This window comes from Furipterus horrens, unplaced genomic scaffold, assembly GCF_987537825.1.
Source record: "Furipterus horrens unplaced genomic scaffold, mFurHor1.1.pri manual_scaffold_10, whole genome shotgun sequence".
Lineage (NCBI taxonomy): Eukaryota > Metazoa > Chordata > Mammalia > Chiroptera > Furipteridae > Furipterus > Furipterus horrens.
In genome coordinates this window covers 83282891-83345399 of record NW_028327180.1, presented here as the reverse complement: position 1 = coordinate 83345399, position 62509 = coordinate 83282891, and the positions used below count along the sequence as shown (strand labels likewise).

The 62509-nt window shown below is 48.9% G+C and overlaps 1 protein-coding gene across 1 annotated transcript; it reads left to right on the top strand.

Annotated features, from left to right (window-relative positions):
* Nucleotides 1–21737: 21737 nt before the first annotated feature.
* On the top strand, nucleotides 21738–59161 carry ANXA6 (annexin A6). Its single transcript, XM_090288438.1, has 24 exons — nucleotides 21738–21775; nucleotides 26439–26529; nucleotides 27189–27283; nucleotides 27807–27920; nucleotides 28972–29062; nucleotides 30485–30564; nucleotides 32313–32369; nucleotides 33176–33269; nucleotides 33660–33755; nucleotides 34321–34379; nucleotides 35908–36030; nucleotides 37107–37165; nucleotides 38443–38521; nucleotides 40367–40448; nucleotides 41517–41611; nucleotides 42256–42369; nucleotides 45821–45911; nucleotides 46710–46789; nucleotides 47359–47412; nucleotides 53024–53120; nucleotides 54187–54282; nucleotides 56130–56188; nucleotides 57508–57630; nucleotides 58734–59161. Exons 1-24 carry the CDS (start codon nucleotides 21758–21760, stop codon nucleotides 58812–58814), a joined length of 2028 nt encoding a protein of 675 aa, XP_090144564.1. The 5' UTR covers nucleotides 21738–21757; the 3' UTR covers nucleotides 58815–59161.
* The last annotated feature ends 3348 nt before the right edge of the window (nucleotides 59162–62509 follow it).

The window sequence follows — 62509 nt, the reverse complement described above, 5'->3', positions numbered from 1 at the left end:
GAATGTTAGAGACTCAGAGTCTTTTTCATAAAAGAACTAAGGGAATCTTAAGGGATTTTTTTTGTCCCTATCCCTTCTCTCTACCATAGTACAGAAAGACCAAAACAAAATTACAAGGGAATATAACCCAGCCAGAAGTAGCTCTCACCTCTTATTATTAATAGATCAGGACTCTATCCATTTACTTCATAATAGTAGCAATGTTTATATTTATTTTCTCATTACTATGTGCTAAAGCTGATATAATGATTTATATCATTATAACAGTGAATCCCAACAACAAACTTGTGAGGCAGATACTTTTATACTACCTATGTATTATGACTAAGAAAACAGAATCTCAGGGGGGAAAACTGAGTAATGGTTACTTAGCTAGAATGTGGTGGAACCAGACCCTACACCTACAGCCTTTTTTGCTTATTTACTTTTTAATTTAAAGACCGTGCTCTAAAGCCTTGTACTATGCCCTTGTTTTTCCAATTACAGTGGCTCACAGGCTGACCCTTTTCTCAGTGACTCCGGCCTTCCTATGACTTTCCCTTTAGGGGTCAAGTTAATCTCTTGGCTTCACTTTGTTGTGGGGTGGTGATGAGCTGCCTGGGAAGGTCCATAGCACACTGTCATGTCCTAAAAGCAAGGCATTCTGAAGACCCGAACATGCTGTTAAACCTGAAAGAAGTATTTGTTTATGGGGTCCAAGAGACAGCATGGAGCCGGGGACATGAGTTCCAGTCTGAGCTCAGGCACGAAACAGTTGTGATGCAGGCTATGTCACAGAGCCACCCTGGATCCCCATGAGTGTCCACTGGCCAGTGAGTCTACGTACTTTAGGTGGGACTATAGTGCCTGCTCTGTCCACCTCCACTATGAAGGAATAATGGAAGCAAACATGTTTTGTGGCTTATGAAATATATGTAAAGATGCTAAGGTTCAGTGGTTTCTCTTGTACCTTGTGAGGGAGATTTCCTCTCACTGGAGAGGAATTTAGCATTTTTTTATCAGTAGTCTCAACAAATAATTGTTACTCTTTCAAGTTTTAGAAAATTACCTCAAAGCCATGTTGAAAAAATCAGAGTCAACCTAAATGTCTAATAGCAGGCAATTAGATAAATTATACTCTTAATCATACAATGGAATTTGATAGTTATTAAAAATTTTCAAGAATATTTAATCACATAAAAAGTGTACATAATAAATTAAGGTTTATAAAGGATAAATTAATATTTGCATTGAGTTTCAATGTTTTGCAAAGAAAAATGTAAGTGTATGGGACATGATTACTCCATAAATGTTGCTATATTAGTGTTATTGTTCTGTAATAAAAGAATGATGTATTAATGTAGGCTATCTAGATTGTAGGATTATGACTTTAAATGTTTTTATCTTGTGATTATCTATAATGGCTACCTATTATTTTTACAGTAATAAAGCAAACAATAAAAGTCACGAGAAAAGTGGCACTGTGATTTTTAAGCCTGTCTTTTATTTGTACACTGCTTCTCCACCTCTCCAGCCTCTAAGGGACATGCCTGCCCCAAATAAGTGTCCTCACGTTGCTGAGACCCCATAGCAGAAAAATTCTGCCTCCTGCCAAGTTAGAAACTCCTGTGTTCTCTCCCGTAAAGAAATCCTCAGATCTTACAGAGGAATGCCAGGCACTAAGACAGGACTTAAGGGGAGTTATAGAGGAAGAGGGGTTCCTGGAGATCATGTGAACAGTAATGCCTGGTGCTCCTTCCTCTAGGGAACTTAAAGTGAGACCCATTTCTGGAATGCCCCGCCACCCGCACCTGGGCACCCTCTCCCAGCACAACTTAAACTTGCCAGCAGGTGGCAGTATCTGACTATTGCAGCTTCCCCAGGAGGCAGCCTGGACATCTGACTTCTCTCTTAAATCAGAGAAACTAAATAAAGCCCAAAGAGGGGAGGTGAGAAAGTCCAGAATCCCAGTCCATTGTTCTGACCCACATCACACTACCTCTCTTCCAAACACTTTTGGAAGGGTCGCGCCATGGAGGAAGGGGCTTGGGACAGGGCCAGAAACATGAAGTCACCTTAGTGTGTTTCTATCCCACGCTGGCCTTCTTCTACTGGCTGGTGAGTCCACATAACATATGCTTACTTGCTGTTTTTAGGGCCCCCTCGATGTTTAGATTGTTTCTTTTTTGTGGTTAAAAATACACTGTTGGGTCTCAAATCTTTCTCTGTATTTCACATTATTTTCTTAGGACTCATTCCCAGAAATGAGATGACCAACCCAGAGAGAATGAGCAGACCGTTTGCCTTTTTCTGCAGCTCAGGAGGAAGACTCGGGTCCTTCAGTCAAGGGGACCCAGCTTCCAATCCTGCCTCGCACATGTGGGCTGTTGTTGGGCAAAGGTCATAATTTCTCTGAACTCCAATTAACTTGCTGTAAGTTAAGAATTTGGACACCACCCCTGCCAGACACTGCCCGCTTTCTTTGCTGATCTTTGCAGCAAAACTCCTGGAATAAGTAGTTGATGCTTGAATCCTAGACCCATTCCTGCCTGGCTCTTACCTTCAATACTCCACCATGTCTACTCTTCAGAGCACGAGAAACATTGACCTTCGTGTTGTTAAATTCGTGATGGATTCTTGGGTCCTGTCCTATTGGACCTAAAAGCAGCATTTGGCACAGCTGACCCCTCCCTCCTCCCTGAGGCACTTTTTTAACGTCGTTTCTTAGACACCACGCGCTCCTGGGTTTCCTTCCACGTCCCAGCAAGCTCTCTCCAGCCACCCCTGTGGGAGCCTTTTCTTCTCCCTGACTCAGTGTGGCATGCCTCTTGGTTCTCTTCTCCTTTGATGACCTCATCTCCTTCTCAGGCCTTGAGCACTGTTTACATGCCCGTGACTTTCAAATATATATCTCCAGCCTGACCTCTCTCCCGAACTCCAGATTCGTCTATCCAGTTGCCTCTGTGACGTCTCCCCTTGGACACGTAATAGAAAGCTTAAACAGACTGGTCCAAAACTGCACTCCTGATCTTTCCCCTACTTCCACCCCAAAATGGCTCCTCCTGCAATTTCTCTCATCTCAGTCCATGGTAGCTCCACCATTCCAGTGGCTCAGGTCAAGATCTCTGAAGTCATTCTTGACTTCTCCCTTTTTTTCTCACCTCATAACCAGTCCTTCAGGAAATTACGTTAACTCCACCTTCAAACACTTCCAGTCTCTCACCATTTCTCACCACCTCCATTTGTACCACTCCTGTCCAGCCACGAGCATCTGTTGCCCAGGTTACTGCCAAAGCCTCCTCACAGATCTGCTTCTACACTTGCCCCTCAGTGGCTTTCAGTATTCTTAGCACAGGAGCCTGAGTGACCCTGTAAGACACGATGTCATCTCCAGAGTATAGAAAGAACTCCCAGAGTATAGAAAGAACTCTTACAACCCAATAACAAAAAGACAAACAACAAAATTTTAAAAAGAGCAAAGAGTTGAATAGACATGTCTTCAAAGAAGCTATACAAATGGCCAACAAGGAGTTGAAAAGATGTTCAACATCATTAGTTACCGGACTAATGCAAATCAAAATCACAATGCGATACCATTTCCCATCGATTAGGACAGCATTAAAAACTAAAAATATCAAGTGTTGGCAAGGATATGGAGAACCTTTGTACATTGCAGGTGGGGATATGAAATGGCAGGGCAGCTGGAAGTTGGTCCCAGATGGCAGTGCAGGTGCAGGCTGAGCTTGGCCCTTCCCAAGAACACGTGGAATGCACACCTATATTTAGAGCAAATCTTCCTGAGAGACAACTGAGGACCAATTGAACAGCTTCTTCACAATAAGCAAAAGAGAGACTGAGATTGCACAGAAAAGGTTGCCGAAGCATGAGAGCTCTTCTGGAGCTAAGGGGATGATCCAGGATTGGAGGAACCTCAGTAAATAAATTCATAAAAATAAATAATTAATTAGTAAGAAAGAAAAATGGTGCAGCTGTCATGGGAAACAGTTCAACAGTTCCTTAGAAAGTTAAATATAGAATTATTATATGAACTAGCAATTCTACTCTTCAGTAAGTACACTAAAGGACTGCAAACATGTACTCAAGCAAATATTTGTACACAGACATTTATAGCAGCCCTGTCCACAATGGCCCAAAAGAAGAAACAACCCAAATGTCCATCAGCTGATGAACGGATAAGCAAAATGTGATACATCCATAAAATGGAATACTATACAGCTATAAAAAGAATAGAGTATTGATATGGGCTACAACATGGATGAACTTCAAAAACATTATTGTGATGGTTAATTTTATGTGTCAACTTGAGTGGGCTAAGGGATGCTCAGAGAGCTAGTAAAACATTGTTTCTGGGTGTGTCTATGAGGGCTAACTTTTGATTAGCTAAGAGATTAGCTTTTGATTCAGTCGACTAAGTAAAGACTAAGTGGAGGTGTGAACAGAGCAAAAGATGAAGTAAGGACATATCCTCTCTCTCTCTCTCTCTCTCTCTCTGACACTTACTGAGCTGAGTTAGCCATCTTTTCCTGCTCTCAGACCTTGGAGCTCCAGGTTCCAGGCCTTAAGATTCTTACTGAATTAGACCATTGGTTCTCTTGGTTCTCTTGGTTCTCCAGCAGGCAGATGGCAGATTATGGGACTTCTCAGCTAGTTCCTATAATAAATCTCCTCTTGTATCTATTTCTATAACACCCTATTGGTTCTGTTTCTCTGGAGAACCCTGACTAATACAATTATGCAAAGTGAAAGGAGCCAGACACAAAGGGCCACATATACTTCGATTCCATGTATATGATATATTCAGAACAGGTAGATGGGGGATTGTCAGGGGCTGAAGGGAGGGGAGAATGGGGAGTGACTGCTTTCTCTTAGTTGAAGGAAACATTTTGGAACTAGAAAGAGGTGGTGGTTGTACAACAATGTGAATGTACTAAATGCCACCAAATTGTTTACTGTAAATGCTTAACTTATGTTATGTGGATTTTACACACACACAAAAAAAAGACAAAAAATGTCATGTCCCTCCTCTGCTCAACACTCTGCAGCAGCTCCCCAGATGCCTCAGAATAAAAGGTAAAGTCTCACAAGGGCCCACGAGCCCCCACCCTTACCTCCACATTTGGTGGTCACTCCTAATCTTAAGGTAATTATTATTTTTTTAAGATTTTATTTATTTATTTTTAGAAAGAGGGGAAGAAAGGGAGAGAAACATCAATGAAAAAGAGAAACATTGGTACACGCCTTGACCAGGGACCGAACCCACAACCCAGGCATGTACCCTGACCAGGGATCGAACTGGCAACCTTTCACTTTGCAGGATGACGCCCAACCGAGCCACACCAATCAGGGCTTAAAGTAATTATTTTAATTTCATTTTCGTCTCTTAGTAGATTCCACTTATCTTTATGGTCACAACACAGCATCACTCTCATACAGAAGCCTAGGTTAGACTGGGTCCCTCTGCTGTGGTCCGTCCCAGCACTTCATGGTTTCCAGATTGCACCTGGCTGACCTTTGTTATAACAATGACTTAACCATCTGTCTGCCATGAGAGCAGAAGCTCCATGAAGGCAGGTCAGGGCCCCACTTCCCATTTGCTTACTTCTGTCTCCCAGATTAGTGCCTGGTATACAACAGGTGTTCAATATTTGTTGGGAAATGAAGAGATGAAAAGACTTTCCCATCAGGTCTCCTTGTTGGAGACTGAGAGGTCTCTGAAACAGTGACAGACTGGAGATAATCTTTGTAAAAGCTTAGGTTATCCTTATCTTTCAGATGAGGAAATTGATATCAGAGCAGTTTAATGTCTTGCCCAGGGAGATTCCACAGCTGAGTGACAGCCCACAATTGCCATCTTTCTATCTTTCCACGAAAGCAGAATTTTTTAAAAGTATATTTTATTGATTATGCTATTACAATTGTCCCAATTTTTCCCCATTGCCCCTCTCTGCCCATAACCCCCTTCCCTCAAGCAATCTCCCCACTTAGTTCATGTCCATGGGTCAAGCATATGAGCTCTTTGGCTTCTCCATTTCCTATACTATTCTTAACATTCCCCTGTCTATTTTGTTCCTACTAATTATGCTTCTCAATCCCTGTACGTTTTCCCCCATTCTCCCCCTTCCCCTTCCCCGCTGGTAACCCTCCATATGCTCTCCATATCTATGATTCTGTTCCTGTTCTAGTTGTTTGCTTAGTTTGTTTTTGTTTTTAAGATTCAGTTGTTGATAGTTGTGAGTTCATTGTCATTTTAATGTTCATAGTTTTGATTTTCTTAAATAAGTCCATTTAACATTTCATATAATAAGGGTTTGGTGATTATGAATTCCTTCAGCTTTATCTTGTTTGGAAAGCACTTTATCTGCCCTTCCAGTCTAAATTATACCTTTGCTGAATAGAGTAATCTTGGTTTTAGGTCCTTGCTTTTCATCACTCTGAATTACTTCTTGCCAGTCTCTTCTTGTCTGCAAAGTTTCTTTTGAGAAATCAACTGATAGTCTTATGGGAACTCCTTTGTAGGTAACTCTCTGCTTTTCCCTTGTTGCTTTTAAGTTTCTCTCTTTCTCTTTAACCTTTGGCATTTTAATTATGATGTGTCTTGGTGTGGTCCTCTTTGGATCTAGCTTGTTTGGGATTCTCTGTGCTTCCTGGACTTGTATGTCTATTTCCTTCACCAAATTAGGGAAGTTTGCTTTGATTATTTTTTCAAATAAGTTTTCAGTTTCTTGCTCTTCCTCTTCTGGTGCCCCTATGATTCAGATGTTGGCATTTTTGGAGATGTCCCAGAGTCTTCTTAAACCCTCCTCATCTTTTTGAATTCTTGTTTCTTCATTCTGTTCTGGTCGAATATTTATTTCTTCCTTATGTTCCAAATTGTTGATTTGAACCCCGGCTTCCTTTCTTTCACTGTTGGTTTCCTGTGAATTTTTCTTTCTTTCACTTAGTTTAGCCTTAATTTCTTCTCTTACGCTTTTGCTGTACTCAATGAATTCTCTGAGCATCCTTAATACCAGTGTTTTGAATTCTGCATCTGATAAGCTGTCTATCTCCATTTTGTTTAGTTTTTTCTCTGGGGTTTTGTTCTGTTTCTTTATTTGGGCCATACAGTAGACCCTCTCTATATCGCGGTTCACTTATGTGGCCTCAGTGTATCACGGGATTTTAAAAAATATATTTAATAATTTATCGCGGATTTTTTGCTATATCGCAGGATTTTGCAGTACTGTAAACATATGTTGTTAAAGTTACATAGGTTTAAGAGTGTAGAATATGTTTAGGAACATAGTAGTATTTATAAAAGTGTGGAAAGGGTTAATAAGGGAGTGGGAAAGGTTAATAAGGGACTGGGAATGGTTTCTAAGTGTGTGGGAAGGGTTTATAAAGCCTTAAAATATATATAAATACTAAAATAAATGTAAGGTTCCTACTTTGTGGAATTTCACCTATCATGGGGGGGGGGGAGATCCTAGAACATAATACCTGCGATAGGTGAGGGAATACTGTATTTCTTTGCCTCCTCAATTTGGCAGCCTCCCTGTGTTTGTTTCTGTGTATTAGGTAGAGCTGCTTTGACTCCCTGTCTTAGCGCACCTGTTAAGTTGTATGGGGTGGAGCCTTAGGTATTAGCCAGGGTGGGGCAACCCACTTCACCACTTTATGGCCCTGTATGTGCAGGAGGGGTCAGAGAGGGGTGAATGCCACTGCCTGGTTGCTGGAGTCTTGCTCAGTACTCACTCCAATTCCAGTCACTTCACTCCCTTCCTGTATTTGACTGGCACCCTTCTAGCTGTTGCCCTGGTGATGTTTCCCAGTGTGGGTGGGTTTGTGTACCTTATAGGATTGTGCAAGACCTTTAAACGAACTCTCCTGAGAGACAGGCAGTTTCTCTCACCACACAAACCTCCACTAGTTTTCACAGCCAGAAGTTATGAGGCTTTATTTTCCCAGTGCTGGAACCCTGGGCTGCACGGTCTGGCCTGGGGCTGGGATTACTCGCTCCCAAGGTATCCCTCCCAATTTTTAGCTATCACACGTGAATGTGGGACCAACTGTTCTGCCAGCCACCCTGGCTCCCTGACTCTACCCCTCCTACCCATCTAGATGAATATGGTTTCTTTAAATCCTTAGTTGTTGGACCTCCATACAGTTTGATTTTCTGGCAGTTCTGGGTATTTTTTTGTTTTGAGGTTGTTTATGATCCTTCTTATGGTTGCACAGGAGGCAAAGCGTGTCTACCTACACCTTGATCTTGACTGGAAGTCTAAAGCAGAATTTCTAAGGGGGCAGAGGATGGAAGGTACTTCTGACTTTCATTGCAACATCACCTCCTCCAGGAAGTCTTTACAAATTCCCAGGGGACAATTATTCTGTTTCCTCTGGATTCCTAAAGAGTTCATCATTTCAAAAAAGAAAAAAAATCTATTGTTTTCCCCACAGCCCTGGATTATAACTGTTGGTCTTTTTGTCTCCCTTTCCTCTGGACAATGCAGTACCCAGAGCGAAGCATGAATAAGCATCTCTCTGGAGTCAGCTTGCTGAGGTTCCAATCCTGACTTCACAACTTACTAGCTGTGTGGTACTGGCCAAAGCACAGGGCTTCTCTGGACTTTTCTCCCCTGGGAAGTGGATAAGTAACGTCACCAATCTGATGGGCTGCTGAGGAATGGAATCTGATCAAGCGAATAGAGTGCTCGGCCTCAATTTTGTCAAATGTCGATGCTCTGTTTCTCAACAAAGCTTTGGCAAGTAGTAGGAATTTGGGGGAAAGTGTCCAGAACTGGAAGTTGGGAGCTCTGACTTCTATCCTTGAATGGCCGTGGAACCTTGGCCACATCCTCCTTCCCTCTCTAGGTCTCAAGTCCCTGGTCTGAGCTGGGGTCTGACAAGGGACGGAGGTTCCCAAGGAGGGGATCCCCGCTGGTGACATTCTAAGATTCAAGGAGCAAAGGAAGGGGGGGGGGTGAATTGGAGGAGGAGAGGCGGGACGGGCCCGATTGGCCCCTGCGCGCCACGTGTCCATCCCGGGAACCTAAGGCTGTCCTTCCGATCCGCCCTACGCTGCGGTTGCTGCGGTTGCTGCTGCTGCTCCGCTAACCGGCTTCCACCCAGCGAGCTCCGCGCCCGCCTGTGTGTCTGTCCGTCCGCCGGTCCACGACAGGAGGCCTTCGCCGCGCGGTGAGTGGGTTGGGGCCGAAGAGGCGATAATTCTAGGGACACCCCACCCCCGGCCGGGGGCTGCAAGGACGCGGGGACGATCAGTAAACGCCCAGTCACCCCAGATCCATGCCTCCCACCGGGATACGGGGAGGGGGAGCCCGGGAGTGGGGAGGGCCGCAGGGAACTGGAACCCAAGGGCGCGGTAACCCGAGAGGGTCCAGGCTGGGTGTGTCTGGGGGAGCGCAGTGGAACAAATATAGGGCTGCAGGCGGAGAAGCGGAGGCGGACGGCGCCCTGGCTGGGGGAGGGGAGGGGATGGGAGGGAAGGGGAGGGCCGGCTCTGCGGAGGGTGTGGTCCAGGGGCTCGGGGCACCCCAGCTGAGGCCGCGGCAGCTGCTGACTCGGCTTTTGGGGGGTGGGGGCGGCGCTGGAGAGGCTTTGAAGGCCCCGGGCTGGGGTCAGCTGGACAGGGATCTAAGGATCCAACTCGTAGGGAGGGTGTGGCTGAAGTCAAAGAGAGTGAAGAGTCAGACCCTCCAGACGCTTAGGAAGTGGCTTGAGTATGTTGCTGGGGGGAGGACTGTGTGTGGACCGATGAAGGACCCGCTGGCCATACCTCAAGGCCCCCTGGACCCTGCTTGCCTCTAAAGGAGGCTGCCAGCTGGGCTCCAAAAGGGAGGCAAAGGCCCCACCCTTCCTGCCCTTCCCAAGCCCAGTTTAGGCCTTCCCAAAGTTTGGGGGCTTCAGATAACCCTAGATCACTAGCACGGTAGTGAAATTCCTTGAATGGAATCCCAGCTCCACCCACAACTCGCAGTGTGACCTTGAATCGGTAGCTTTCCCTCGCGGCCTCAGTTTCCATCTCCAAGTCCAGAGCTGATAGACCAGCCCCTCTCAGAGGAAACAGTGGCTGTGAAAACTGATTCCTTTGTCAGCTGCAAAGAATGATTAGAGGTTCAGGAAGTCTTGATTACAAGCTTTTGCAGGTCCTGCAAGGGGAAGGGGCGGGGGTCTCTTGGGAGGAGGAAGGCACCCTTTGCCTCCTCCACCCCTACCCCCCTTTCTCTAAACCCTGGTGGGTCTTCCAGGACTATTCCAAATTTGGACATGGCTCGGGGTTGGTGAAAGTACTTTGGTTTCCCCTAGTCCCGCCTTTCCCTCACTTCCCCCTCTTCCTTTGCCCAAAGCACACTTTAAATCGCTGGCTCCCCTGACCCAGATGGGATATCCTGACCTCTTAGTCCTTCCCCTTCTGGGTCAATGACCTGCCCGGCTTCAGCTCCCACGGACCCTGCCCTTCTGGCCATCAGGCCCTGTACCACGCAGAGGGCACTGGCCTAGGGGTCAGTGAAAAGCTGGGTTATATAGTTCCAGGCGTTGGGGTCTTCGGGCAAACCCCTTCGCTCTCTGAGCCTTAGTTACCCATCTGTAGCCAAGTCTGCTGAGTTGGCTGCCACTTCCAGCACTGGTATTCTAGGATTCAGCTGTTCTAAGATTTAGAATTTGGGGAGTGGGTGGGACTGGTGAGGATGGCAGAGGCCTCCGTTCCCCCTCTGCAGCTGCGACAGTCACTCACCATCTTCCTTTGCCTTCCACCCCTGTTCCCAAGGCCGGCTGCCGGGATACAGAAAATAGTTGTGGTTTCCGGGTAAGGGCCACAGCTGTTGCTGGGGCAGAATGCGTTTGGGGAATGTGCAGAGGAGGGGGCTGCCCCTGGGAAGTCGGAGACCTGACCTCTTGGGGCTGATTCTTGGGACAAGGTGGGGGAGCTCTGCAGTGACGAGTAGCTGCCAGGGTCTGGAACCTCTGCACTGCAGCATCCAGAGGGAGCCCTGGGCCAGCAGCCCCAGCCCCAGCCACTAACCAGCTGGTGCCCTGGGCACACCCACCTCCTACCCTCTGGGCCTTAGTTTCTCCTTCTCTAGAGGGATAAGAGATGAACCCAGGGCACCTAGCTGGTAGGGTGGGTTGGGGCTGCATGGCACTTCTTGTATCATTCTAGGATTTTCTGGAAAGGCCCCGTGGTGTCAGCTGCCTCACCCCACCCAGCCTCTCTTAAGATACTTCCTGGGTGGGGACAACGCGCAGGATGTGGTCTTTACCCTGATTTCTCAGTATGCATCCCCCACCCTCCCCAGAGGAGAGGAAGTCTGTGCCTGTGTGGTGGGGATGCCTTTATGCTTTCAAACTTCTTGTCTTGGAATCAGCCACATTCCTTTTCCTGTCTTCCTGGGGTTGAGAAACCCCCACAGAGACCAGCTAAGGAGGAATGACTGTCCTTGGGTTCTTTGAGCCTCAGATCCCCCACCTGCAAAATGAGGATGAATATGATGTCCTACCCTTATGAGATTTTAAAATGGCAGATGTAAAAGTGCCTTATAAACTGTCGAGTGCTGTGCACAGGGAAGCAAGTGCTACTGATGTCATCTCAGAAGAGTGCTGTGCTTTAGAAGGCGGGTGACCTGAGCCTCAGGTTCCTCATCTGGAAAACGGGTGTCCTGGTGCTCCTTCAATAATAATAAAATAGTAACTTCTATTATTTATTAAACCCTTCTGACTTGCCAGGCCCTGGCTGAGCCCTTGATATGTGAGATGCTGTTACTGTGTCCATTTTGCAGATGTGGAAACTCAACCTTGGAAAGTTTAGGGAAGAAATGATACACTTACTTAATGCATCCAGAGTGCCAGGGCCTCTTCAAAGCATTAAACACGTCTTAATGCTTTTCATCGTCACCACATATTTTTATCTCCCGTCTTAGCTATGATGTTAAGTGCTTGCCCAAGGCTCCTGCATAGCAGGTCAAGCTTCAGTCGCAGGTCATCCGGCTCCAGCCTCTGTACTGTGAGATACCACACTCGGCTGCCTCTCAGGGAAGTACCTTGAGCTGGAATTCAAACAGGGGCCTGTCCAGTTCCAACCTGGGGCAGTCCAATGATACGGGGCCTTGTCCAGCCCTGGGATAAATGATTCTGCGTCAGGAGAGGGAAAAGTACTGCTCTCTAAGAAACCTGAGTACAGGAGCTGGGGGGTGTGCCCACCCACAGGGCCAGGAATGTCATTTACCCAGCAGGCTCTTGGAGGGCCATAGGGCTGGTCCTGGATATCTTTGTGCGGGTTGGGGGTGGAGCCATCAGGAGAGAGGAAAGGGAAGGATCTAGATTTTACAGACCAAGGAACTCTGAAGTGGGCCTACACACCCCTGAAGGCACTTGTCAACATAAGAAACATCCAAACCTGTAAGAATTTGTATGAGTTTACTTGCGTCAAACTGACAATTGCTGGGAAGCAAAATCTTCAGTGGATTGAGAAACTGCTCCAGAGATGGCAGTTTTAGCACTTATTTTATACATCAGAATCAAAGGGGAGGATGTAAGGGGGTTACATGAAATCCATTGGTGATAAATTAGGGAGGCAGGAGAAAGCAAAGCAGGAAAATCTGGGATTGGATAAAAAGTCAAAGGAATAGACATACTTTTTTATAGTTTGTGGACATGGGATAGATAACAGTTATTAACATGATAACAATTACAATAAGGGGATTTGTTGTCCCCACCCTGGTGTGATGCCCCAAAAGGGCGGTGAAGGGGGGAACTTAACTTACTTGGACATTCCAAAGGTATGTTATCTTGGTTGCAAAAAGAAGACAGACAGGATCATCTAAGTTAAAGACTGACCTTTGTCAGGGAAGATTCTATCTTAGAACATGACTGCCTGCTATGACCTGCTTTTTGTTAGAAATTTAAATTTCAGACCAGCCTTTGTGGTTATTTTTGGTCTCTGAATTTGTAAGTCTTACCACACACACCTCCCCTGAGCTTGTCAGGTTTAGTATATGGCCCCTGTTCATCCACACACTAAAAACGACTTCCTGTAGTCAGAACAGTATAGGAAAAAACTTTCAGACCTCTATTATATGTGCTTTTAATCGCATGCTTAAAAAAGTATATTTTTATCGATGAATGCACAATTATTTTCTTTTGTTACTACTGGTCGTTTATAGGGTCAAAAAATGCGCATTACTTCACAAAATTGCCAGCTTTGTGTTGGGGGCGCTGGGGAGACACTTCTGTCTCATTTTTTATTCTATCCCCAACTCCTACCAATGGGCATGCAAGAAGTGCTCAATAAACACTTTTTGAAAAAAGCCCTGCTTAATTACTAATTTTCTTTATGATCTTTATGAATTGGGCAAGTTACTTAACCCTTTGGGTTATTTCCTCTTGGCTATATAACGAGGACTAAAACCACCAGGCTGGATGATTTCTTTTATTCTGTTGAGGGGGAGTAGAGTTTGCTACCTCCAAATGTGCCCTTTTTGGGGGGGGTGGATATTGATTATTTTAAGCTGGTTATTTTTTTAGAAACAAAATGTCACAGGTGGGCACAGGTAACCAGGTTCTTGGTGATCGTAGACAGAATTGAACTGAACACAAGAGTTTATAGCAGAAAGAGAGCAAGCGAGCAGATTTATTAAGTGATAGTGCACTCCACAGAGCATGGGAGCTGGCCAACTCTGAGCAGAGACTGGCCTCAGGGGCTGGAAGGGTTCTATTCTCATAGGGCAGATACTTCATGGCTAGTTTGGGTGGGCTTTTATTGCTTCTGTACAAGTAGTTATATTACTTTTAAGCTACTGTGTATGCAGTGTCCCATGATTTTCCTTGACTGGCCAGCAGGGAAGGGGGTTCCACAATGCTAATTTATTATAATGTTATGATAATGAAGCAGGGGTCCTGTAGCGTCGTCTGCAGTCATGATTCTCCATGATTCAGCGCTTTTCCAGAATGCAGGGAAAACCGGTCTTAGAACAGGGTCTCTGTCAGGTATCAATGCCCTTTGTCTTAGTCCCAGGGCGCCTTTCCGGAGGACTGTGGTCTCCAAGCGGAGTGGAGATAATGTTTTATGCCTAGAGCTGCAGAGACTGCTTGAGTGATTCTAGAAGTGAAGGATGGCCCATTATCACTTTGTGGGGATTGTGGGAGACCAGACCCCAGGGTATTATTTCCTTTAGGGGAGTTTTTGATACTTCTGTGGCCTTCTCTGTCCTTACCAGAAAAGCCTCAATCCATCCAGTAAACGTATCTATCGGGACTACTAAGCATTTATATCCTCTGCAAGGAGGCATTTTGGTAAAATCAATCTGCCAGTCCTCTCCCGGATAGGCCCCTCTTCACTGAATAGGTTTTGTCAGCAGGGGCAGGGATGGCTTTTGCCCAGCTGAGGCCGTGGCAGCTGCAGTCTCTGCTTTGTGGGGTGGTGGTGGGGCTGGAGAGACTTTAAGGGCTGGGGGCTAGCTGCAGCTGGACAGGGATCTAAGGATCCGACTTGTAGGAAGGGTGTGACTGAAGTCAAAGACAGTGGAGAAGAGTCAGACCCTCCAGGCACTTAGGAAGTGGCTTGAGTATGTTGCTGAGGGGAGGACTTGTCTGTGTGAACCGATGAAGGACCCGCTGTCCATACCGCAAGGCTCCCTGGACCCTGCTTGCCTCTAAAGGAGGGTCCCAGCTGGGCTCCAAAAGGGAGGCAAAGGCCCCACCCTTCAGGCTCTCCCCAAGCCCAGTTTAGAATTCTGGGAGTTGGTGGGGCTGGGGGGGGCGGCGGGAGGCAGAGGCCTCTGTTCCCCCTCTGCAGCTGCGACAGTCACTCACCATCTTCCTTTGCCTTCCACCCCTGTTCCCAAGGCCGGCTGCCGGGATACAGAAAACAGTTGTGGTTTCCGGGTAAGGGCCACAGCTGTTGCTGGGGCAGAATGTTTTTGGGAATGTGCAGAGGAGGGGGCTGCCCCTGGGAAGTCGGAGACCTGACCTCTTGGGGCTGATTCCTGGGAGTTTCCTCCTTCCTGAGGAACCAATCTTAGAACAGGGTTTCTGTTCTGTATCGATGTCCTTTGTCTTAGTCCTGGGGTGCCTCTGGAGTTTCCTCCCTCTTGACTATCTCCTCTCTCCAAAAGACTGAAGCCCTGGCTGGCGTGGCTCAGTGGATTGAGCGACAGCCTGCAAACCAAAGGGTCGTCAGTTTGATTCTCAGTCAGGAAACTTGCCTTGGTTGCCGGCCAGGTCCCCAGTTGGGATGTTTCTCTCATCTCTTTCTCCCTCCCTTCTTCTCTCTCTAAAAATAAAATAAAATATTAAAAAAAAAAAAAAAAAAAAGACTCAAGAAGAGTCTTTTACTTCTCCCTTTCTGGCCTAAAAGAATTCAGATAGTAAAACCTGCCCCAGGAAGGGAGATCACCTTTGCATAGTCATTCACTTTAGCATAATATGAGCTAAGTGTGGCAGACAGAGAGGAACCCAGCAGTCTGGTTGTTAGACTCCCCTTAGGATCCCGTTGTTTCCTGGGTGGCTGGGATATTTGCTCCTTCTTGTCTACCTGTAAACTGCCTGCCTCCTCTTTGAAAGTCTAAGCCACTGTCCCCCTTTCTCCTTAGCTCAAGATGGTTTATAGGCTTCAACTAGAGCTTTATCCTTGAGTCGCCTATTCTTATGGAACCCTCATATGTACATACGTGGCAAATTTGGCTGTTCTCTTGTTAAGCTGTTTCATGTTGATTTATTGAGCCAGCCAGAAGAACTTAGAAGGTCTAGTAAAAGGAGAATTATTTTTCCTCCCTTACACTGATTTTTCAAGGGGGTCACTAAAGGCAACATTAAAGCTCCTCAGTGCATTTTATCCAACAACCCTTATGAGCCATACACTATGGTAGGGGGTGCACCAAGGACGCATAAAGAAAAAGTAGAATCATGAATCACACAGATATAAAAATGACCATGTGTGAAGATTTTGTTGTATTCATTAATTAATGACTGGGCCAGGCGAATGTTATAACCAGCTCTAAAGAGAAGCAGTAGACACCTTTATATTGAAAGATGTATGGATGGAGGCAAACTGGTTTTTTCATCAGAGCGGGGCAGAAATCAATTGGACCTTTACCAGATAGGACAGGATGATCATATCTATAAGAATTATTTTGCATTACCATCAGATATCCAGAATTACTGAGCTGTAACATAGCTCAAAAGCAAAGACTGAAATCAGACAACCTGGAGAATTTGAAGTACAGATTCTCCCCCTCCCCCCAAATACCTTGGAGGCAAGCAGCTTCCATCTAATAGAGGAATGATAAATCCACGGTGGTTGACCCAGGCCAGCCGAGTCTGGGGTGGTTTTAGAATGCTCTGGGGTGTCAAAGGCCGGAGAAATCCCTCCCGGCTTCCTAGGAGAGGTGGCAGAATCATTTAGGAAGAGTTTTTTTAAATTACCAAAGCATAGAACCATTGAGTCAGAACCTCTGGGGGTAGACCTTATGTATACATATATGAGTTAGTTTTAAAAACTCCCCAGCGGGTATTAATGAAGTCAGAATGAGAAAGGGCTGGTGTGGATGCTAGAAGGCTAGTTAGAAAATGCTGGTAGGCGAGATTCCTAGTTGGGTGGGAGGGAGGAAGATAAATCAGGGAGGATGTCAAGGGCCTTGAATGTGGAGCTTGGGGGTCCTGTATTGAGGGCAGTGACACGGCTCAAGTTAGAGTCCCGTGGGCACTCCCATTTGGGTGAGATGCATATATCTGTAGATAGATAGATTCTTTTCTTTTTCTTTTCTTTTTTTTGCATGATCTTCCAGGTTATTTCTTAATTTTTCTCAAATTGCCCTCCCTACACACCTGGTTTCACCCCCTTACACTCGACATGTCCTCCCTCCCTAGAAGTGCACTCTGTTCCTCCTAAGCCCACAAGCCACCTTCTGAGGACAGAAATGCCTTTTCTGATGCTGGGAGTTCTGTTCTGCCTGACATCTTTCTCTCCCCCTCCACCGGCTTAATTGAGTTCACACTCTTGACCGTGAACTTCTATCAGCCTGAAGCCCTCATGTGTGTCTTACACTTTTATGGATGCATAACAAACATCAGAAAGGACCATCAAAAATAGAGACCACTGCGCTAACTACTGATGACTGTGGTAACAGAAGCCACCAACCTACTAAACATTTCACCTGTACCTGTCCATGCTCAGTATTTTACCTGCCTTATTTCCTTGAATTTTTACAAAAATCTTATGAGATGGTTATTTCCGAGATGAAGAAACTGAGGCAGAGAAATGACATAACTCACTCAACGTCATGAACTAGGAATGTGCAGTGTCAGGATTTGAACTTAGGCCATGATGCAGAATCTGTGTTCTTTCTTAGGATGCCACACTACCTCCCTTGTAAATGTTTGGGTTTGTCACAATTTATTCTGTTTTTGCTATGTGCCTGGCACGGTGCTAAGAGTTTTTTATCTATTGTCTCATTTATTTCTCAGTATGCGGAAATACCATTTAAATGCATTTTGCAGATGTGGAAATTAAGATTCAGTTTAGGTTACTTAAATCACAATTTGGTGAGGGGAGCAGAGTGGTGACCCACAGCCATATCTGACCTCAAAGTCCATGCCGTTTGCACGACTTGGACATGACCTTCCCCTGTCCAGCTGTTACCAACAAGAAAACGAGACCTCGGCTCTTGTCTTCTTGAAGGAAAGATTTCCGTTAAAAGACAAAGTGCAAAAAAGCAAGAAGTAATTTTTTGGCCACAGCGAAAGAACACTCAGATGGGACATTTATTAAAGCTGGGGACAGTGAAACAAGGAAGGACTTAGCATAGAAGCAACAGGAGCTGGGCTGCTTTAGCTTACTGGGACGTCAGAGAAAAGGGGGCCTTGGAGATAGGGTCAGGGGCTAGCCCAGCTCACTGCCCGCTGCTCCCCTGGTGGCAATTCTCATTGAGGAGAATTGCCTGTGGGGGAAGGAGAGGGGGAGGGAAGGGCTCTGCTTGCTGGAAGGCTGGTTCCTTTGTCTTGAGGTTTTATTTCTCTCTTGCACGTGGGAATCTTAGGGGGGAGGTCTCAGGGAAGGGTCTCAATAGAATATTCATCAGCTTTCCAGGTGTGTCCTTTCAGGGTCATGGTCTCCACTGGTTGGTTGGCACCAGGGCAGGGGGTCACTAGTCAATGCAGCTGGTCCTGAGGCAGCTATGGCATCACTTAATCTGGTTTTGCTGCTTTTCTGGGCCTGGAGCTGAACCACAACTGAGGCTAGATGTTCCTTTCAGGGAGGAAAAGTCAGGGGGTCTAAACCACACGACCAGCGATACACGCTAGGGAAGGACAGGTTACCCTGGGGACGAGGCCCTTCTTTTCTTAGTTCTGCCCAGCTCCAAAGAGAATCAGGGCTCCTAGGAGGAGAGAGAGGCTGAGGTCTAGAGGGACCATGCCTGCCAGTTTTGAGGAACTTCAACTAAGATGATGAAATGGGCATATTGGGGTGGGGGCGTGCTAGAGAGGAATCCTGTGGCCTGGGGAGAACCCTGGCGGGACTGATACTCTGAGGTATTGCAATGAAGATTCCTGGTTGAAATCTATCAAGGCCTCTCACATCCACCCTGGATTTTCCAAAAGAGGGAGCGATAATATCCTCATTTTACAGAAGAAGAGACAAGTCCAAGAAGGGAACCTAGCTTATCTGAGGTTATAGACAGATTGGAAACAAGAACCTGGGACGTTCCCTGTGGCCTCTTCCTAGTGCAGCCAGGGCTCAGGGCCATGTGGTTGCTTGTTATGACTTAGGGCCGGGAGTTGGAGATGCTGGCTGTGGTCTGGGTCTTGGCCAGTCACTTATCCTCCCTCTAGAAAACAAGGGGCTCAGAGTAGTGGATCGTTAAGGGCCCTCTGGGTTTCTGAAATATTGGATATACAACATTTACTCAGCCGATTGGGGAGTATGGTCTGGGTTGTTCTGGGAAGAATCAGAGCCCCTTGTAAACCCAGGATAAACCAGGGTAGATGGTGCCTCCATGATTAACCCCAGAGGGTCCCTGAGCCCTCAGAGGAGGGGCTGTTGGAGATGGGCCCCCCAGAACTGCAGTCTGATCGTCTAGTTCTGGAAGAAGCTTGCTCTCTGTGTACACACAGGACACACACAGAAACGGCTCTCAGAGCTGAGAGTATTTTCCCAAAGGCTTAGAGGCCTCTCCTCTGAGCCGGCTCTCCTTGGAAAGGGGCTGCGGTCCAGATGGGCCTGGGCTGCAGCCAGCAGCTGAAGTTTCCATTGCCAAGGCCAAAAGAAAATGCTTCTAGGCTGGAGGTGCAAGTGACAAGCCTCAGCCCTCCCTCCCCACTTCAGCTGACTTCTTGGGCCTCCTAAGTCCCTGTTTTTCTTCTGGCCTTGGGGCTCCTTTACCCACACTTTCCCCAGGCCCTGGGGAAACCCAGAGCTAGGTCAGACGCTGGGGTAGATGTGGGCCTCCGTCTCCTGTGTAGGGTGAGAGGGGAGTTTCCGTTTCCTGATGAGAGCTGCTCGTTTGTACCAAGGGGCCCCTGGTTGTCAGGGAAACAGCAGGGTGTTTGCAAGCAGATGTCTGTCCTCTGCTCTTCACTCCCAGCCGCATCTCACGTCTGTCTGCTCCTGCAATTTGGGGGACTCGTACTCAGGTAGTGGTGACTCGTGGGCAAACACAACAAAACCTGTCCTCAGAATTTCCCACTAGTACAGTGAATGCCACCATTTACTGAGAACAGATCTCCCTGGCCGGTCTTGTACTTGAGATAACCTGGAACTCAGAGGTGAGTAATGTGCCCAAAATCACATAACTAATGAAGTGGCAAAATGGACTTGAATCCAGATGTGTCTGTGTGACTCCAAAACCTGTATTCCCCCATTGTATCACTGTCTCCAGTGATGCCACAGTGAGATGGGATTATGGACTGAGGTCAGGGGCTGTTTTCCCCTAAAGGTTTTTGTTTGGGCTTTTTTTTTTTTTGAAGGGGGGCTGGAGTTGATGTGAAGAACTGGGAAGCACTGAGCTGAAATGTTTCCTAGGGTGTCTACCCTCTCTTCTAGCTCAGCTCCTCATAGGCCTTACTGAGTAGGTCTGATAGAATTGTTATTTTTACTTTTAAAAAGCTATAGCCTTGGTTGGGTGGCTCAGTTGGTTGGAGCATCGTCCTGTACACCAAAAGGTTGCAGGTTCAATCCCTGGTCAGGGCCTGTACCAGAGGCAACCGATCAATGTGTCTCTCCCCAGTTCTCTCCCCTCCTTCCACTCTCTCTGAAATCAATAAGCACGTCCTCAGGTGAAGATCCAAAAAAAAAAAAAAAAGAATTAATTTCCATAGGATGGAAAAAGTACTGGTCTTCCTTTCTCTCACTTTGAGATAATTGCTTCACTTCCATCTGTGCCTTCCGGCTGGGGGAGCTCATCAGCCTGTCACCTTCCCCCCTGTTCCCCTTTCCAAATCACCTACATCCTCTTTTTCATCTCTTTTTAGCTAAGTTACCTTGGTTTCTTTTTTAATTGTGTTTTTCAGTTACAGTTGACATTTAATATTATTTTATATTAGTTTCAGGTGTACAGCATACTGGTTAGACAATCATATGTATGTTTTACAAAGGGGTCCCCCGATAGTTCAAGTACCCCTCTGGCACCATACATAGTTATTACAATATTATTGACTGTGAGCTTGGTTTCTTATTCCTTTAGTGTAGAACCTGTGTCCTGACATCTCCTTCAATGAGATCATGTGTCCTGTTTATTCAGTCCCCACCCCCACGCCATCCTCCCACCCCCCCATGACTGTTTCATCAGAGAATATTCCAAAGCTTTCACAGTGGCCTCAGCCTAGGGGTCCCCGCCCCCATTCCCTGCTGCTCTGTCATCAGCCTCCCTGCAGCTGGTTACCCGCATGGTCCACGAGAGCCCCTGCCCACTGCCACTCTCTCCTGACCAAGCTTTATCTTTTCGCCCTAGTTTTTATCACATGCATGTGTAGCCTGCCCAATTACAGAGTAAGCTCCAGGAAAGCAGGGTTTGAAATTCTTGTACTTACTGCTGTATCCTCAGTGCCTAGAGCGGCGCCACATCAGAGCAGGTGCTAAGGACGTGTTTATTGACTCATACAGGAGCCATAGTCCTTCAGATACTTGCGACAGGTGACCAGGAGCCGGGAACCCTCTGAGTCTTCTTATGTGCAGGCCACTAAGCCCTGGGTTCTGGGTTCACCAACTTTCCAAGTTCATGGTGACTTGGAAAGAGAGCGGCCATGGTACAGGTGGCATGGACCCTCTGGAATCTGGACTTTGTGGAATTGGATTTTGAGCTGTGTGATCTTGGGCCAGTTATTTAACCTCCCTGACCCCCCCCCCCCCCACCTCCTCAGTTTTCTCCTCCTTAAGAAGGGGGAGTCTGCTGTCGGAAAGGGTTGCTATGAGGGGTAAGCGAGACCATACCTGGGAAGGTGCCCTGCCTGGCCTGGAGGGGTCGTGCGGTCAGTGGCCTTGACCGCTCTCCTGGTTCCAAGTCCCTTTCCCGTCCCAGGTGACTATCTGGACACTGGCTAGTCTAGCCACTGTCCTCTGAAAACTCATCTGGCCCCGAGCCAGGTGTTTTGATGTCATTTAACCTGAAGGGCTGGAGGCAGCTGGAAAAGAGCAAAGGGGGGACATATTTTCCCTTGGGAGGAAGGAAGAGTGAGCAAATTTGGGGGAAAGAATGGAGGGGAGCAGAGTGCAAGGGAGTCTCATGAGGTTTCTTTCTCTTCCACAGTGTCGTCTGCTGCAGAACCTAAGACCATGGCCAAGCCAGCACAGGTAAGGTGCCTCTCCCCTTCTGCGGGCTGTGCTCTGCCTTCCCTGGGCCTGGACTCCTAGGGTCGCCAGGCATGCTACACAGATCCCTGGTACCTTCAGCTTGAAGGAAGCAGGAGAGTTTCGCAGGCTTTGTTGCTCTTGTCGCCAGTCACAACTCTTTCAGACAAGTGACTCATTGCAACACACAACATCCTAAGCAGAAAAGATGTGGATTGATGCACATGACGGAGAAGCCCAGGCCTTCAGGTCTGACTGGATCCAAGAACCGAAATGATAGTGTCAGGATTCTGCCTCTGCACTGGGATTCTTCTGGGTGGCTTCATTCTTGGGCCAGTCCTTTCCTGATTTGACACACTATAGTCACCAGCAACTCCAGGCTTTCATTCTGCTTCCTGGGTAGCTGGAAGGAAACAACATAATTTATTCTCCATAATTCCAGGGGAAGTCAGAAACTTGGTTCTCATTGGCTGAGTCTGGGTAACTTGGATCCAGACAGTGGAGTCAGTTACACTGAACTTCATGGCCCAAGAGTGGTTCCCCCAGGAAGGGAAATAGATACTGGACAGACAGAAGCATTGGAGGGTCCTCTCTGCTCTGGAGGTGGAAGTGTTCCCTGTCACATGCATTTAGAATTAAGTTCCCCTGGCTTAGGGGACCCCAGTCCTCCATGCCATGTGACCACTTTGCTGGACAGTAGAATTTGAAGTGTATCAGAGCTTTTACTCCTGTGTATGGCCAGGATTGGGTTCTGTCGTGGGTAAAAGCTAGGTGCCATTCTGTGTCAGAATTTGCCTGAGAGAGGTCCCTGTTTGCTGGCTTTAGAGAAAGAAATATGGTCACTGTAATCTCAGAGCTTCTGGCCATGGACATAATATAGAAGCTGTGTGATGTTGGGTGAGTTCTCTACCTCTCTGGGCCTCAGTTTCCATTATGAGGTGGCTGAACTCAGTGAAAACTAAACTCTGGCCCTTTCTTCATGGCTTGCCACCAAGTGAACTGTGTTTGAAGAACACAGTGTATCATGTGAAATGGGATCGGTACACTCTAGAGTTCTAGCTATGGCCTTCCTGTCAGCTTCTGAGGAGTATAGCTTATCCAAGTGGCCTATTTGACCAGGAGCAGAGAGTATTCATGGTTATGGGCAAAGATCCAAGGCAGAACTTCTGCTGTTCCCCATTTCCCATTTGTAGTCATTTTCAAGTGCTTCCTGAGAGACAAGGTCCTAGGTGACTGAAGTGGACAGATCAGGCCCTGGGAGATCAAAGCGCCAGGACCTAGGGCTCAGATCTTTGGACTCCTCGTCCAGTGCTCCCAGGCCACAGGACTTGTGAGGCCAGTAGACATCCTGTAGGCAAGGGTCCCAGGGTGGCAGAGCCCCAGGGGTCCCTGGTCCAGTGTGGTGATTTGGAACCCCACATGCATGAGTCTGATGCTCTGGTGGGGCAGGAAAGGAATTCTGGGGGATGCACAGGTGGAGGGAGTGGGGACAGCTGCCTAGAGGAGCCACTCGGAAAGAGCAAGCAGCTGAGATGTCCCGGTAGAGGGGACACTGGAGCAGTGGAGCAGAAGGCCAGAAGGGAGAGAGAGAGAGAGAGTGCAGTGTGTTCAGGGCAGTAACAGTCATTTGGCGTGCTTGGGAGGTTTAGGGAGGGGGCAGGTTGCCGAAGATGGCGCTGCAGGAGTGTGACAAAGGCTTCCACACTCCATCCCAGCCAAAACGCCGAGAAGCAACACAAAGGTCTTGGAAGTTTGTGTCTGCTGCTCCCAGTTATTAGCGCCTTAGTTCTGCTTCTGGTGTGCCCCTTCCCAGCACACGAGCACGCGCACACAGAACAAGCCACTCCTCTCTCCGGTTCAGATTACCCCCGGTTCCTGCTATGGTGATAATTGTGCCATTGCTGTTCTGCCCCGCCTTTCCATTCAGAAGAGGAGAACTTGAGGCCCAAAGACGTGAAGAAATAGTGTGGTGTCCCGGAGACATGGTTCTGTGGCCTCACTGCACAGGGATGTCTCAATTTGAATGTGATGACGGGCATAAGAACATTTTGAGGACAGGGCAAGAGGGGCAGGTGCTGGTGCCTGGAATTTAAGAGGGGCAGAGACGAGGGCCTGGGTCTGGTCAGTTCTGATCAAGGCAGCTCTCAGGCAGGGAGTCCTGGCTGGCAGCCTTCTCTCTGGGTGATGTCACTTCTGCTCCCAAGAGGCCTCGGGGCTCCTACTCTAGCAGCAGCCTGGATGGAGCCCAAGATCTCAGAGCCCCAGGTTCAGGCTGCTTACCAGCTGGCATCAGAACCTGCTGAATATTTCAGGGTGGAAAGTCCCTTTGCCTCTGCTCTCCCCTCTTCTCGATCATGGGCACCTGAGGCGAGGCACCAATCTGCCAGAGGAGAGGTGGGGACAGCTGCGCAGGTGGCACTAGGAGATGCACAATTCACCAGGGTGGTGGGAGAGTGACCAATGGTGGCACACCTGAGCCTGGATGATTTGAAGGCCTGTCTGCATCTCCAAATGTGACCAGTGCTAAGGCTCCCTGCGCCTCCCTCTTCTGGTGGCTGTGATCCTGCGGGGTCCTGGGGTAGCTAATCTGGCTGGTCGTCCCCCAGGAGATTTTACTATCTTTGTGCAAAGGCCCATGGGGGACCCTGGCCCTGCTGCTCACTAAGCCTGTCTCTAAGAGGACGTTTGATCAAGCCTTCTGTCCGTCATTAGACTTAACTTCGCCCAGGATGGCATTGCCTCATGTTTCAGTTGCAGCCTCTTCCCCAAACTCTGCCTCGACCACTTAAGTGTGGGGGCGGGGAGGAGAGAAGGTGGACGTGGGAGAGTAGCAACAGGAGAGGATGGTCAGCTCACTGCATTGCTGAGACCTCTGCCCTTTCATCCCAGGGACACACTCCTATCTTCTTTTCATTCCCTCCTGGGTGTCTGCACTGCGCACTGAAGCATCAGGGCTTGCTTCCCTGAACGTTGCTTGCCTTGCTGTTTTCTCTGTGCGATGCCCTATCCCTACCCCCAGCCCCACCCCTCTTGGGGCCAGCTTAGGACACAGCTTAGGTATCACCTCCGGGAAGTGTTTGATCTGCTCAGAACATACTCAGTCATCATCCATTCACACGCCCATTCATCTAGGAAACAAGTATTTAGTGAGTGTCTCATTGCGTTCAGCCCTGTGCTAGCTACTAGGAATACATCGGTGAGAAGGACGGACACTCATAGAGCTTTCTAGAGGGAGTATCTCTTTTCTGGTCCCAGTCTTTGGCATGTGCTACTCTTTCCTTCTCTGCCCAGGGCTGTGATCAGGTTACAAGGGATTCACTGATGGCGGGAAAAGGATCGTGTCCCTTTCTGGTCACCCGCCCTGTCAGAACTTTAAATAGCAACCCTGCGCCCACGCGTGCATACCTCGGAGGAGCCAGCAACTGCAGACGTAAACCAGAGAGCATCCAAGTGCCTGGCCAGGTCCACAGTGCGGGCCCTGGGAGACACAGGAGGTGATCGGAGGCTCATTTTGGCTCATCCACTTCTTCCTCCTTCAAGGCACAGTTTATGTGGGCCATCCCCATCACTTCCACAAAGCCTTTCCAGGTTCCCTCCCTCAGCTGGACTTGACCTCTGCTGTTTTCCCACATTACTTTGCCTTTGTCTTAGGTATTTACTACAAGCTTTATGCTAATGTGTATGCTCATATCTCCTCTCCATGGGGTCAGAAGCTCATGAAAGACAGGGTCGGGTCTTCCTTCTCCCTGAATCTGTTGCTTGTGACATCACGCCTGGACCCGGTCATGTGCCCTGCCCCGAGCTGTGCTCAGTGCCTGGAGCCCTGGGGTCTTTGGCCCTCACATCTCTCCGGTCTGCTCTCCCAGACCCCATCCTTCTCTGTCCCTGTAACTGACTCACATCTGACTTCCCGGTGAACCAGCCTATTGTGCATTCACGTTCGACGTCCAAGAACTTCTGGTTCTGCCTCTCCTCCCCTTCGCCCCAAGGACCCAGCCAGCTTGTCCTCAGATACCAGTTCACAGCTCAGTGTACTGGTCCCAGAGGGACAGCACCTTGTCTTGGTGTTGATCCTGAGGGTAGCTCTGGGCTCCCCGGGCCAAGACTCCCACCCCAGAAGCTGGCATCTGTAGGGTTTCTGGAGCCAGAGAGCAGAGGGGAACAGGCCAGAGAGCTGGGTTCCAGTCACCCTGGCTTCCCTTCCCGGGGCTTGGTCCCTTTGTTTCTGTGATGGAGACTATCTTAAGTGCTTCTCCAAGTTGCTAAAGTAATCCCAATGGAGGCAAAAGGGCTTTTTAACTCAGAAAATGCCATAAAAATATGAGGGACTCTTGTTACTCTTGTAGGGATCATTTCCAGTCCCTGTACTCAGCCTGACTTTTTGTCTCTCCTGAGTCCTAGGAAAGCAGTGCGGGCCCATGGGCCCGGCTGAGCCACCTCTTGCGGGCGGGGAAGTCGCACGGTCCTTGGAACAGGCTGTGGTAGGAGGTGCCTGGAGAGTCATCCCCACCCTCGCCCAGGCTTTCTGTGGTCAACACTCAATTTTAGGGGACTGCAGCTCAACCTGGACTCTGCCTGTGACCAGAGTTGGGAGTGTGACCTGGGGTTGTTCAAGACCAAGGTCAGGACCAGGATCAGCAGCTCACCCTCTGCTTTTCCTCCACAGGGTGCCAAGTACCGTGGCTCCATTCATGACTTCCCAGACTTTGATGCCAACCAGGATGCCGAGGCTCTGTACACCGCCATGAAGGGCTTCGGTGGGTGCCTGGCCACTGGGAATGGGGTCACAGGAGAGGGAGCTTGAGGGTATCTCCATATGTGGGCACATCCTGAAGCCCTTTTGGGGGTAGGGGTGAAATGGTAAGGTCTGCTCACTTGTTCTTTTGTCTCCTCTTTTTAATTTTTTATAATTTTATAATGAAATATTCCATACCAGTAATAAAAGCTTCACCCACAGAGCTGCCACCCAACTTGAGATACAGCACTTGCTTCTTCATGTAGATGGAACCTCCTTTAGGTCCTCCTACTGATGACCCTCTTGGGATAACCACTACCCTGAATTGGGTTCTTATTATTCTCTAATGTTTTCTTTGTTGAAAGAACCCTATCCTGGGTGCTAGGGCACCTGAGTTTTTCTAAGTCAGTCTCCCCGTGAGACCTTGGGTGAGTCCTTGCCCCCCACCTGGGCCTCAGTTTTCTTATTTGTGTGATGAGGAGCTGAATGATGGGCCCTCTGAACTCACCTACTGCGTGTGCTATGATCCTTCTTAGTGGGGGGGGTGAAAGGTCCCAATAGAGCCTCCTCTGTGATGCTTCCACCTCATGAGTAGACGGCTAATGCCGAAGACTGCAGGGAGCAGCCCTGGTGGGCTTCCTGGAGGTGGGTAGGGTGACGGGAGCCCTTTCCCTCTTCCAGGCAGTGATAAGGAGGCCATACTAGAGCTGATCACTTCCCGGAGCAACAGGCAGAGACAGGAAGTCTGCCAGAGCTACAAGTCTCTCTATGGCAAGGTAACTATGGCAACTGGGGGGATGATTTTATTTACCTTTGTGTTCCTTCAGGGTCTTCCCTGAGTATTTTATTCCAGGTCAGCCTTGGAGCTGGCACTTCTGGCCTCTTTCTCTCTTCTCTTCAGTCAGGGACCCTTCAGCCATAAATTGCCTAAAGCACCTGCCGTGTGCTGGGCACTGTGCTGGGTGTCAGAGCTACCCAGGTGAACAAGACCTGTGAGGGAGGCGTCCGCCCCTCGGACTCACAGAGTGGGAGAGAGACACAATAAACAAGAGAATAAACCATGGTAGGGAAGAGGCAGAACACTGTGGGCTTGGACTCTGCATCACCATTTACGAGCTGCGTGACTTCGGGCAGATTCCCGGATATCTCTAAGCCTGTTTCTTCTTCGGGTTGATGGTAGCACATACCTCCAAGAGTGACAATTAAGTGAGATTCCATAGCCCAGAGCCTGTGCAGAGTATGTGCTCAGTAAATATAATTCTTATTAGAACTGTTCTTCCCTCCCCCCGTCCCCATCAGGACCTCATTGCAGACTTGAAGTATGAGCTGACCGGGAAGTTTGAACGGCTGATTGTGGGTCTGATGAGGCCACTTGCCTACTGTGATGCCAAAGAAATCAAAGACGCTCTCTCGGTAAGGAGTGTGAGTCTGTGTGTGTGATGGGGGTGTGGGCGTGGTTAAGGGAAGACTCGTGTGAGTCTGTGTGTGTGATGGGGGTGTGGGTGTGGTTAAGGGAAGACTCGTGTGAGTCTGTGTGTGTGATGGGGGTGTGGGCGTGGTTAAGGGAAGACTCTGGCCTCTGGCAAGCATTCAGTGAGCCCTGCATCCACCCATGGATGGCTCCTGTTTCAAGAGGCAGCTTGCCCAGACCCTATCCCAGCGGAGTACCACAGTCTCCTTCAGGTGGACAGACGTGGGACAGATGTCAGTATGAGGCAGACCCCATGAAAGGGGGCCCTTGGTGCAGACCCCCACATCAGCCGCTTCCCGTCCCGAGGAAGCAGGATGTGAGCGCATGGAGACAAATTGTATCCGGTTCCCAAAGGCCAATGGTGCACTAAAGGAGGTTAGGAGGGCCAGCCCTGGGCCCAGGGTGGCTTAACATGAGAGGATCAGGTTGGACCCAAAATCCTGGAGAAGATTTGGTTGATCAGAGTGGGAAGGTCATTCCAGGCTAGAGAAAAAATGGCAGGAGAGGTTGTGGAGTTTGCTCAGGGTGTGAGGAGCAGCTCAGTCTGGTTGAGGGTTCCTCCCAAGGAAGCAGGAGAAATCAAAAGCCCTTCGGTGTACCTAGCACTTTACAACTGATCGAGTGCCATGATCTTCGCCTCAGATGAGCTATTAGACATGAATTCATTTCATAAATTGATAAGCTTAGCAATGTGAGAGATCATTACCTTCTCCATCTCCCTGTGGGGCTGTAGAACAACTAGTAGCCTCTCCACTTTACAGATGAGAAAACTGAGACCCAGAAAGACAAAGTTTCTTAATGAGAGGTCCCAAAGCAAGCTACGGTCAGAAATGACTTTTGGGGCAGTATTTCTCAGTTGGTGCTTACAAGCTGCCGTAGGAGCACCCTAAATGCTGGGGGTGTCATAGCTCTGGCCATTCCAGGATCCCAGCCCGTGGCCGGTTGCTTCTCATCCCAGCACTTGCTTGACACATGCCCCTTCTCTTCTCCCAGGGCATTGGCACCGATGAGAAGTGCCTCATTGAGATCTTGGCTTCCCGGACCAATGAGCAGATCCACCAGCTGGTGGCAGCGTACAAAGATGGTGAGATGGGCGGGAGGGGCTGCTTGGGATTTTTAGATATGAAATGGGAGTGATGGCAGTGGTAGAGACCTTTCTGTCCATCCAATAACTATTGGGTTGGCCAAAAAGTCTGTTACGTTTTTTCCCTACGGTGGCTCTGGTAGTGCCTGTCTTTAACTTCATTTGAAGCAATTTTGTTAGATTATATTGTGGCAGCTGTGGTATCAGCATGCATTAAAAAAAAAAAAAATCAAAATTGGTGAATTTTTGTGCAGCTATTTTAATATTGAAGATGGAAGAAAATATGCAACATTTTTTGGTGTAGTAAGCTTTATTATTTCAAGAATAATAAATGAAAAAAAAAAGATTTGTGCAGTGTATGGAGAAGGTGCTATGACTGATAGAACGTATCAAAAGTGGTTTGCAAAGTTTCTTCATACTATTGACATTTTGACCAAATAATTTTTTGCTGTGGGGCTGCCTTACACATTGGAAGATGTTTAGCAGCACCCCTGGCCTCTCCAATATCAGGAGATAGCCGACATACTCAAAATATCCATATCAATAAAGTTATTGGTGCTGATGAAAAATGTGTCTTTTATTTTACAGAAAAAAACGTAATGGACTTTTTGGCCAACCCAGTATCTGTTCTGTAGTGGGTAGTGTGCTAGGTTCTCAGGGTACGGTGATGGGCAAAACACATAGTCTCTGCCTTCTAGAGCTCGTAGACTAATGAGATAATACAGGATGCAGACAATAAATAGGCAAATATGATGATGACACGTGGCTGTGTGGTGAAGGAAACAAATGAGATAAGAATCAAGCTTGAACTGGGGAGGACCTGCCTCCTACAGGTGGTCAGGAAAAGCCTGTCTTAGGAGGAAATGAGAAGGAGCCAGTACTATAAATAGAGTGGGGAGGAGATCCTGGCAGGCAAAGGGATCAGCATGTCCAAAGGCCCTGGAGCAGAAATGAGCCTGGTAGCCCGAGTGAAGCTGGAGCCATGGAGGGCTGGGTGCAGGACCTTGTAGGCCAAGAGAAAGAAATCGTGTTTTATTCTAAGTCCAGTGGGAAGCAGGGGAGCCCACGATCAGATGTGGGCTTTAAGGTGATCACCCTTGTTGCTGAGGATGGGAGAGGGAGTGAGAGCAGACACAGAGAGAAGAGTTAGAAGGCTGCAGCTGCTGTCCAGTGAGTGATGATGGTGCCCAGAGGAGGGTGGCACAGTGGGGATAGAGAGAAATGGGCAGATTCCATCCTATCATGTCATGGGTCAGTATAAGAAACTCTGAAAATACACTCTGGGTCTTGCCATGGCAGTCCTGGAGACTGGGTTATGGGAATTGGAACCAATATCTGAGATTTCGGGGCAGCAGGAACCTTTCTCCTAAATGCCCAGGGTCTTTCGGGCAGGGAAATAGAGCTTTTGTTCCAACCTTGCAGCCTATGAGCGAGACCTGGAGGCTGACATCATTGGCGATACCTCTGGCCACTTCCAGAAGATGCTCGTGGTCCTGCTCCAGGTTGGTCTACATGGGGCCCTCCCCTGAGCTCTCAACCAGAGTGTAGGCAGAGGGCTGGGGACACCTTCCTGTCTCCACAGACGCGGTAGCCTGTGAGGGGCTTCTTGGTGGCTCCTTGGGTGTAAGTCCTCATATACTGTAGTCACTCCCTCCCTCTCTGCCCATTTTATCCTTGAACTTGAGATGGTTTCCCTCTGGCTTACCTGGTGTAGAATTTGAGCATCCAGGTGTCTGCTCTGTTACCCCGGTTTGCATAGACAGGTGACTCACATTTCCCTTTGCATACACCCTTCTCTCTTGTGCCCAGGAATAATGTCTCCCATGACCTTTCTCCTCTCCCCACACATACACCTCTCCTCCCAGGCTTTCCTCCCACCCCTGCTTCTCCAGCATGGGCTGCCTACGGCATTCCTGGGGCCGCCTGCACTGCTGCTCCTCCCTCCCCGCAAAGCAGCACATAAAACAGACATAAAGAGGCTGCAAGCTTGGGTACTGAGCTGAACTCAGCCTGCCAGGTTGGGGTTTTTCCCTTTGTTTTCCCACACAATGGTTTAAAAAAAAAAAAAATTATTTTAATTAGTTACAAATAGGGGGATTTTGTTAGAAAACCAGACTTCTGGATTCTTTTGAATAATTGCAAGTTATGGCAACAGCAGGCCTGCTTTTACATGGCTGGTGTGCTGGAGAGCAGGTTTTCCCTGACATTCCACCCTTATTGTCCAGCCTCACGGCCACCTCTGACGGCAGGCCCTGTGGGAACAGGCATTGAGATGTCTCAAGCCTAGCTCCAAGGACTGAACCTTTGGGAAGCTTTATATACAAGTATAAATTAAGCCAGCTCTTTTTTCCGTCACTTTCTCCTCTCCATATTTTAGACCAGTTCTCTTCCTGCCATTGCCATGACAATCCATATCCCATATTAAGCAGCTGGTGAATTATCAGAAACTTCAGGAGTGGGGAAACATGACCTTTGCCCCCATTTTCAAAGGGCATGTTCTGGAGAAGAGAGTTCCGGCCTGGACCTTCAAGTCGAGGATGTTGCTTTGTCAACATCTGATGCCAACTGGGTGGTGACATGGCACGAACTATAAGCCTGCAGCTCTGTCTGCTTGGGCTCCATGCCAAAGAGAGCCAGGGGTTTGAGATTCTGAAATGCATAATCCAGGGGGAAGAGGAAATAAGCATGGGCTTGGCCTCTGTCCACATAACCCATCCCCTGTCCCCTGCAAGTGTCCTCCTCTGTCGCATAGAGCAGAAGGCCTGGGGGGAGCAATGGATACCGAAGTGATTTGGTGCCTTCACAGCTTATGGGCTCAAATCTGAGGACCCAGGTCTCAGATCCTGATTGGTGCATTCTTGGGGTTAAGGTATGGGAGCCCCTACTAGAATGCACATGGGCAGACTTTTGTGATATTGGGGGCATCATGGTCCAGGCCAGGATTTATGGCAGGGGCCCTGCCCTCAGAGATGTTCTCAGTACAAGGCTCTGGCTTCCTCTGGCATGAGGGCACCTGGAAGGACTCCCCCGTTTGGCCCCCGCTCCAAGGATGAAGGGAAAAGCCAGTGCAAGGGACTGTGATTCCAGACAAAATAGATGTTGCAGTCTTGATGCAGTGGCTGCTCTAAGTCACTGTTCCTGGACACTTATGGGCCACCACAGTTTTCCCAGTGTTCCCTGTCTCCACCTAGCAGCCAGGCCTTCCCCTGGCTCTGGTATCTGAACCACATGTCCCTGTCTCTCTGCCCAGGGCACCAGGGAGGAGGACGATGTAGTGAGCGAGGACTTGGTGCAACAGGATGTGAAGGTAAACAAGCCCTGATTGAGGTTCCAAGGCACAGTGAGGGAGCCCTGAGAGGGGGAAGGTTGGAGAATGGGGAAGAGCTGGGGGTGAAGTAATTTTCATTAAATACCAGAAATAACTGACTCACAGCCAACACTTATATGGTGCTTTGCTAAATAAAGGATTTGTTGTCTTTCCAAGGTATACAGCATATGTTAAGTTGGTAAGATGTGTTTTGGAGCTTTCATCATTTTTTTCATTTATTTAATTAATATTTGTTGAACACCTACTATGTGCCAGGTACTCTGCCAAGCATTGGGGAATCACTAATGAGCAAAATCAGACAGCACTGGGAGAGACAGGCTTATATTAATCACATGAACACCTCCTTGGATATACTGTATCTTCTGGGTGTTTTGAACCCCACTATGTGCCAGTAGCACTTTAGGGACAGATGTAGAAAATGCTGAGACATAGTCCCTGTCCTGGAGGAGTCCGTGTCAGAGTGGAGAGTCAGGCATATAAATAAATCATTGTATTATACAGTGGATCAAAGCTATAAACAAACAGAAGGCTCTAGGAGTCTAGAAGAGAAAGGAAGGGAGAGAAACAGAGCTCTGTCTGGGGACATCAGGAAGTGCTTTGAGAACAAATAGAGCACCAAATCTGGCACTTGAAAGTTAAATAGTTTTCCCAAAAAGAAAGTGTGAAAGGTATGTGCATAGGTCCCGAGGCTACCAGTTACTGGTATGTTCAGGGATTTAACATTAATTCTGAGTGGCTTGGCCCTGAGGTTTCCTCTTTCAGTTAACCCCCCTTTTCCCCTTCAGGACCTGTACGAGGCTGGGGAACTAAAATGGGGAACAGATGAAGCCCAGTTCATTTACATTTTGGGAAATCGCAGCAAGCAGCATCTTCGATTGGGTAAGCACCAGAAAAGACTACAGCTGCACCCTTGGGGTTGTGCCGAGAATTCCATTCTCTGGTATTTCATCAGCAACCCAAAACTAGTCCTGATTTTATTAGATATTGGTTTGTATGGTCCTTCACCAATGTCATGAACAGGATACATGGCCCTGTCATCCAAATGCCAGTCTTTCTTCATGTTGGAGCATGAAGTGTACACAATCCATCATAGCACACGTAACGTGATGGCATGGTGGCTGGTCCCTGCCACCCCCCAAAGTACCAGCCCTACCTTCATGTTAGCACTCCTGTTCCAGCCATTGGGCCCTCCCTTTCTGATGTCCCTGGTTGATTGTTCTCAGTGCCATGGGGACCTTCTTGACATCCCTGACTCTCTGTCTCACTCAGTGTTCGATGAGTATCTGAAGACCACGGGGAAGCCCATTGAAGCCAGCATCAGAGGGGAGCTGTCTGGGGACTTTGAGAAGTTAATGCTGGCTGTGGGTACGTCCTGCTGTTGCATTCTGGGAGTCTGAGGGAGCCTGGGATCTGGGCCCAGGATCCGGGCTGAGAATGGAAAAGGGGAATTCTGTAGTATAACGGTGCAAAGGTGAGAACCAGATGGGCAGTGAATTCCAAAGGTGTGGCCACAGCAGCATGGCTGAGGCTGGGGAGGCAGGGGGTCGAGGCTTGGGCACTGAGTTTCTCCTGCTCACTCCTCCAATGTGTGTGGTGGGACGACAAGCAAAGAACCCTGGGCCGGGGATCAGGAAATAATGACCAGGAGAGCAGGTTTTGTGGAGTATGTGCTATGTACCAGGCGCTGTGTTGAGGGTTTAATCTTTTAAAAAGGAACCAGACAACAGGCCCATTTTCTGATTTCTTTATCCACTGGGTTTGGGATAAAAGTGGGCAGGTCTGGGATGCTCAGGGGCTGCAGGTTATCAGGAGCCAGGGTTCTTCCTGGTTTGAACTTGGTAGCCCCCCAAGGCATAGAAACAGAAAAGGGGCCAGGTCACCCCATCTTCCTTCTGAGGCAACCAGAATAACTTGCTCTTCTTCTTTTCAGTGAAGTGTATCCGGAGCACCTCGGAGTATTTTGCTGAAAGACTCTTCAAGGCCATGAAGGTGCGTGATGGGTTTGACGTGAATGGGGTTGGGTGAGGGAAGCTCTGCCTACGCTGCCATGATTGTTGGGACTCTCGGGTACGTCTTTATGGTCCACCAGCCAAAGGTCACCTTCAAGGATTGGCCACAGGTCAGAGTGGGGGCCCTTTGTCCCAGATGAGCTCCAGAGCCTGGTCACACACCTCCCACCACACACCTCCTACCACATACCTGCCCTGCGACAGCCTGCACCCAATCTAGGCAGCCAGATGGGTTGGAAGTCATGCTTTTAGAAAATGTTAATTAACCAGAACATTTATATGGAGAGGATGTGGGTAAGTGGAAAGCACCTTATGAGCCAGTGATTTCAGCCTGGGCGTGCCGAAGACACTGCTTCCCAGTGCTTTACACACAGGACACACAGAACTGATGGTATTTCCACAGCACACAGCAAAATGAATGCAGGCATTTGTTGCCAGAGGCCCAAGGCCCTGGCGCGGCCACCCACAAAGGCAGTGGACAGTAGCCTACCCCATGTCTTCCAGGGCTGGAGTCAGGCCGGCAGCTCAGCCCTGGAGAGGTGTTGTTATGGGCCTGTGATCCTAGTAGCCATCTAAGTATTGTCCGTGTTAGGAAGAAACTAGAAACAACTCAGTGTCCATCAGGAGTAACAAGAAAAATAAACACACAATAGCATAGTGACAGAGATCCGAAATGGGCCCTGGTCAGGTAGCTCAGTTGGTTAGAGCGTTGTCCCCAACACACCAAAGTTGCAGGTTCAATCTCCAGTCAGGACACATACAAGAAGCAACAATGAATGCATAAATAAGTGGAACAATAAACCTCTCCCCACCCCAATCAATTTTTTAAGAAGAAGATCCAAAATGTGGAAACCTAGCCCTGGCTGGGTTGCTCAGCCGTTTGCAGCATTGTCCCCATGTGCCAAGGTTGCAGGTTTGTGTCCTGGTTGGGGCACATATGGCAGTCAGCCAGTGACTACATGGATAGGTGGAACAAATCAATGTTTCTCTCTCCTCCACCTTTCTTCTTTCTAAAATCAAAAATTTAAAAAAACCGGGCTGCTGTGGCTCAGTGGATTGAGCATTGGCCTGCGAGCCAAGTGTCGCTGGTTTGATTCCCAGTCGGGGCACATGACTAGGTTGCATGTCAGGTCCCCAGTTGGGACGCAAGTGAGAGGCAACCACACAGTAATGTTTGTCTCCCTCTCTTTCTCCTTTCCCCTCTCTCTAAAAATAAATAAACAAATTATTTAAAAAAAAAATTTTTTTTTTAAATGTGCAAGTCAAAACAATATATTGCTTAGAGTTACAAAGCTAGGTAAAATAAGGAAAATCAAGGATGGAGATGATGTAAGGGGGTGGGTGGTGATAAAAGCGAAGGGACCCAGGGAGGGAATGGCCTTGTACTGCCTCTTTTGTTCTTGACTGTAATGTTTTATTAGCAAAATTGTATTTTCAATAAGCTGAGGGCTATCAGCGCTCTAGCCTCCTCTCAACTCCCTGTCCCCCCAAACCCACTTGTCTTCCAGGGCCTGGGGACTCGGGACAACACCCTGATCCGCATCATGGTCTCCCGCAGTGAGCTGGACATGCTTGACATTCGGGAGATCTTCCGGACCAAGTATGAGAAGTCCCTGTACAGCATGATCAAGGTGAGCAGAGCCGATGGGGCGCACCGAGGGCCAGAGGGCCTTCTGCCCAGACACGGGCCTTGGGAACGACTGTCCTAGAAAGCTGGAGTCTCTTGGGAGCTCCAGGAGCCCCTGCCTGGTGGCCCGTTCAGGGAATTAAAGGCCATCCAGCAGAGAGCACGGGTCCGGCACTGCTAGTGAGAGGTGAGGTACACGAGGCACCTCCCTAGAAGAAGACAGGGCCGGGTCCTGAAGGGCACACAGGCTGAATCCAGGATGAGGACTCCATGCCAGGGCAGTGACAGCTCAGGCTCCTGGAGGACAGGGGTGACATCGAAGAACACAAATCAGAGTTCACTTGGGGCCCCCTGACCCCAGACCAGCTGGTGGCTCTGGAGTGTCTAGCTCAAGGCTTGACCCAGAGACTGATGGAGAGTTGGGGATTTTTTTCTCCTTTTTAGGGGTGAATGGGATAAAGCTTTCTGAGTTCCAACTGAGTTCTCCAAAGTGTATTTCTAAAGAGGAATTTTATAGGCATTACTTGCAAAAAGGTTCCACGGGAAAATGTTTGGACAAAACTAGAATAAGCAAAGATAAGCCAGTTTCTTTATCTCGGAACTTCTCACAGCTTTTAATCTGGGGCTCCAAGAGGGATCCAGAATATGCCACATCTATCAAGTGTACATTTGTTTGTTTGTCGCCTTTCCCAATGTTTTTGTTCCTGGAGCCCTGTCCTCGCTTGGGAGGGCAGGACCGGGGGTTATGTGGTGGCAGCGGTGGCCCCAACAGGCAGAGCGGTGAGCAGTTCTTCTTAATGTCGCATTCTGTGAAATATTGGTAGCTCAGAATTGTCCGTTGGAAATATTTATGCCACGGAAATTGGCAAATGCTACAAATCAGAGGCCCAGTTGTTAAATATTTATCCGCACACCCCTCTTTGGTGGCCTCAGTCACCTCCAGACAAGGGGACAGTTAGGGCTGCTGTGAAGAAATGTTTAGCCCTCCCCTATTTGGGGCTTTCCAGAACCTTCTCTCTTTGTCTGAGAGGGCCCCAGGGTTGGGTAAGAGGTAACCTTTCTCTGTTTCCTTCTCCCCAGAATGACACCTCTGGCGAATACAAGAAGGCTCTGCTGAAGCTGTGTGGGGGAGATGATGAGTAAGTGGCTCTTGGCCCCCGGGGAGTGGCCTTGGGGGGTGGCAGGCCAGGACTGGCCTGGCCCTCATCCTAATGGATGGATTGGGTGAGCTTGGGGTTCCTCTCAGCCAGGAGCACCACGCAGGTGAATGTCTATGTGTGTGAGCATGAACATGGTCTCACGTTCATGGGAGACATCTGCTCTTGTGAACCTGGAAAGGCAGGCTGGGGGTGTGGGCCAGGACCTGCTGCTTCGTAGCTGCTCCTCAGCTTCATCATCCATTCAGTGGCAAAAGTACAGGCACCTGCTCTCCCTCCTTGTTACTCAGCATGTTTGTACTAAGTACCTCGGTGGGAAGCACTTGGTGATGTCTGCAGCCTAGGAAGGCACACAGACCAGGGTGTACGTATGGGAAGGAACATGAGCCTATGGCACCACTTACAGGTGCATAAACCAGACTTGGGGAGGCTCCTGAAGATAATGAGGCTGAGACACCCAAGGAGGAAGGAGAGGAGGGTGGCAGTGAAGACAGAGGGTCTAGGGAGAGGGTTTGGGATGGAGGAAAAACCCTGGGGCAAGAGGGCATAGCCTGGTTCATTTGTATAGCTGAGGTCACACTTTCGTAGAGTGCTGGGAACAAGTATAAGGCCAAGAGGGGAGCAGGGCCTGGGGGCCTCTTCCTGGCATGTGAACCTCTCCTCAGGGTAGTGGGGGCCATGGGAGCACAGCTTCATCAGATTTCTGTGCTAGGAGGGGAACTGTAGGTACTGAGATTTCCCTTCTGGGGCTTATAAGGATCCAGTTAAGTAAGGGCTACCAGACCTCCTGTTACCCTTTGGTATTCAGTTCTGCAGACATTTACTGAGCACCTAATATGCACCAGTGCTATGCAGGAGGAGCTGTAGAGCTGATGTGGCTATAAGCTGGTCATGGCCTTGCTTGAGAGACCTGAACAGGAATCACTCAGATTACAAGGAAGAAAGGGGAGGTTGAAGGATTGGAGAAAAGCTGTCCTGCTTGGGATGCAGGGCCAGGAAAGCTGTTGGGCAGAGCCAGCATTGCAGGGGGTCTCAAGAGAGGATAGAAGTTCCTTAGAAATGGATTCTGGTGAATAGATGAGGCATAGGCTGGAGAAAAGGTAGATGGATTTACTTAAAGTGTGTGTGTGTGTGTGTGTGTGTGTGTGTGTGTGTGTGTTTGCATGCATGCCCGTGTATGTGTGCTGTGTGTTGTACATGTGGAGTGTTGCCTACGATGACATTCCCTCCTGTCCTCTCCCCAACCCCCTCCATTCCAGTGCTGCTGGCCAGTTCTTCCCGGAGGCAGCGCAGGTGGCCTATCAGATGTGGGAGCTTAGTGCAGTGGCCCGAGTAGAGGTCAGACCCTCCCCAACTCCTGCTTGATCTCTTGACCACAAGCTTCCACTCTTCTGCTCGCACCTGCACCTTCCTTCTGTTCTGGTTAGCACCCAGCTGCCCCCTGGTGGCCAGCCCGAGACATTGGTTCTCACATCTGAAGTTTCCTTTTCTCCTTGCGGTTTGCAGTGATGAATTGGGGGTGGGCACTCCGGTGTGGGCATCTGCTTCCTGCATTGCCTTCTGACACGCTGGGAAGTGTTCTGGCCTACTAACTACTAACCTGGCCGGTTTCATGGAGGGGCCCGTTCCATCCTGGGTCCAACACTGGGGTTAGGAGGCCTAAAAGCTAAGAACAGGTGGGATGCACTGGAAGATTCAAGGTTGTCCTGACCGTCCTCAGACCCAGACTCCACAAAGGACAAGAGTGAAAGTTTTCACAGAAGTGCTTGGAGCAAACCATTTCAAGGATTGGAAGCACTTTGTCCACACAAAAATATTTGGAACCTTGGCTACTAAGCAGGTCCCCACTTCTCCCTGAGCCTCTTTCTCCATCTTTAAAATGAGGGTGTTAGAGGTGGTAGTGTCGGTGCCCTCGAACAACTCTTGAGCTTCGATGTTCTAGGACAGCATTTCCCAAATTATAAGGCAAGAATGGCCATGACATATGATCTTAACTTATATGAAAAATGAATTTTAGTTTAGGGGAGGTCAACCTCCATGATATTAAATAACACTGAACCTCACATGGTGAGAAAACTGCTCCTTTCAGTTTCTTCAATCTTTGATACTGTCAATGAGAGAGTCTCGGTTTAGTGCCACATGTCTGCCACACTTGCCGACTCTCCTTTTTCACAAGGTCAGAGAGCTGAGACGGCCAGGTTCAGGTTCAGAGCTTTTGCTTTTGGCAAGACCAGCATCTTGTTTAAATGGGCTGATACATATTTGACAATGTGGTTTTTCTTTTGTTTGTATTACATTTACTTTCATGGGTTATTCTGGTCTATTGATGGAACATGATACCAATTTCCTGGTTATGCTAGTAACAAAATTATTTCATTCATTAATCTAACAAGTATTTTTTGAGTGCTTACTCTGTCAGGCACTGTTGAAGGACACGTCAAAAAACAAAATGGACAAAAAGGCTTGCCCTTGAGGGGTATTTAAATGTGTTTCAAAGTCACCCTGGCCAGTGTGGCTCAGTTGGTTGCAGCATTGTCCCATAACCGAAAGGTCGCTGCTTTGATTCCTAGTCACGGCCCATGCCAGGGTTGCAGGCTTGAGGAGGCAGCCAATCAATGTTTCTCACATTGATCTTTCTCTCCCTCTTGCTTGAATGAGAATAAAATAAACCTCTAAAAGGTGTATTTCAAAGTGAATGCATTTAAGTAAAACAGAGAAGAGATTGCATTAAGTAAAAATATTAAGAAATAACAGAGGGTGTATACAAATATGGAAAACATAGTGAAGATCATTCAGGAGTGATTTGAACTTGGGAAACTCTGTTCTGGTATTTTAGAACATTACTCTGGCCTTTTCAGGGGGCGTGGCTCCTTAAAAGGCAGGAAGGCCTTGGGGACAGGATGAGATCCTGAGGGACTGGGGAGGCCCCAGTGGAGCTAGGACAGAGCAGGAGCCTGGCTACTTTACCCTTTCCCAGCACTTGCCCTCGGTCTGTCTCCTTGTCCCTCTCTCAGCTCTAGGGCAAGGGTCTGTCTGCTATGCCTTCACCTCCACCTCTTTTCCCCCAAGCTGCTTGGTTTGGGGCTCATGGGGACAGCCTCCCCTTCCCCGCATGCTCCTCTCTTGACCTGCCCCCCCGGGGGGCCTCCAGACACCTGCTGAGTCTATTTCTGCTTCTTGCAGCTGAATGGAACTGTGCGTCCAGCCAATGACTTCAACCCTGACGCAGATGCCAAAGCACTAAGGAAAGCCATGAAGGGGCTTGGTAAGGGGGATGCGAAAGGGGCAGGGGTAGCCTCTGGGGTTTCACAGTGGGGCGGGCAGGGGCAAGAGCAGAGGGCTCAAACTAGGGTCCCTGAGTGTAGGAAGGAGAGGAAGGAGGGAGTTTGTGAGGGACTTAGCACAATCCCTTCCCAGAGACCAAGGTGGTTCTTGCCCTGGCCTCCCCACCAACTCACTGTGTGACTCTGGGCAAATCCTTCAGCCCTCAAAACTCAATGTTCTCATGTGTGAAATAAGGGAAGTGGACCCAATATTCTAAGAGTCCTAGTTCTCAAATGAGAGCGCTCCCTGGTGGCCACCCGCTTCCAGGCCTCCATTTGTCCTGTTGAGAACTGCGCTGTGAGTGAAGAGATGGCCCTCAGAAAGGTCACTGCGGACAGAGCATCTAAGGTTGGGCTTCCAGTGCCCTTTCTCCGTCCCCTGCCCCTTCTGTCCAAAAGCAACTCCCAGGGACCTGAGATTAAGTCCTCTACTTTCTGGGCCTCATTTTCATTTGTCTCTTGGGAATGATAGCATCTGCTGAGCATGTCTAGGACTCCAGGGTGACAGGTATAAAGATGCTTTTGAAAGAGAGCCCTGTGCCAGGTCTGAGGTTGATGGCATTACTCTGAGAGGCAGGAAGTGGTATCCTGATGCCTTTCAGAGTCAACCTGTTGTGGTTAGAGGGACTTGGGTCCAGCTTTCAGGGAACTAAAGAGAAAGGACATAGAGTCCCCAATGGGACTTCAGTCATGTTACAGGTGTGGAAGTTGAGTCCCAGAAAGGGGACAGGATGTCCTCAGCCATCACCAGAGCTAGGACAAGAACTCAGAGGACTAACTCTCAACCCCGTGCTCGCTGCTCCAGGGACATGACAGAAGGCGGTGCTGGGCGGGATCCAAGGGATGTTAGTGGCTTGGATAGGAGGCAGGGCTCCCTGAGGAGCCTGGGAGCACATGGCTGCCTAGCCAGGCTTCTACTCTGACAAAGATTGACAGGGTCCATCTGTGGGGGGCATGGGGGAAGCTGGGCCACAGGCCTGCCTCTGAGCCATGTGGCTTTGGTGACTTAGGAACTGATGAGGAAGCCATCATCGACATCATCACGCACCGCAGCAACGCCCAGCGGCAACAGCTTCGGCAGACCTTCAAGTCTCACTTCGGCCGGGTAAGGGACTCAGCCTGGGCCCCTGGCCCTGCGTCCCACTCCTCTGCGGGAGCTTGGCCTGTGCCAGCCAACTCTGCACAGTGGGGCAGCTGGGTCTTCATGACAGTGGGGCCCCACGTGGTCATGTGTTCTGGGAGTGTCTCCATCATGGGGTGTGGGCTGCCTGCAGACACCTTGTCCCCCGTTCCAGGTTCCTTATTGTCAGCAACACTTGTGTGAATGGCTCAAGGTTGCTAGAGGCTCAGCCTAGGGCGAGATCAGGGATAAGAGTTGTTTTCATGCAGTGCTCGAGCGCCCCACAGTTCCCTCTGCACAGAGAGGCTTCAAGGTCCCAAGGCTGAGTGTCGGTCATCATTGTGCCTTAGAGGCCCCTAGTTTCGGCTGGCAAGTTTCCCACGACATTGAAGTGGCACTGCCGTTTCCTTCCCTGTCTGCTGCCCACAGGGAGAGCGGGTCTTCTTCTTTCCCCCCCTCCTTGGCTTCCTGTAAACAGTAAACGCCACAGCAGCAAAGACAGACACAGGCTCCCATAGTTCCCTGCATCCACAGGGAGCCCTGTTTCCTCGGTCCGTATGTCCTCCCTAACCTGGGTCATGTGAGGGCAAATGCTGGTGTTGGTGTGGCTTTGACTCTGCCCTTTGCAGGACTTGATGGCTGACCTAAAGTCTGAGCTCTCTGGAGACCTGGCGAGGCTGATTCTGGGGCTGATGATGCCACCCGACCATTACGATGCCAAGCAGTTAAAGAAGGCCATGGAGGTACAGTGTGGGCACCAAGTGGATGGTGGGGTCCAGTCTGCAGTTGCTAGGGGGGACACAGGTAATCCTCAAAGCCTTCATGGGTTGGTGTAACTTCTTGATAGAGCCCCTCCCTCACCCAGTTCAAACTGGCTTAAACACAGAAGAGAGAATGTTGGAGCCTACAACTCAAAAGTACAGGGCTCAGCCTGGTTTTAGACATGGCTGAGTCCAGGGATGAAAACAATGTGATATGGACTCTTGTCTCTCCCTGACCTTGGCTCACCTCTCCTCTGTGGCTCCTCACTGCCAGCCAGCCTTTCTCCTGCGGTGGCAGGATGGCCTCTGTATATCCTAGCAGCTTGCACCTCCAGTGGAAAGAGCTCCTTCCTCCCAGGACTTCGGCCAAAGTCTTGGCTTTTACTGAGCTTCATTCAAGTGGGGTCACATGCCCAGTGACCAGAGGGGTAAGAAGGGTCTCCTGGAACAGCTAGAGGAAGCAGGATGGATTGTACGAAATAGCAGCAGCAGTTGGAGTCTGTATTCTAGTCCGGCCCTGCCAGATACGTACCGTATGCTGTTGGGCCACTTACACTTCTGACCCTGTGTGCTTTCGGGTATAAAATGGGAATAGTCATTCCTGCTCTCCAAACGTGGGGGAGGGTCAAGCGAGGTCACAGGTATGATGGGCACTTAACTCTGAAGACCTGGCCCAGCTGTTGCTGGGACTGCTTTGCTTCCCAAGGCTCCAGTTGTATGAGGGACTACTTTCCTTCAATAAGGGCATGCAGTAACCTAGCTTGGGCTGTGTGTTTTGGCTCAGTGACTTGTCTCATCAACCCACAAGGCAAGGCTTTTGTCTGCATTTTACAGATGTGAAAACGGAAGCTCAGAGTTTAAGTTGCTTGGTCAAAGTCAAAGTGCTATGAAGTAGCAGAGCTGCGATTTGGATCAAGTCCGTCTGGCTCTAGAGCCTGACTTGACAACTGCACGAAATTGTCACCATACAGGGACCAGGACCAAGGCAGGTCTACCTGGCATGGTCTGGAATGTGTGGGTTCTTGACTTCTTACAGGAAAGATTTCACAACTTGAGTCCCTGTGATTGGGAGAGTACATTTATTAAAGCTGGGGACAGTGATACAAGGAAAAGGCTTAAGATAGAAGAGGCAGGATCGTAGCAACAGGAGTGAGCTGCTCTGGGCTGCGTGGACTCAGGAAAGGAAGTCACAGTAACAGAAGTGAGCCACACTGGGCTGCGTGGACTCAGGAAAGGAAGTCACAGTAACAGACGTGAGCCACACTGGGCTGCGTGGACTCAGGAAAGGAAGTCACAGTAACAGAAGTGAGCCATGCTGGGCTGCGTGGACTCAGGAAAGGAAGTCACAGTAACAGAAGTGAGCCATGCTGGGCTGCGTGGACTCAGGAAAGGAAGTCACAGTAAGAAGTGAGCCACGCTGGGCTGCGTGGACTCAGGAAAGGAAGTCACGGTAACAGAAGTGAGCCACACTGGGCTGCGTGGACTCAGGAAAGGAAGTCACGGTAACAGACGTGAGCCACACTGGGCTGCGTGGACTCAGGAAAGGAAGTCACAGTAACAGAAGTGAGCCATGCTGGGCTGCGTGGACTCAGGAAAGGAAGTCACAGTAAGAAGTGAGCCACGCTGGGCTGCGTGGACTCAGGAAAGGAAGTCACGGTAACAGAAGTGAGCCACACTGGGCTGCGTGGACTCAGGAAAGGAAGTCACGGTAACAGACGTGAGCCACACTGGGCTGCGTGGACTCAGGAAAGGAAGTCACAGTAACAGAAGTGAGCCACACTGGACTGCGTGGACTCAGAAAACAAGTTACAGAGGCAAGAAGGGAGAGAGTCCTTAGACACCAGTTTAGGAGGTTAGCCTGGAATGAGCTGCCGCAGCCTACTGCTCCCCTGGCTGCAAGTCTCGTGGGGAAAGGGGAGGTTGCAGGCATGCTTGAGAGAGAGCGCACAGTGGGTCCTTTGTCTTGAAGGTTCTTACCTGTTTTTCAAAGGTGGGAGTTTTAGGGGAGATCTCAGGGGAGAATCTCAACAGAATAATCAGTAGCTTTCTAGGTGTGTCCTTTAATATCAAAATGAGCACATAAGGGAGTCTGGGATCATTCTCTGGTCAGCTTCACTGTTTTCCTTTTACCTTGGATTTGTCTGGCTCTAATTGGGCTTTTTTATTATTTATTCGCCTGACTTCATTGGTTCTGGGTTTGGCTAGCACTAATGTCTCTGTTATCTATCTCCCTGATCAGGGTGATTTAAGCTACTCTCTCTGGTAGGAGAGGAGAGGTATAAACCAGCTACCCCTGTGAAGTTGGTTAGGGAAGCTAAGATCTTGTGATTTATTAGCAGGCTGTTAATTACTCAGCCTTGTTAAACTTTTTTATCTTAGTTTCCCTCATGCCACTTGCCAGGGAATTTTCCTAACTTAATATCCTGCCTCAAAATCACTAGGGCTTTGGCCTCTGAAGGAGTTAGAGAAGAACAGACATTCCCTGAGCAAAGCATGTTGAGATTATTGTTCTTTTAAAATTCCTATACCAAAAAAAGAAAAGAATGACTTAAAAACACAGAAGTAGGAGAAGGATGGGTGGGCTGAAGCCTGGGTCTCAGAGCCCTCTGAGGGTCAGGCTGTTCTCAGCACATGCCAGCTTTTAATGAAGAGGCTATTAAAGATCTCAGTCAGCAGCAGTCTGCTTCAGGGCAGAGCCAAGGGACCAGTGGACCATTGGGTGGGAACCTCCCAGGGCAGAGAGTATGACTTCCCTGTTTTATAGTCACAGCCCCAGCAGCTTGCACCATGAGTGGCACCTTAACAGGTGCTGAACAGATATTTGAATCTACAGATCAATTAGTACATCAGTCTGGTCCGCCTCCCTCAAACTGGGGACCTTTGAGGAACCCCAAGCTGCCTCAGTCCAGAGGCCTAATGGATCAGCCCATGGATCAGGCATCACATCCAAATATAAACAAACAGAGCATATTTTTTTCTTCAAGCACCAAAGTTTTCTTCTGACAAAATCATATGTGTTCATTGTGAAAACTTGAGAAAATATGCACAGAGCAAAAGCGAAGGAAATAGACGTCATCTGTGACCTCTCACCACCCAGAGACCACAGTCATTGCTACTGTGATGCATGTCCTCTGTTCTTTTTATATACTTGTGTATAAATATTTATAGTCTGATATACCATATATTTCTTTTCTTTTTAATTTTTGGTCCAAAGCCATTTTCGTGGGAGGTTCCAGAAATCTTGACAAGCTGGCCTGTTCAGCCCTGACTGGGCCATGGTCTCTGGTCTGGGGGCCACGTCTGGGTATGAGGAGAAAATCCAGGAGAGCTTGGTGGCCCGAGTGTTCACCTCCTGGGTGGTTTCTTGGAGCACACGGGCCTCTGCACGCAGGCCAGGGCTGTGGTTCAGAAGCTCTTTGCCTTGACATTCTAGGGAGCCGGCACAGATGAAAAGGCTCTCATCGAAATCCTAGCTACTCGGACCAACGCTGAAATCCGGGCCATCAATGAGGCCTATAAGGAAGGTGAGTCCGTGGGAACGAGGCCCGGGGCCCGGCACCACCAGGATGCCGGTGGGCCAACAGCCAGGTCCCCCAGCTTCCAACCTCACACACAGCTCTGCCCACAAGGCTTGATAAGTGCCTGGGTGATCCAGCCCTGTGTCTGGGGAAAGGGTGCCCCAGGCAGAGTCCGAGCCAGACAAAGGCCTGGAGGTGGAAGAGGGTTTGTCTGGGTGTGAGGGGAGAGAGGGCATCCAGGCCGCTGGAGAGGAGGAGCAGCTCCAGGGCTGGGCAGCCTGGGCAGCCGCATGGGGCCATGTTCAGAAGGCACCTGCTTGATTGCATGCCATGCCATCGCCATCTTGAAATTCTTACTAATTTTTTCACTAGTGACTCCATATTATTCTGCAAAACCTTGAATAGTGATCACAAGAGCTTAAACTTTTTCTCTTGTAAGCAGCTTTAAAATGATAGAATTTGTGAGCTGGGGGTTGGTGTGCTCAGAGCTGTGCTTGTGGGTCCAGCAACTGTCATGCAGGAGGGAAGGGGGAAGAAAAAAATGAAGTCAGGGGGGCTGTTACAATGGGAGAGGTGAGACCTCACCTGGGACAGGAGCAAAGGGAGGGGAATGACCGTGGTCATATCAGTGTCAAGATCAACAGATGGCTGGATGCCCCGGGAACCAACTACAAACCCCTTCATTTCCATGACCCGTGCCCCCCAACACTGCTCTGGCTCAAGTCTGAGCCTCCAGGTCCCCCTGCCCCCCTACTGCCAATTCTCTTGGCCAGTAGCTGCACACACCCCTTTTCTTTGTCTCAGACTATCACAAGTCTCTGGAGGATGCTCTGAGCTCAGACACATCAGGCCACTTCAAAAGGATCCTCATCTCTCTGGCTACGGTGGGTGAATTTATGGCCCTGGACCTGCTGGATCTCTGGGGCCCTGGGAGGAGGGAAGGCAGGATTGCTGGCCCTGGGGAGGGGACACGAGCCCAGTCCTGATGACGGGACTTGCCAACTCAGTCTCACTGCTGAGGCAGTTACTGCCTTGTGTAGTGTCTTCTCCATTGTTCGCTTTTCAAAGCTGGTTTGGTGCCACCTTCTGCAGGCAGCTCTCCTCTCAGCTTAGCCTTTTGGGCACCCAGCTGGCAGGATAAAGCCATGTGGGTGACCTTTCCCTGTGTTGTTACCCAGAGCTGCCATCACCATCTCTTGAATTCTCATAACCCAGGTGCCAGTCCCTGATGCAAGCTCATTGTGTCTGAGTCAGGCCTTGGGCCAGATGCCTTCCAAATGCTCACATTTAATGCTTATGAAGCCTGCCCTATGAAGGCAGGATTATTGTCCCCATGTGACAACTGAGGAAAAGGGTTCAGGGAGGCAGAGTGGCTGGGCCAGGTCCTAGGGCTGCTGAGGGACAGGGTGGGTGGCTGTTTGGGGACTGACTTTTCTCACTGGTCCTGCTGCAGGGGAACCGTGAGGAGGGAGGAGAAAATCGGGACCAGGCCCGGGAAGATGCCCAGGTGAGACCCCCAGCAGCTCCAGCTGACATCGTCCCTGGCAGGCCCTGGCTCTCTGGGAGGGGGACGGCTCCTGGGAGGAGCATGGCTGGTTTGCTGGGCAGACACTTAGACTCTGGGCCCCTTGCACCTCTCCACCCTTAGAAGTGAGACTTTGAAGGTTCTCAGAGCTTTCAGAGTGACGTTTGAGAGTGTAATGCTGGTCTTACCGGTACTTCCTGTGTGAAGAGTTAGGCTTAGAGCCCCAGACCTTCAGAGCTGGAAGGGACTACGGATCATCCAGGTTAAACTCCTCATGTCACACTGGGAAAACAGGCCCAGAGAGGATGAATGACTCCTGAAAGTCACACAGCAAATTAGTAGCATTGGTGAAAATAACCCACAGGGAACAGGCCTGGGAATTTGCTGGGAAGGGGGCCTGAGTGCTGCGGCTCCCAGTTTATCTATGAAATGGCACCAAGTGAAGGCTATATCCTGGGAGAACCTAGAAAATGAGTTTATCAGGGGCTGGGATCTTTGCTTTGCTCCCTGATATGTCCGAAGTGGCACGTGATCAGAACTCAATCTATAACTGTTATTGGATGAATAAGAGGGTCGGGGGTTCCCTGGCTTCTCTGCTTCTGTCTGGCTCCTAATGCTGGGGAGCTTGAGGTCTGGACATGGCTTCTCACCGAGGCTGGACAATACCAAATCCTTTGTCCCTAAGTGTCCCTATGGCCAGGCAGTCCCTAGTGAGGCCATCTACACTGTCGCCCCTCACCTGTGCCTTACTCCAAGCAGCTCGTGGCCTGGCCCAGGTCCAGGTCTCTGTCTTTTTTGCCTAACCCATCCCCAGCTCCTCAAACACTCAAGGTCCAGGAGTTGGGAAGCGATACCACAGCCTGCAGATCCAGCCCTCTTTTTCAGCTGGTGGGTTGAAAAGAGCTCTGATGGATTAGAAGTCGGGGCACCCAGCTCTGTTCCCAGTTCCACTGACAGAGGTGTGGAATGTCATAGCAGCATCTGAGCTGGAAGGGTCCTTACTGTAACATGACAATTATAAAACTGTTGGAAGGCTTACTAAGTACTGAGCATGATGCTAAGACTGTTTTATACTTTTTAATGCCGCCTGCCCCCCCCCCACCCCCACTTTTTAAGTGGAGGTAAATGAAGCTCCTTACAAAGCCAAGGGTACAATTTCTAAATGCCTATAGTGTGATTTGAACCCCAGCCTGCCTGACTCCGAAGCCCATACTTAATACCATCTAATGTTCTCCAAGACCCAGTATAGTCATTTCCCTGCAGCTTCCAAACCAAGTTGTCCAGTTGTCCAGCTCCTGGTTTGGAATTCGGCTGTCAGAAGCTGCAGGGTTCCATTCATGGGTATTCCAGCTGCATTATGGGTATGTTTGTGGGGTAGGAGCTAGCCTGGAACCCAGCCCTCTAGAGTGGCTTTTTGAGGCTGCATTTCATTCACTCATTCAACAGAGTGGCTCTATTGTGCTGTCAAGGGTCTTTGAACAGGGCTTACTCCTTAAAACACATCCCAAATCCGTCTTCTTCCGCCACCTGGTGCCTGGTTTACCTAGGAGGCTATGCTTCCAGTTGCTGCCAGCAGGGGGCAGTGGTGAACCTTGCTGGCAGCCTTTACAGATGCGAAGGGGTGAGAGAGAATCTGGGTGGAAACAACCAAAGGAGCCAGAGCCCTGCCCAACTCAGCTGCCTTTCCAGAGTCACAGATGCGGGACCCTGATCTTAGTGTGGGTTCGTTCTCTTATAGCTAGAAAAGTAATACGCATTCTTTTGCAGAAACTTTAGAAAGTAGGGAGAAGAAAAAAAAATCCAGAACCTGCTCGTAATAATCATAGTTAATATCTTGGAATATATCATTCTAGTTGTCACATATATAGCATTCCTGATTTATAATAGTTTAAAAGTGATATTCTTTTAAAACTGTTGCATATTATTTTTTAAAATAACGTCATTTAATGGCTACGGACTATTCCATTTAAGAATTTACCAAACTTTATTTAACCAGTCCTTTCCCTAGTAACCAACTCTTTTATCATGTGCATGATTTTTTTCCCTTCAAATGGATTTCTGGAAGTGAAATGGCAGAAAATGCATCCAAAAATTGAAGGCATTTGCTACGCAGAGCCAATTTCCCTCCTAAAAATTCTAGATAATGCACATTAGGACTTGGCAGTGTTTGCCCCTCCTTTCTGTACCCTCACCCTGGGCATCTGGCACCCCCTCAAGCTCTCGGAAGGCTGGGCCTGTTATGAACAAGGTGACGTATGTCCAGTGTTCACCTCTTGCCCCACTGTAGTTGCTAATAGCTTCCCTTTCACTCTGCGTGTTCCAGTTAGAGCAATCAATAGTGTGAATAATCTAATTATAGACCCAGAGTGAAATGAAGCATTGTGGCCAGTTTTAGATAATTCAGTCCCCAGATTATTTTCTACTATAACAGCTTTATTGAGATACAATCCATATACCATACATTGACTCATTTAAAATGTACATCTCAGTGGTTTTTAGTGTCTTCACAGCCTTGCACAACCATCACCACAATCAACTCAGAACATTTCATCATCCCAAAGAGAAACCCCGTACATGTTACAGTTCCTCCTCCTTTCCTCCCAACCCCCAGCCTCAGGCAACCACTAATCTACTTTCCATCTCTGTAGATATGCCTACTCTGGCATTTCATATAAATGGAGGCATGGTGTATGTGGTCTTCTGTGACTGTTTTCTTTCACTTAGTATAATATTTTCATAATTCATTCGTATTATGCCATATGTATTCCTTCATTTTTTTCCATTGCCAAACAATATTTCATGTATGAATATATCACCTTTTAAAAAATCCATTTATCAGCTCATAGATATTTGGGTTGTTTCCACTTTGGGCCTATTACAAATAATGCTGCTGTTATGAATTACGAATATTATGAATTCATGTTTGTACAAGTTTTTGTGTGCATGTATGTTTTCATTTCTTTTGGGTTTATATCTAGGAGTGCATAATTACGTTTAACTTTTGGAGGAACAGCCCAGATTAATTTTTGCACGGAATAGCTAGGCTAATAAGAAAAGGCTTTTGTGTTCACAATCTGGAAAATTATTTTAGTAGCTCACTGCATTTTCCATATTACAAACATTATTGTCTTAAAGATTCTTTGAAAAAAACATATGTCTGGGGTTCTCTGACCCAAATAAATAAAAAATATGTGACACCTTAATTTTTTTGTTCAATTTTTAAAACATGTCCCTTTAAAAAAACAAAACAAAAAACCTAGACATTTTTTAGCATAATTATTTTTTTAAATTGTGGTTAAACGTACGTTAACACATGATGAAAATATACGTAATGTAACATAAATTTTACCACTTCAACCATTTTTAAGTGTATAATTCAGTGCCATTAAGCACATTCGCAGTGTTGTGCAACCGTCATCTTGTAAAACTGCAACTCTGTGCCCATTAAATAGTAACTTCCCATTCCCCACTCCCAGCCCCTGGCAACCACCGTCCTACCTCCTGTCTCTGGGTGTAACTGCTCTCGGTCCTTCATAGAATCACTGCCATACAGTGTTTGTCTTTTTGTAACTGGTTCACCTCCCTTAGCATGATGTCCTCAAGATTCAGCTGGGTTGATTTCAATGTAGAAGATCGTGAATAAAAACCAGAAGCATCCCATAATCCTAGGAGCCCTGATAACTCCGATTTGACATTAGAATAAAAAATAAAAATAATATATTTGCATACTGAGAAAATATAAACATGAAATGTCAAGAAAAATAAAATGCTAAAGCTGGCACTCATCTCATATCTGGATAAAAGGAACACCGTTATACACAATTGTACACTGTTACGCCATACTTTCCTTTTTTTGCTTAATTTAAATGGAGACTCTCCTCATCAGCACTGCAGATCAGTCTCATTCTTTTTAATAGTTGCATGGGTTCTCATTTTTAGTATTGCGTGAGCCATACATAGTCTGTTTAACAAGCTATCTATAACAGTTTTTCACTGTTACAAAGACTGCTGCAGTGAATACCCTGAGGTGTGTATCTTGGAAGACTTTGCCAGTCTGTCTGTAAGGCAAATTACTAGCTACACAACTGCTTGATCAAGTAGAATGTGTGTTCTAAATTCTGATAAGGCATCACCAACTTATAAAATGAAAGGGTGTTTTCTAAAGCATAAAGCTATCAGGAAGTTTAGGAAGAGGATGCTTTTAGTCTATCCAATAGATTAAATTGGTTAACACAGTTTTGGGGACATAAGCAAAGTCAAAACTCATTCTGGGGTGCACAGGGACTCCCCGTTACAGTATTCGCCTAACAAAATTGTGTCCCAATAAAATGTGCTTGGGATAAGACAGCGATTAAAACAGACTCTTGTAAAATGACTGAACAGCTGACCTTTTCCCATCTGATGGGCTCTGTGCCCCTTGTAGTCCCCTCCCCTCCAGGCCTCAGCTCTCCTGTCTGTCACCTGGGGGAGTAAAGTGACAGGTCTCCTGAGGACCCTCCAACTCTGAATGTGGTGAAGGGTGAAGGGAAGTCGGCACCTCTCATACTCTGACTTCTCTGTGGCCTTGGAGATGAGCACACTAGGTCTGGAGTCACCCTAGGCTGCCCGAGAGGATGAAGGGCAGAGTGACCTGTTCTGTGTCCTCCCCTTACTCCTGGGATGGACATTTTTGTGATGAATTCCCAGGCCTATCCTCATTTTAAGCTCCAGCCCGAAGGCCAGGGAAAAGTGTGTTCTTTCCTCCCTGCTCTTGTTGTGGTCCCGAGTCCCCTGGGGACCACCCTGAGCCAGCCCCGCCCTCCCTGCACCCCAGGGCTCCCAGAGCCACACTCTCTGGGCCTACCTCTGACTCTTGCCTCCCCCTCTCTCTCCTCCCCGCTCTCAGGTGGCTGCTGAGATCTTGGTGAGTGTCATGGTGTCCCCGTGGGTTTTAAGGGCTCTAAGTGAAGTCTGATTCTGGCCGTGCCTCTCGGTGGGGCTGAGTGGGGCAGAGTCAGGCAGGGATTTGGGGTTTGCCCCACAGCTTCTCTCTCTCTCCTCTAAGAGCCCCACTGGGTAAAAATGGGCCAGGCAAGTGTTTCCCAAACATTAGCCACTCACTTCCTGCATGACTTTTTTTTTTTTTTTTTTTTTAACCTGAAATCGGTTCTTTTAAAGAGAAATTTAAAGTCAGTGTAAGTAGAACTGGTAGCAGGCTAGCAGATCATTGTGGGAGCATATCTGTGGTGTGTTAAAATACATGTGACATTTCTGACACTTGGGGAAACACTGGCTAGGCCATTTTTCCTTGCCCGTGTGCACAGACGCGCTCCCTGGCGCCCCAGTGCCCAGTGCCTGTCAGCCCCTCCCTTGGGTTGCAGTTCTGTGGTCATGAGGTGCTGCCCTTGTGTGTCAGTCCAGAGCGTTTCCTGGGAACTGGAGGGGGTTGAGGAGGCCGAGGAAGGAAGAAAGGGCTGATGTCAGTGTCCCTGGGTGGCTGGGTCAGGGCAGCTTCTAACTGCCATCGAGCTATGCAAAGATCTGAAAGTGAGTAATAACCAAGGCTTTCCTGTGTCTTCTCTCCCAAATCCTTGCCCCCACCTGGGCTCTGCAGGAAATAGCAGACTCGTCTGGCGGTGGAGACAAAAATTCCCTGGAGACGCGCTTCATGACCATCCTGTGTACGCGGAGCTATGCGCACCTCCGGAGAGGTAAGGCCTCAGCTCTCTGTGACCTGAGGAGCCAGTTGCCCGCTCACCCACTCCTGACCCCAGCAGTGGTACATGGTGGCTGATCGGGACTTGGGAGCCCTGGGGTCTAGTTCTGGTGTCATTCAGCCTTGGACCAACTCCCTTCAACTCCTTAGAGAAGCAGGCAGGGTGCCTGGGATAAAGGAAAGCAGCTGGCCTTTGCCTCCACAGCCACAGCCTGATGGCTTGGTAGTGGCTGCCTATGATTCTGTGTTGAGAAGGATTCGGAGGCTCTATGTCAGGATCCATTGGGACGTCTGCCAGGAGCGAGTCAACGAGTGGTGGTGATGACAAAAAGACCACATACTGGTCTTTGAGCCACAAGCTGTCACATGCACAGGGCACACCTGTATGCAGTGCCCCTGACATTAGGTGATCATGAAGAGTCCTTTCCCCTAAGACCTTTACACATGCATTTGTCTGGCACTTTTTAGTAAAATAGGGAAAGAGCTTTAGCGTAGTGGCTAAAAGTACAAACTTAGGAGCTGGACTGTCTTGATTCCAATCTCTCACTTACCAGCCCTGAAGCCTTGGGAAAGTTAGTGAATATCTGTGTCTTAATTCCCTTAGCTATAACCTGGGATTTTAGTTCTATCACCCATGATTGTTTTGAAGATATAAAAAATATAATTCACGGAAAGCACTTAGCACAGTGCCTGGCACATTGTTTTATCATTATGAGTACTTAAGAGTAATCTCTACCCCAACTTGACACAGGAGGAAGGAGAGGCCCAAAAATGGGGAGGGGGTCCCTCCAAGGTTATTCAGTGAGTTGGGGCAGAGCGGTGACTGGGACCCATGCTCAGCTACTGCCCCAGGCCAGGTTCCTAGAACTTGTTCGAGGTTCTGGGATCAGAGCTTCCCTCCCACAACGACTGAGCCCAGTGCGCTTAGACCTGGGCACAGCCATACCTGCTGCCCCTTTCCAGCCTGCGGGTGGAGCTTGGTGGGCGGGAGAGGGGTGATCTTCCCCCTCCCTCTGAACTGAAGCTCATCCCCCCACCTCTGGGGCTTCTCCTGCCACCAGTCTTCCAGGAATTCATCAAGATGACCAACTATGATGTGGAGCACGTCATCAAGAAGGAGATGTCTGGAGATGTCAGGGACGCGTTTGTGGCCATTGGTAACTGGCGGGGACCAAAGGAAGAGGCTAGAGGTCAAGGGCAAGGACTGGGGGCATTGGGAACATGGCCAGAGTCCCTGAATAGTGGCTTTGGCAACCTCCTAAGCTACTAGTACTGGGTAATCAACACTGCCACTTACTGGCTCCAAGGGTCCTGCCAATGTGTGATTGGTGGGGTAACATGAGGACTGGTTCCAGGCTGCAGGACAGAGACAGGAAACAGATCTCACTGGGGAAGAGACCAGGAAGGCAATAGAAGGGCTGGGTAGGGATGCTGTGTCCTACAGGATGGGGGTCCATGCACACATACACCACATCATTCCATCCATGGCAGGCCCCAAGGGTCCTCTGAGGGAGGCTTTAGGTTTCTGGGTTTGTTGCAAAGGTTGGAAGTTTCTGCCCAGTCTGCTTCTTAACTAGATTGACTGAGTCCTGGGCTTGGAGTCAGGGCAGGCTTCTCAGAGGAGGTGACACAACTGGGGATGTGTATGTCAAGTACAGCTTTGCAGGATGGGGTGAGATTTGGGAAGGTTAAGTAGTGGAGGGCAGATGAGAAACTCCTCCATACCAGGAGGACAGAGGCAGTGGGCTCAGAGAAAGGGGAACAAAGGCGATGAGATAGTAAAGGGAGCTTGGACTTTCAGGCCAAGGAGCTTGGGATTTGTCTGGAAGGTGGTAGGAAACTACACATGGAGTTCGGAAGAATGACGTATGATGCAGTTGTTCCCATGGGTTCCTGAGCCTGTCGCAGAGGAGGGTGCCTGACTCTGTGTGACTATCCCCTTGGGGTGCACAGCCTCTTTGCCTCCTGCCCTCCTCATAGAAGTACTTCTAACCAGGGTTATTCTGGCTTTCTGGGACTGGTGTCTGATTCCTCTTTCTTAAGCTGAGATACCCTCATGTTGGCTCTAGAGCCTTGAAATCCATCAGGTGAGGGTCAGAGACTCCCCTCCCCCCTGGCCTCAAGAAAGGGCTGGGTTGGTACAGCCAGACAGGCATTATTGGGTCGGGGTGGAGGAAATCAGGGGCTGTCAACCTAACACCAGGACTGTCCCGGGCAGAGTGGGATGAGTTGGTCACCCGCCTTCAGAGCTGCAGCTTCAGCACACCTGGGGTGGGGCCTGAAATTTGCATTTCTACCAAGTGCCCAGATGATGCTGATGCAGCTGTCTAGGAGTCAGGCTCTGAGAACTGCTGCTTGAAATAGTCCTGGAATCTGAGTCCCTAGGGTGGAGCCTAACATCTGTGTTCTAAACACCTGTGCTTTATTTTAATTTTTAAAGATTTTATTTATTTATTTTTAAAGAGATGGGAAGGGAGGAAAAAAGAGAGAGAGTGAGAGAAACATTGATCGGTTACCTCTCACGCGCCCTTCAACCAGGGACCTGACCCAAAACCCAGGCGTGTGCCCTGACTGGGAATCGAACCAGTGACCTTTCAGTTCACAAGCTGGTGCTTAATCCATTGAACCACACCAGCCAGGGCCTCAAACTTGAGTTTTAAATGAAGTTCTCTGGTGACTCTGATGCGCGTAGAAGTCTGAGGCCCTGTGCCCTGAGTTCATGAGGGTTTCTTCCCTTTGAGTCCTCTACTCACCTTGGTGAGCTGCAGGCACCCTCAGCCGGAAATGAGTTGCAAACCAGTGGGAGCAAGGCCTAGGGATGAGCCAGAGGAGGCAGCATCGGGAAGGGGGAGGTGGTGTGTCAGGCCCTGGGTATGACCTTGGCATTGGCAATGACCTGAAGGCCCAGGTTTGGGGGAGAGGAGGTGGGAAAAGAAAGCCCTGCCCAAAGTCTGGGTGCAACTCCTTTGACCGAGTTCCCTGTGTCCCTCTCCCTTCCTGTCAGTTCAAAGTGTCAAGAACAAGCCTCTCTTCTTTGCCGACAAACTTTACAAGTCCATGAAGGTAAGACTTGCTCGTTGGTTCCTTTCCCTTCCAGCACTTCGCCGTCCCTCCCCATCCCTCAGATCAGGACTTGTGACAGCTGTGTCCCCCATTTGATACTTCTCAGCATCTGTCCTATGTCTGGCTCTAGGATTGTAGTTCTTAGCCTGGGGATTGGGGGAGGGGTGACTTTGTCCACCGGGAACATTTGGCAATGTTCTGACACATTTTGGTTGTCACAGCTTGGGAAGTGACAGCTGCTTGCAACTGGTGGGTCAAGGGCAGGGATTCTGCTAACAGCCTACAACACACAGGAAAGATCCCCATACCAAAGAATGATCCGGTCCCCAAGGTTGAGAAACTTGCTCTGGAGACACAGAGCTGAGTGAGGGGGACACAGTCTCTGTCCTCTCAGAGCTCACATTCTAGCAGGTGACACAGTGCCTCCTATGACTAATGGTCACAAAAAGTGACAAGTGCTCAGCTCTGGGACTGGCCCCGGCTTCCTTTCTGAAAACCAGGCCACGCTGGCCATGCTCTCAGCCCGACAAGCAGAGTCTCAACTGCTGATGGAGCTGGGCCGCCTGCATGTGGGAGCGAGTCGGAGACCCCTCTCAGCCTGCAGTCCCCATATATGACACCCATTTATTGAGTACTCACCAGGTGCCAGCTCTGCCTCCTAAGCTGGAGACCCGAGCTCCCCGGGGGCAGAGGTGGGCTCCGGCTGCCCCCACTCCCTGTCCTGTGCTTGCTCCTTGGGCCTTGTGTTAGCTTTCCAGGGCTGCTGGGACAAATGATCACAACCTTTGTGATCACAGATTTTATTCTCTCATGGTCCTAGAGGCCAGGAGTGCAAAGTGAAGGTATTGACAGGATTGGTTTCTTTTGGAGGCTCTGAGGGAGAAACTTGCTCATGTCCTTCTAGCTTCTGGTGTTTCTTGACTTGTGAGTCAATCCCTCTAGACTCTGCCTTCTCTGTGTACATGTCCATGTGTCCTCTTGTTATAAGGACACCAGTCTTATCTGGGGCCAACCCTAATCCAGTAGGACCTCGACTAATTGCATGTGCAAAGACCCTGTTTCCAAATTAGGTCACATTATAAGGTTCCAGGTGGACATGAATTTAGAGGGCACATGCTTCAACTTATACAAGCTGGTTTGGTCTGTCCAGCCGGTCCTGGGCCCAGGAGAGTTTGGGTCAGGACTGTCGGTGACAAAGTGGCAGAATATCCCACCCTCATTTCGGAGGGAAAGGGGAGAGAGGCAGATGGACACCACTACTTCTGCTTGATGGCCCTGTTTCTTCTGCCCTGTGTCTCCCCTGCACCTGGTTCCCCTAGGGTGCCGGCACGGATGAGAAGACCCTCACCAGGATCATGGTCTCCCGGAGTGAGATGGACCTGCTCAACATCCGGCGGGAGTTCATTGAGAAATATGACAAGTCTCTCCACAAAGCCATTGAGGTGAGGGGCGGGGCCGGAGGTCTGTGGGGACGGGGGTGGGTGTCAGATCCCTGAACCTAAGAACCGAAGTCCCTTTTATTTCCTCCGTCTTTTTTTTCAGTGAGTTACCTCTTAGGACAGCCAGGATGTTGCTAAATGAAAGGCCTGCCTCATTGTTTATATCAAAATAAATTCCAGATGGGGTAAAGGTTTATAATTAGAGATTTCCAAATAAAACAAGAGCTTTTCTTTTTGCTTTTAAAAAATTGTTATTGAAGTGTAACTGACATACCACAGAATTCATCTGTTTAACAGGGTGTAATTTTTAAAATGTTGGTAAATGTAGCAAGTTGTGCAGCCACCTCCACAATCCAGCTTAAAACATTTCCATCACACACTGCGATCCTTGGACCCACTTACCTGCCTCATGCCCGGCCCTAGGCAGCCGCCAAGCCACTTTCTGTCTCTGTAGATGTGCCTTTTCTGGGTATTTCATGTAAAGCAGTCATGTAATATGTGATCCTTGTGTGTAGACTTTTTTCACTGTGGAGCCCGTTTTCTCATCTTTGACACCGGCCACGATAAAGTTTGGTGCTTGTCTTTGTTTGACAGGACTGTGGGCAATCTCCCAGGCAGTTCCATGCAGGCTTGGTGGGGCGGTAACTTGGTAGCATGTCTTTAAAGGAGAGCTTGGAGATTTTAAAATTTAAAATTTAAAACATGTACACTTTGGACTTGGTATTTCTATGTGTAGGAATTTAGCCTACAGACATAGCCATATGTATTCCTAAAGGCATGTAAGAATATTTTTGCCAGTGTTATTCATAGTAGCAAGAGTGGAAGCCCTCCTAGAGAACTGGTTAAATAAATAATGGTCTATCCCTATAGTAGAATACGATACAGCCATGAAAAAGCATGGGGAGGCTCTGTGTGCTGGTTTGGGATCTTCTCTTCATTCAAAAAAGTTATGGTTCAGACTAGTGTGATGGTTGCATGTCCATTTTTGTGTAGAGAGGGGATGTTACATGCACATGTATATTTGTTTATGCACAGGCTGTTCCTGGAAGATGGGCAGCTGGTGAGAGGGGGCGTTGGGGACATCAGGATTGTTGTCATTTACTCAGTTCTCCCTCTGCCTCTGCCAGGGTGACACCTCTGGAGACTTCATGAAGGCTTTGCTGGAGATCTGTGGTGGCGATGACTAGGGCCACTGGCTTTGGCGGGCACCTCAGCGGAGAAATATGGTCATCAGCACCAACCACCGTGACCGAGCCTGATTGCTTCAGCTTCAGAGACTAAGGAAAGGGCAGAGGTGGGGGGAGGGGGGCAGGGGTGGGCTCTTGTCATCAACTGGGGCTTAGGAAAGGCTCCCACTCTCAGGGGCCACTGAAGGCCCAGCATGGTCACTCCTCACATCTGAGCGATTGAAGAATCCTAGCCGTAGATTCCGTCCATCTCCATTCCCCATCTGCCTCCTCCACCCTCTGTCCCTGCCACAGTCCCTGCCCTGGTTTGGGCTTTGTCAAATCCAAACACATACTGAGCCTCTGTCTATGAAATGAGTAATGTGTGTGCTTTGAATGGTGGGCGTGGTGGCAGGTGCCGGTTGAGTGTTTTGGGGATGGGGGTGGGGGGGAGGGGAGTGAGGGGGTGGAAGGGGATGGGGGAGGAGTAAATGCTTTCTGGCCAATGGAGAGTTCTGCCACCATGTCACCTCCCACCTCCATCCAGGTGGCTGTGCTGGAGCACCGAACCGGGAGTCTGGATACCTGGGTTCAAATTTGCATCAGCCACACACTTTATTGTAGTAGCCATGCAGGGACCATGGGTCGTTGGGAAACTTACTGGGCCTGGTCTTGTCCCTGCCTCAGTGTGTGACCTTGGACCAGCCAGTGCCCTTACCCAGCCTCAGTTTCTTTACTTGTACAATGAGGGTTGGGCCCAAGAGTTTTGAAGAGCCCTCCCTTCATCTCTTGACAAAATGAGTCTGAAAGACAATGTACCTTGTGTCCATCTCTTTTCATTCCCAAGTCTCTTGTTTTCTCACCCACAAAATGAGAGTTGGGCAAAAAGATCTTGGCTTTTTCTTCTGACCTTGACATTTAGGATGTGCCTCCAAATCATTCTCTTTACATTTCTCTTTAAACAAAAAGACACACATGAACACGTGTCCAGAGAGGATCTGTGTATTTGACTCAGAAGCTGCAGCCTCAATCGTCCTCACTGGAGCCTGCCCAGGAGGGAGTCTGCCCTCTGCGTCTGGGGCCCCTCTCCTGCTGCTTGGATGTTTGTCTGTGTGCTCTTCATCCATTACAACCAAACCCAAACTTCCTCTTTTGAACTCTTCAAGGGCGCCAGATGTGATCGTGATCTGGGGAGGCCCGTGGAAAGTTTCCACTTGGTGAAGATCACTGATAAGCAGTAGACTCAACTCATTTTCTCAGTCTCCCTTCCCCCAGCTCTGCTTCTTCTCTGAGACTTGGATCTAAAGTCCTGCTGGCTGGAGGGCTCTGCTCCCTGTCCTGGCCGTCCTGACCTAGCCTGCAAGTTCATTGTGTGTGTATTGTAGCAGCTGCACAGGGACCATGCGTAGTTGGGAGACTTAATCTGTGTCTGGTCTTGTCCCTCCGTTAATGTGTGACCTTGGACCAGCCAGTGCCCTCACCAGGCCTCAGTTTCTTCATTTGTACAGTGAGGGGTTGGACCCAACAGTTTTGAAGAGCCCTCCGCCTGTCTCTGACGAAATGAGTCTGAAAGATGATGTACCTTGTGTCTTCTCCACTTCCTGCCTTCCGCCAGGCTGTGAGCCCACACCCCATGAGAGGCAGCTGAGTTTTGTCAGGTATTTGCCCAACTTCATTTAACTGTTACCAAAAGATAAATTCACAAAATGGTTAATAGCTGTGGAGTCAGACCTTGGCATGTCATCTCTGAACCCCAGTTTCCTTATCTGTAAAGTAGCCCCCAGTTCTGCTTATGTCATAGCCTTCGTGGGGTGAAAGATGATGCGGGGAAGTGCAGAGTGGGGTCCTAACGGGCACCTGCCAGCACTACCTACCCTGAGCCACCCCCACTGTAGGAGCTGGGAAGCGGATCCCAAGATGTTTTCTGAGCTTTGTTCTCAAGAAGTCAGCTGCAGATCACAGAGGCATTCAAAGACAAATAAGAAATTTCCTTAAAAATATGTACTGAAGGGGAAATCACCTGGAAGTGGAAAGGAAAGAGCAGCGGAACCTGAGGGACTGAAAGTCGGGAGGCCCTGTGAGGCCAAGGGGAGCACGCATGTGGAAAAACTGGGAATTGTAGAATTCCTAGAAATGAGAATGAGGATAGTTCTAACTGAGCACTGGTGCTGGACAAGATACTATTCTAATTCTCAGCATGCATTTTTCACTTAATTTTCATTCAGTTGGGTGTTGTGTTCTGGGATTGGTTAGTAGTAGGGGACCCCTCAGGGTTTGTGCTATAAGGCAGACCAGATCAGACATAGAAGTTCACATCCAAATACAGAGGACCCTGTATGTCCGGATTTCATCATATAACCCAGGGGGAGGCTTCCTCAGGTGAGGAAAGCATGCACCAGCCATGCACTTGAGAAAAACATGAAGGGACTGTGACTGGTTAGGCGTCTATTGCAACAACTCTGCTAAGACCCGGGTGCCTATAGGACAAACCATATTTTTTTCCTGGAGCTGTGGCAGAATGGGGAGAAGCCACTGTTATGAATCCAAGGTACCTCACTCACTCATTCATTCATGCAGCTTATACCAACGGCTCCTTTGTGCCATGCTGTGTGCTCCATGCTAAAGATGTCAAGTTAGACTGTGTGATCCTAAGCCTTAGCTTCCTTACGAGTGTCCCACCCAGCTCCCTCCAAAACACCTGTATCAACTGGTAACTGATAACGTACCCGAGATTGCTTCTGTGGCCAAAGTTCAAGGGAGAGGAGTGGGGACTAAATTAAAACTAAAAGGAAAGAGAAAGCAGAAGCCCAAACCGCGGCTGTCTCAAAGTGGGAGAAGAGGATGATGGTTTGAGTGTTCTAAGAGTGGAAGGGGCCCTCAGAACATTCTCACCTCCCTCTTTCAGTTGCAGAAAGACAACTGTCACGTCCACACAAAGGAAGCAACGGGCCCAGGGTCACAGCAATTTAGCAGCAGACAGAACTGGAACCCTACAGTCCTGGCCCAAGTTCTCTGCTTTTATTTAATAAGCACCCTGAACATTCTCCCGCCGTCTTCATTTCTTCCCCTCTGAGGGGAGGCTTCAGTCAAGAGTGACCCTCTCTGACTCCTGGCTATTCCTCTCCTGCCTTGAGCCATGCATTTCCCCTTCAGGGTAAACCCCCTTCTGAAGCTCTGGACTGGGATGTGCCAACCTTGGTCTTTGGGGCCACAAGGAAATGTCTGAAGGAAGTGGCAGGTTGGGAGAGGGCTGTCCTTTTAACCAGGGCCCAGTGCAGCTGTTGGGGAATTGCCACTCACATTTCCTGCCATTGGAGAGCAGTGTGGTAACTGCTGGCTGTTTAAAACCCCCTGATAGCCCTGGCTGGTGTGGCTCAGTGGATTGAGTGCCGGTCTGCAAACCAAAAGGTCACTGGTTCAATTCCCAGTCAGGGCACATCCTAGGTTTAGGGCCAGGTACCTAGTGGGAGGCCTGCAAGAGGCAACCAATCGATACTTCTCTCACATATTGATGTTTTCTCTCTTCCTCCCTCCCTCCCCCTCTCTCTACAAATAAATAAATTGATTAAAAAAAAAAAAAAAAATCCTGACAGTCACTTTGCCCCAGCTTTGCTGAGAACTATGAGTCACTGTCAGAGTGATCCCACGGGAGAAGCTTGTCTAACCATTTCTTCCTTTGCGTAGTGCCGGGGCAATTGATCACTTCCTTTAATGAG

Coding starts and splice junctions, on each gene's coding strand:
- ANXA6 (XM_090288438.1), top strand. Junction 46,790..47,358: donor TCCTCATCTCTCTGGCTACG/GTGGGTGAATTT, acceptor GTCCTGCTGCAG/GGGAACCGTGAGGAGGGAGG. Junction 54,283..56,129: donor GGACGCGTTTGTGGCCATTG/GTAACTGGCGGG, acceptor CCTTCCTGTCAG/TTCAAAGTGTCAAGAACAAG.